The sequence below is a fragment of the Molothrus aeneus genome, chromosome 4 (assembly GCF_037042795.1).
Source record: "Molothrus aeneus isolate 106 chromosome 4, BPBGC_Maene_1.0, whole genome shotgun sequence".
NCBI classification, from domain to species: Eukaryota; Metazoa; Chordata; class Aves; order Passeriformes; family Icteridae; genus Molothrus; species Molothrus aeneus.
In genome coordinates this window covers 31,173,616-31,234,563 of record NC_089649.1, presented here as the reverse complement: position 1 = coordinate 31,234,563, position 60,948 = coordinate 31,173,616, and the positions used below count along the sequence as shown (strand labels likewise).

Genomic DNA, 60,948 nt, shown 5'->3' with positions numbered 1-60,948 from the left:
TTCACTTTAGCTATGTCAGTGCTAAGATTCAAAGGACCCACTTTCTATTTCAAGGGCCATTTACACTTCTTTGGCAAAGAAACTGCAGTGATAAAAATGTATCTTCCATCACACAGTGTAAGTGTGAACAGGAATCAGCTACACAGAATCTTCATGAACTAATAAAATAAAGTTTCACACATAACAAAGCTGTTTCTGGACATAATACTAAGGTATTTTTATATTCATATAAATAGCATTCCATAGTCTCTGAACATTTTCACGATATCATACACTATACTACAGAAGAGATCAACTTAAAAACAACTCTATTATTTTCTTCCCAAATGTCCAAGTATTGTGTCAGCTAAATTGCCTTCCTTCTGTTTATCTCAACAACTTGCTTATTAGCTTTCTGATTCCTTTTGTTCAATTTAAATGAAATGATAAGTTAAAAGGTGAAAAGAATATTTTAGATCTAAGGGAAAAGATCAATTAAAATATTTTTCCCTTGTTAAATACATATTTATTCTGCAAAAGAATTTAAACAGAGGAACAGTTTCAGTGAGACCTAAATTCTTAAATTATGTTTAAAGCTAAAGGGACTTATGAAGGATTTATTATAGAACACGTCTGAACACAAGCACATTTTAAAGCACTTTCATGAATCTTTGTCTTAAATATGTGCCTAAATCCTGTTTACTTTCCTTAGACTCAAGTAGGTTGCTTTCTGTGCACACTAAAGCACCTCAGTAGAATTCTTTCTGGAAGGCTGTCACCTAAGGAAGGTTATCAAGAACTGCCATGAACATCCTATCTGATGACAGACTTATATGGAATTTGGCTTTGAGCATGGCCCTCATCCAGTCAGCAATAGTTGTCTTCTAGGAACAAAAGGAAATTCCCTCCTAAACGTACTTCCCATTCGGTCTGCGAAATAAATATTTTTTATTTAGAAGTCTATTTATTTCTTAACCGGGATGGGTAGATTCATACTGACCTCAGTAATTTCTGGTTTAATACCATAAGCCTACTGAACTGTCAGGAGGCAAATACTCCCCCATATTCTATATCCAGGGGTACCCACACAGCACTGCTAGTAACCTCTGGGTATTTCTCTCAATAGAACAGAACTATCTGACCAATATAATATTGGAAAGATCAGTCTCCAAGATTTGCATAGTTCTTGTTTCCTTAAAACACTGGGGTCCAAAGTGTTACAAATACATGTGCCTGTATATATGTATATATATGTGTGTATGTATATATATATATATATATATATATATATATATATATATATATATATATATATATATATATGTATAAAATAAGTTTTCTGGTTCCATTTTTGTGCCACAGAACTATTTCTAAGCATCTTGGATGGATATAGTAGACCTGAGGAAGGATTCAATGGTTCAAGTTTTGTTCAAATGCTCCTTACAGGAAAACTGAATTGAAATATGTCTTTAAAACATTCTTAATCCTAGTATCTTTTAACGTCTTTTCTCAAGATTCTGATGCCACATGTATGAGTTTCTACCAAAAACTAGTAGGATTAAATTGTTTATTGAGCTTCAAAATGTACCAGTCAAGATCAGAAAATGAACAAAATAGCACCTTAGTCTAATAAAATTGCTCCCTGTAAATACTAATAGACCAAAATCTGATTTAGTGGTTTGAAGAGACATTTATGGCTTGATATGCCAAACCCCAGGAGCTGAAGAGGTCATAATAATAATACCTGATACAAATGGGAGTAGTAGTATGTGCATAAGTGGGGCAGTTCTCCAGCCTGTAGTTGGGATCAAACAGTACAGCACAGAGGAATTTCTGGGCAGATGGATCTGCTATTCAGAGGCAGAATCCTAAACTCAGAACTCTTAACTAACTCTATTCTGCCAGTTCCACAGGCAAAGCCTTTAGGATTGTCCACTCATATTCCATCAGCCACAACAGAAAAGTTTGTACTGTAGTAGTACTAATCTTTGTAAATGTGTTCAGATGTTTAAAAGCATCTCTTTTCACCTGAAAATTCCCCTGGCAACTTCAGAGTGAGCATGTGATGGGCATTTCCATAGCACCTCACACCCACGTTGCATCCTCAGATAAGGATCAGAGATTTAAGCTGGTGTGCTTCCATTCCATACAGTCTAACTGGAATTCCATTTCTAAGCAAACATTCCAAAGCATATTTTATTACACTTCTGTTAAAACATTTCAAATTTAATTGACAACAAAAAGAAAACATTTATTGCTGTAATACATAATAACAAGTGGATATTATTATTTTTAAGTACTTTAAAAACCCTAAGAACTAAAATAGTCTGATGATTACAGAGATGTTAGTATGTGATTATACAGTATTTTAATCTATATTCATTTTATACACAAAATAAAGTTCATGAAACAGTAAGCAGCAACTCTGCTATGCATGTGTATTAGCTACAATTATCAGCCTGATCCAGAAAATGCTGAGCACCCTCATACTTTGACCAGCCAGTGTGAGAAGATGGTCAGCAGCCTTCTAGGATGGGGCCCAAATGATGCACTGGAAGGAGTATGTGATGGCAGTGACCTACTTTAATATTTTAATGGACATTTTCTTATGGAATCTCTAAGGAAATACATTTTCATAGTCATTGATAAGCACCAGCTCACAACACTGCATGTGGCTGCATCACTTGCACATTGCATTTCCTGACAAACTGCATATACAATACATCTAGAATTCTCAGTATAAAGAGAACTGTAGCACTTACAAATTACCACAGGGAAAATACAGTTTATAGTAGCATTTCCAACAGTGACATTGCAACGTTACTTTAGCGATTATGTTCCTTATGCAAAGGAGAAATAAAAAGTAGTCAGTAACATACTTCCTGAAATTTTAATACTGGCTTTCAGGTGTTAACAATCTAAAGTGCTTTCATGTGTCATACAGTTTTAAAAATTTTCAATTTGTACCAAAAAAAAATCCAAATATTTATAAATTTATTCTATACATTTGTGAAAACAATTTAGTCTATTCCTGTTTCCTCACCGAAAAAATTGGCATTGCCATCTCCCAAATCTCTCTTTTGAAACCAAGTCTGTGAGTTTGTTCCTTGAATATAAGCATCCAGAAAATAGCAAATTCCAGGGATATCACTTGGAAAATTTGGTGGAAGCTCCTCTCTTGAGCGTGGTGTGAACACAAAACCTGGGTATTCCTTTAACAACCTAAAACAAAAATTAAACATATTGATTAAAATCAACCAGTCACTAAGAACTGCAGATATTCAATAACTCTTCATATATGACAGGGAGAATCCAATTTAATTTTTTTAGTTATTTACAGGAAATATAAAAAATAGTGTTTACTTGGTAACCTTGAAAACCTATTAAAGTGTGCATCAGTGCAAATAACAGTTTCTCCTCTTTTTTTGTCCTGTTAATGTTTTGCTAATAGGTGCTATGTTTGTTGTAATTTTTTTCAAAAATTATTTAGTGCTGAAAGCTTGCTCACATCCACACATCAAATGCACCATAATTAGTATTTCAAAGAAGGGAATACTGTGAACCTTATTAAACTATTCAGACCCTCTTATTAATTCTAATATTATTTACTTTTTCACATGTTGAAACAGAGACTGCTCTCTGTAAGGATAAATGTTGGTTAACTCATACCAAAGCTTTCAAACAATTACTGCAATATACAGCAGTTGTGCAAGGTGCCAAAATGTTATCCATGTGTGTTTAGAATTGGTGAATGAATCAGAATTTTAAAAATACACCAAACAAAAAGGAGGTTAACACCTCATTCACTCAGAAAAAAAAAAAGAAACTCCACAACCACAATAGTTTACCAATTAATCAACTTGCCTACTTTTTAGGGGTATGATTCAAAATGATTTTCCATATGAGTGGAATGGAAAAACAATCACTGTTGGCCAGCACTGCTTATGTTGACCTACACAAGCACTGGTGATGCTAATGCTCTCTCTGCATTTTCAGAGTGCATAATCAAAAGGGTTACTTTCTCTGTGCTCTAATACCGGTGCTACTTTTTCTAACTCACCTACCCAAAATCATCTAAAGCTTGGCACCATCTATGTCACATAACACATGCTGCAGGGGATGTCAGGAAAGATCCTGTGCCAAATTCTCTGTCTGATGCTGGATGCAGAACCTTGCCACAAGGCATTATCAGATATGTGGCAGTGGGTACAAGCTGAGTAGGAGCAACAGACCACAGTCCAGGCTACAGTGAGGGTAGCAGAGCTTCCTTAAAAAGTAATAAAAATTTATAATTTTGCTTATTTTACCCAGCCAAAAAAACAACAGGAAAATAACAGACTACTACAGTAACTACTGCAGGTGGACATTTTACATACTGCACTGTACCTGTAAGTCGTTGGGCTGACATTTATTTTTCTAGGTATACTGCAAGATTCAAACTTATTGGCAAGGGTCACATTATTTCCAAAAAGGCAATAACGAGGCATTTTAACCCCAACAACTCCAGCAAAGACAGATCCAGAATGAAGGCCAATACGCATCTTTAAACAAAAGAAAGAAAACAGCACTATTAGGTAAAATAGAACTGGTAAAGTCAATTTTATAAATTATTCTTCATTAAAAAAAATAAAGAAAGAATGAGCTACTAAAATAAACAGGGTTAGCAGAGTCTCCTTAAAATAGCTGTACTCTGGTCATTACCGCTCATGGAGAGGGAACTAGCTGAAGTTTATCGTGTTCTGCATTTTTAGTCAATAATCCTACCATATCAAAATATGACTGTGAACTGCTGTGAACTTAGCTCATACTCAGATGTTTGACTCTTACTTAGCTGCTGCTGTTTTTTATGGTTCTTTTTGGTAGGTTTTTTTTGAGCTGTGTTCTTTTTCTCATGTACATTATACATGTGTAGAGGTGTTTTCTTCAGAACAGCATTCTGACTAAATAATGGCATGATGCCAGGAACCTTGTATGTCTACTCTGCATACTACTCTTTACATATCAAGAGAGTATCATACCAGTATGAAGAAGTTGCAGTTTCTAACTTTGAGTGTAAAAGTAGCAAAACCTGCAACAATACCAAAATCCACCCACATTGAAAAGATGGCTGAAATATATTCATCAAAATGCAAGTCTGATTCAAATTTTGTCATTTGCAGTCACACCTTTTTTTTCTTGGCAATTGATATGTAAAATGACAGTAGATTGTGTGACAAATGCATTGCTTTGCACAATATACAATGTTTTCATGAAGCATTTAATTAAAATAGATGCATGCTTTCATTAAAAATATAGTTTGCTTCTAAGAAGCTTCTGGTTAGGTACTTACACAATATTACATTTTATCCTTATTTTAAAATAGTTTAAAAAATGTAGTACTAGCATTTGCATGTAAATTATACACCTGTTATAATATTGCCAGAATGTTTCCAGATTTCTTAAGTGTAACTTAATTTGATACTGCAAAATACAAAAAGAACAATATTTATTTATAATACAATACTGCTGTTCTGTTTGATAAATGTGGAGCATATAATCCTCTTAATAACCATTTTCTTTTTCTTGGAATACAAGTATTCCTTAATTTAAAATTAAAAAAACCCGAAAACCACTAAGCTTTCTGGAGGAACAATGAACAGATAAATGTTAAAAATTAGGAAATGAAAGACATAATGAACTGAGACACCTCTATTAAAAATAATAGGATGGCATTCCAGGCCATTTGAACAACACTGAAGGTCCACATAATTTTTCATGCACACAGACCTTTCTTTTTCTTTCTCAGTAAGAGATAATCTTATGTGAAAATTTCAGTACATGTGTAAGTTCTCACTGAAAGGACGCCATAAATATAATTACCACTGAATTTAACAGTTGCTTTGACAGCATTAACACCATTATCTTATGGCGGTTCAGTATCTGACCGTGAAACAAGAGCAGCAATGGAATCCTCCAAAGCTGCGCGGATTACTACAATCAGAACGTCTTTGGGCATTCATATTCATAGCTTCTGCGTCAAAAGACCTGCAGTCTAATTTGGAAAGAGGATTAGTCATTTCCTTAGAAAAGAGACTATTCCATGCCACTGACAGTTTTATTGCCACTGAGACAAGAACATCAGCATGTCAGATTGCACCTATTCACTTCACTGCATTTGTCTTTTAGGTTGATTTTCAGATCTCTATTTCACCTTTACCACTCTACAAAACTCTCATCCACAAATCTAAAAAGGTCAGCTTCTCCAACCACAGTCATTTGATTCCCCAAATTCTCTAAGTTAATGCAATGATGTGAAATTTCCTTGAGACAAAATCCCAGAAAGCAATTAAACAAACAAAAGATATCAGTTTAACCAAATAAAATACAATAAAATATATGACCTTGATAGGCTCTCCATGGGGAGACACCACCTCGTCTGACAGTTCCATCATCTTCAGGGCCATCAGTGCTATTTGAACAGCATGTGTTTCACTTTCTTTGTGCAAGCCTCCAGCAACACAGTAGGCATCTCCAATAGTCTCAACCTAAAACAGGCATATTTGTTCCTTACACTTAGACTGTTTGATAAATATGAAAGAACTGCCTAAGTTCTTTAAGTAAGAATTGTAGCTAAACATAATTCTTGACTAAGTCTTAGTTTTCCTGCAAAATTATTAAAGTACTGGACAAATCTTGCAGTATCATGCAAAAGGAAAAATTACACAACTTTTATTTATAGCTGGGCATAATTCTAAAATAGTTTTCCTTTTTCATTTACAGTCAGGCACCCCCAGCTACATTAAACACCTGTTTACTCCAGAATCACAGCACTGTCATTGAAATTAATTTTTAAAATTAACTGTTAAGTTTTGAGGTTTTTTTTCTTGGCTGAATGAACCAGTGAACTTGTGTTCACTGGTTTTGTTTGTTTGTTTTATGATTTATTTTGTCTCATTTGAAAAAGGTTTATAGCAAAATAATTTTTGGACCTCTGCTATCTTCTGTCCCACTTATTCTTAATTTCCTTTCCTGCCCCAGAATCCCAAAGAAAAGCAATGAATTGTGTACCTTGTAGACATCTAGCTCTCCACATTGGTAATCAAAGCGAGTATAAAGCTCATTAAGCATGGTGATAACCTGCATAGGTGAGCATTGGGAACAGATGGCAGTGAATCCAACAATGTCAGAAAACAGCATTGTGACATTATTAAATTTCTTGGCTTGTACAACTTGTCCCTGCCACAGCTGCTGAGCAACCTCTCCAGGAAAAATTGAAAACAGAAGATCTACAGTCTTCTTCTTCTCCTCTTCAAGTGCTTGATGGGCCTGCTCAAGGGTTGCTTTTAGCTTTCCTAACCTCTTCTTCAATCCATCCTGGGCTCTGGCCTGCTCTCCTATCAGAACAACATCTCTTAAAGCATTGTGAATGGGAATATCAGAGAGGTACAATCCACGTCCTGTAAAATCTTCTAGTCTGTCCACACAGGGAGATCCCAAGAATAGAATGGCACTGGATTCAAAAATATAGATCATTTGGCCTTTAAGATCCATTACCTGAAACAGTTAAAGAAACAAGAATTCATGCAAAACATGCAAGGCAATGGTCTAGAAGTGAGAAATTTTAGAGAAAATACACTTCACTAAAATGTAAGAAAATCAAGACTGGCCCATAGTCCTTACATTTTTATTTAGTTGCTTAGAGAAAACATGGGGTGCTGAATCACAGAGCCATCAAGTAAGTTCATTTTTATTTAGTCCTCTGGTACAAGAGGACCCCAACTTAAGGATAAACCCCTAATTATGTCTGAGTATCAGTTTATCTTAGGGAGAAAAGAAAACCAAAAAGAATAATTTTGTGTATTATCAGCAATTGATAAAATGTGCTACTATAGTGGCCTCTGAATTTCTACTAATAACTGGTTCATGCACCACTTTCTCCATAAGATAAAGTGAGAAAATCTGCTTCAGTTTTATCACAGGATGTTCAGTACTCACTGAAATTTAAAATTAAAGGCAGAAATGGCAGGAATATCCAATTTTAATAGTCTAAAAGAGAAAAATATTTTATGTGAAGTGTTTTTATGTCCCTTCTGTATTCAGTTGTGTAATGTGAAAGGTGCTGCAGAGCTTAGCTTAACATGGCTCTGAAAGACCACTTGTTTAATAAAATCTGTTCCTTACTAATAGACATTTGCATATGCAAGTACATGCAGAATCAAAGCCAACTCTACTACCCCTTGTAACCATTCTAGTGCAGAAATGGATCTGAGATGAAGTAGCTACAGCTTTTAATAGTAGCTACATTAGTAACTGGGTAAAACTTCTTAACTGTTCCTCATTGAAGTTTTTGGAGTGTTGAGTCTGAGTTGGTAATTCATCCCAGAGTGCTTCAGGTGTAGAGAAGCTGGAATTCAGCTGGGACCAGGAACAAATAAAAATACAAGATGATTTTTACTGTCCCAGGTCATTTGTCACAGACCCAGCTTCAGCAGAGATAGTTGTAATCCCATCAGCTGAAACTAAGTGGAACCTTTGGTGATTCTATCTGATGAAAACATGAGAGTTTTCATCAGATAGAATCAAAGATTCCAAAACATGAAAGGCTGAATGTGCACAGAAAACATCTGTTTATTTTCCCCAAACCTAGAGCTGCTCCCAAATAACTCAGGGGCACTTTGTTAAAGCTTTTCCTGCCACTGTCTTTGTGCTGAAGATGCCCTTACTCTCAGCAGCGTGGCTTTATCTCAGTATTTCAATTTATTGAAATAAATCAAATTTGCAGTCGGATTTTACTTCTGTATAAGTCCTAAAGCAGAGTTTTGACTGAACACTGGCTTCAGAAGCTGAATTACATTGGACTACCCTAATTAAATCATTATTACGCAGTTGTATCAGATGTAGATAATGCAAAATGCACCATGTTTTGTGGCTAGTTTAACTATCTGAAGAAAAAAAAAATCCTGGTAGAAGTAATGGTGATAAAAAGTCTCTTACCATGGATGGTTTCATATCAGTATTATCCCATCTTCTAACTCGTACAGTAAACTGCATATTTAGCATGGTCATTATTGCACTAAAAGTGCAGCTTACTTTGGGGGTAAGAATTTCAAAATACTCTTCAAAATTTGGCTTAGCTTGAAATTCTCTCCTGGTCAAAAGTCTTCTTATCCCATTTCCAATTTGAAGAACTGACATATCCTTGTCAAACATAAAATGAAATGGGAAAGTCTTACAGAACACAGAGGCAGGAATCACAAGTGAAGACTGTGGTTTACATGGAGATAAGGAAGGTTTTGCACTTTTGACTTGTATAGAATACAGCAAATAAGGCTGATTAGCAAACTCAGTGCAGTCATTATGGAAACAAGGAGGCATGAGCATCACTTCTACCTCAGTTTCATACAAAATATGAGCTGCTGCTTTAATGATACCAGGTAGAATAAGACTTGTGATTTTCTTAGGAAAGAAATAATAAACATTTAAGAAGTCCTGATCTTTCTCCAGGCATAATATGGAGGCATCTTCAAGTCTGTCCTTTTTTCCTGCTTCTTGGCTGTGGCTACTCTGCTTCAGCAGAGTAGTGAAACTATTCAAGAAGTCCTTAAGGGTGCCTCCAATAACCCCTAATATGTGTTCATCCTCTTCATAGCATATTTTGAATAGCTCTTCACCAAGAGATTCCCGTAGAGACTCCACGGGAACACCTGCACAGAACCACATTTTAGTCAGAACTGCACTCATCATCCTGAATCACAGGCTAACCTCCCCATTTTTTTCCAAAACAAACAATCAATATCCTTCCCTGATACAGCATTGACACCTGAAGGCCCTCTCATTTAGGAGTCCTGGAAACGGGAAAAGACTGGAAATGGGTTGCGGTTTAGAAAGATCCAAGATTCAGTGTTCTTAGTAGAGATGTAAGACAAAATGGATGCAAGTTTTGGCACAAGATTTAACTCAACTCCCCTAGTTTGATCTAAAGGAGTAAAATAAGAAGTTTAAAAACTAACACACAAATAAAATAGGATCTGCAGATCTAAGTACTATGTGTAATCCAGTACATTAAATAACCCTGGGAATATTCTGGAGCACTGAGGCCAATTGGCACTGAATGGCTCACATCATTGCTAGTAAATTTGTTTTACCCAGATAGTTGCATGCAAACTGACTGTTGGAAATATTCCATTTCTCCAATTGTTGCTGGGAATCCTTTGAAAAAGTACTACCTCTCACAGACCAGCTGTGTGCCTGGACCAGTTTAACAGTTTAAGTGTACAGAAGACCATATTTCAGTTCCAGGAAATGTTAATTTACTATTACAGATGTAGCCAGAGTTACATATTAAAAATTATAGAGCTCTCTTCTGACATACAACAGTCCTCAGAATATGAAGTAACATATTAGTAACAAGACTAATTTATATAAAATATATTTATATAAAATATATTTATATATATATAATAGATACTCTATTTATTTATATATATATTACTAAACAAGCTTAAATTACCTGCTGTAGTAGCATGATCACTGATTATTTTTTCAAAATCTTCTCTATCACCAGTTTTTCTGCAAAGATCATAAAAATATAATAAAACCACTAAATTATCAAGATAAATGTGGTAAAGACAATAAGTATAGAAGTTACCTTGTCTTTAAAGTGTATAGACTCAGTTCTGCTGATCAAATAATAAGTTTTTAATTAATTCAAAAGGGGGGTCTTGGTAGGATCTTAGATTATCCTATTGGATAATGTGGTAAATTATCCAATAATCTGGTAATTCTGGTAAATTAAAAGTTTTGTGGTCTGAGCTCAAATTATGGATTTCAGGCAAATGCTATTGCCTGTCATTGTAACAGTCCTGTTTTTTGCTTGGTTTGTGTTTTTATCTTGAAGCCAAAACTAAATTTCCTAACACATTGTAAAATATAATTGGCATTTATATTCAAGTATTTTTTGGAATTACAGTGTATTTAATTCAAAAGAGGTCAGAACATATTTCTGCTTTGAGAAGAAAAACAAATAACAACTATTAACTCCAAAATTACTTGTTCATTTTTAGTAATGCAGGTATTTGACACAAAACTGCAGCCCTCTGAGTCCTCTGAGGACAATAAATGTCAAACTGAATGTCTGACTCCAAGCTATGAGAAAGACTTATAGCTTAGATTAATCTTCATATAAGCAATAAACGCCTGATACATGCCTTCTGAATTTCTTGACTTGGAATATCATAGGTATATTTATAGGCAAAAGCAACACAGACATTTAGATTTGTTTTACATTGGCATTATTGCCTCCTTCAGAATATCACAGTAATTTTTTCTTTTCAACTGATACTCCAGGGAAGCAACACATAATTAAAGAATGGGAAAACATTCATAGCAATAAGCCAGTCAGCAATTGCAAAGCACATCTGACCCGCTATCTTTGGTTCAGTCAATGTATGTAAAGTGCTTTAAAAATATCAAGTATAATTTAAAAGATACACTGCAATTATCTATTCTTATCATGGTGAGCAACAGTGTAGTTTCCAACTTGATTATTTTTCTTCACTTCAGAAAGCAGATTTAAATTGATGGGCTTATTTTTTCAGATGCATTCAATAAACAGAATCGTCAGAATATCATGAGATGCAAAGGAATTCTAACTCCCTACAAGGCTCAAATGATTAATATTGGATACTAAGAAGTGCTGAAAATTGAGCTGAGTTCCTCAGAAACAGAAACCAGAAGCCAAGTGAGCTCAGGAAAACATCCAAGTTAGTATCTGTAGTGTATGAGTGTTCACTGTATCAGAAACCAAATTCTTTTGTATAATACTAATTGTATTTCAGAATCTTTCCCCGGGATCTTACTGGGTTAGATCCATTTACAACCAATCTATTGCTCCATCTATGCCAAGCTGTCTCTGAGCTCCTCCAAAGTCCTTGCCTGCTTTGCTTCCCTGTACTAATTTGTCCATTAAATCAACTTTGTGAATGATGTCAATATTTGTGAATATTTTAAAATAAACTAAATCATTACTAGCTTACATTACATGAAATGTTACACACCAATTTGACAAGATAATTGAATATAAATTCCAGAAGTCTTGATTCCCAGTCACCACCCCATTCCTGTCTGAAAAACATTATTGCACTGATACAACATTATTGCAGTGTAGTTACAAACCCATTACACTTACATACCTGGTTTCTTTTATTCTGTGTTTTGCAAGTGTTCTCTGCAGTGCAAGATTTAGCCTTTCAAACTGGGGAAAAAAATAAGTATGTCATATGCATATATGTCATTGTTGAAAATTTAATCATGAGGTAACATTTTTATACACAGAATTTCTTTGCCATCCTTGGGACTAACAACTTTTATTCAAGACAGTATTGTTGTTAGAAACAGCATGTCACTTCTGTGGTTATGGGGTTTACTTTATGTTCATCTCTTCAGCTCCAGTACCACTGTAATTAAAATTAAAAAATTAAGTCCCTCAGTAATTAAGCCCCTCAGTTCATGTGCACCAGTGGTAGTGTATTTTAAAAACAGTGATGTTCTTTAGCTCCAAGTTTTCAGATGGCAATAAAGACAGTGCTGCTAAGAAATAACTAACACAGCTCTCTATTATTACAAATCCCACCTCCAAAAAAATCCACAGAGTACCATGAATACAAAATTATTTTAAAGAAAAGAATAATTTTCACTGTGTATGCCACAACATCCTCCAAATGAAAATCTAGTCATTGTAGACAGCCTTTATTAAAGGATTCCTGAATAAAAGAAACTTTAGAGCATAACGAATGTTTGCCTTAAAATACTTCAATCCCATGATTCCATATCCCTTTTGCAGTTCCTAATTGGAACAGATGGAACATTTTCCAAATATGTGTATTTCAAATTGTTAGGGCCAGTAAAGCTGTCATATGTATGTAGCCTCTGATATTCAAACCCCAAACTTCCCACACAGACAGGGTCATAGAATAGTACTATACTGGCATGACACAATTCAGCTGTGAGGCTTCCTAAGGCCTGGCTTTTCTTTGGTTCACTTTCCCTAAAGAAACCAGCAGCTTTTACTGCATCTTTTACTTTTTGTATTTCCAGGAGGAAAGTTTGCACAACCAAAGAAAATATCACATGAAAGAAAGACATATTCTGTAAATGTTCTCCAAGGAAAAATCTAAAGTGAATTAGATACATATATACATATCTATATATGAATATATAGAACATGTATATGAACACAACATAAATTACATCTGTGTAGAAACCAATACAGTAAGTGGAACGCCATCCAATCCATTACTTATAAATGAGCAATGTTCTCCATATTTCTGTAAAGAAAGAAGCAAATTAAACAACAACATGCACTACATTATATCCCAAATTTAATCAGAAAATTGTTTGGATGCACTTTGTCCTGGACTTCCAAGCATAGCTTGCTGACTCTATGAGAAGTTCACGGTTCAACAGGGGTCATGATGCAGCCCTGCTTTGGAGCTTCCAGTTGGAAGGAAGATGACATTACTCAATGACATTAAAGTAAGGTAAATTTTCTAAGCAATGAAAAATACGTTTCTAAACAAGAAAAGCCCTTTTATGGAAAAAAAGGATTAGGAAGATGCTTAGGGCTTGAACCTAAATCATGAGCATGAGAACAGACTTGGAAAATCTTCTGATGCATATAACTTGAATAATTGTAAATAATAACAATGATAACCTTGAATTTCAGTGGTTCCTAGGCTACATGGTCATAATACCTTTGCTGTGCCAAGCTTTGTTGCAGATGATGAACTAGCCTATCATAATTATGTAATAGGCAACTGCATACATTTATACCACTCTTTAAAGAGGAAAAAAATACTAGTTATTAAAAATCCCATGAACAACTATATACTAGAAAAGCAATGCAGCAATCATGACATCCTGGAAAGGGTGCTTTGCCAGTTCATTTTTGGGTTGCAAGTATTTTTCTTTATAAATTTAGGGATCAGTTTAAAGGTTTAAAGGGATGCATTCCATCTGTATAAATGCAGCAGAGGTAAAAAGATCTGCATAACCAGATCTGCAAATAGATTTAAAAAACTCCAGCACTTTAAGTTATATACACCAAATGTCCAAGTAATGGAATTGTAATTAAATGAGTGTACAGAATTGTCCATTTGCTATTTCCAGTCCCGATATGTCAGTCAGTTCCTTCAAACCTCCCACTGAATTTGAGACAAGGCCAAGAGCTGGATGTCAGAGAGCTGCATTTTTCATGTTCTTTTTACAGAGATAAACCATGGTATTCATCTCCACTCAAGCAAGCCTAGGCCTGTTTTCAGTTAAGTTGAGCAGAGACATAAGAATATCTTTGTGGTAAATACGAACAGTAATGGTTTTAAAAATAGTATGACAGGAGGTTAGTATCACAGCAGATGGAAACATCTATTTTAATTTTTTTGTGATAATGACTAATGCACTTAGCAGTTTGGATTCAGTTAGGTGAACTGATGAGATGACCACATAATTTACATAATTAGGTAACAAGGCAGAATTTCTATTACTATATCTCTATGTTAAAAAATGGTACAAAAATAGATGGATTTAAAAATAACAATTAAAAAGATGAGTGTAAGGGTGCAAATGCAAGGCAAAAATAAAGGAAATACAGTGGAAGGAATGGTGTTTATGACACAGATTGTGGCAAAATTATGTCCAGAAGGAATGGAAGTGGATTTAAACTAGGGAGAACTACATAAGAATACAAACTTTTAAGTCAAAGCAACTTTCTAAGGGCTTATATCTAAAGGCAGGCATAGAATGCTTTCTTAACATTTATAGTTAAATGCTATTAAAGTTTTATTTAGTATCTATTTACCTCAGGAAAGATTAGTTTGCAGATGCTTTCAGTTAGTGTGTGCAGGTACACTCTACTTCTGCTCGTTTTCCTTTGTGGAAGGTTTCCTTGACCATCTTTTTCATGGACTTCTTTGCAGATGGGCAAAGCTGCTCTAGAGCTGTTTTCTGTGCAGTCCTTGTCATGTTCCTCAGTAATGTGACCTTGAGTCAGTAAGGAGAAAGGACATTCTCCTGTGATCTTCAAGTCTTTCAGTTTTGTACAGAACATACTGTACGAAGTCTCTCTCTTGAGATTAGGAGTACTTAGCTCTATGTTTACTAACAAGAGCAGAAGATGCCAGAATAATAAGTTGATAAGGCAACCGCTGTGGAAGGTTATTGGTAGCTATAAATCACCACAGGAAAAATTTTCTGCCCCTACAAAACAAGAAAGAAAAAAAGAATTACAAACATTTATTTTCTCTTTTAAATTCTGAAGATGTGCTGGTTTTGTCTTAAGTACATTAAAATAATGGCTTTTTGAGGATTTAGCTCAGGAAAGCACTTACTCTTGTCCCATTTTAAGCATGTAGTATCTACTGGCTTCAGTGCTTTGGGTAACTCAAGCTGAGAGCATGGTTAAGTTTTGTACGAGTTGGGACTCAAGTGATCAAGGCAGAGGACTTGTCTTACCCGACACATATTTGGTCACATTGATGGATGAGGTTTCTGAAAGTTGAATTCCAATGAGGAAACCTTTTTGATTCTTTATAAGTAGCTATTAAAAACTATCTCATATGGCACATGAAACAGATCAGTTATGAATACTTAAATCTAAATTTACTTGATGTCCAAGATATCCTTTATGTAACAGAGAAACATATGACTTAAGTTAGTGTGTGTACTTAAACAGTAAACCATCCAAGACCAAAGGTTAGAGTCTCTTGTAAAAACAACTGACTAGTGACAACTCACATCTTGGGAATTTGACCACACAACTGCAGTTGCTTGGGAACACTAAGGGATTTTTATACTTTTGAAGGTGGTATTTTCCAAACAACACATTAAACTTTTAATTTTACTAATGGTTCCATTTGTTACAGGGCCAAAGCCCAGCTAGAACTTAATCTGACTACTGCTGTAAAACACGAAAATGTTTTTACAAATACATCAGCAACAAAAGGAGGGCTAAGGAGAATCTCCATCCTTTACTGCATGCAGGAGGAAACATAGTGGCAAAGGACAAGGAAAAGGCTGAGGTACTCAATGCCTTCTTCGCCTCAGTCTTTAATAGTGAGAACAGTTGCTCTCAGGACACCAAGACCCTGGGCTGGAAGACAGAGAGCAGAATGATGCTCCTATAAACCAGGAGAAAATGGTCCGTGACCAGCTACACAATTTAAGATACACAAGTCCATGGGGCCAAACGGGATTCACCCAAGGGTCTAAAGGCAACTGGCAGAAGAGCTCACCAAATCATCTTTCATTTACCAGCAGTCTTGGCAAATTGGGCAGGTCCCAGTTGACAGGAGGTCCGTTAAGATAATGTCCATCCACAAGAATTCAGAGGGAGGATATCACCTTACAGCCTGACTTCAGTCAGGCTCAGTCAGTCAGGGAAGGTCATGGAGCAGATCATCTTGAGTACCATCATACAACACATGCAGGGCAACCAGGGGATCAGGCACAGCCAGCATGGGTTTAGGAAAGGCAGGACATGCTGATAAGTCTGGTCTCCTTCTATGACAAGGTGACCTGCTTATTGAATGAAGGAAAAAGATAAAATCTACCCAGACTCAATTAAAGACTTTGACACCATTTCCCACAACATTATGGAGAAACTGGCAGCTTATGGCTTTCACAAGAACATCCTTTGCCAAGCAAAGAACTGGCTGGATGACTAAGCCCAGAGAGTACTGGTGAATGGCGTTACATCCAGTTGGCAGCCAGTCACTAGTGGGGCTCCCCACAGCTCAGTACTGGGGCCAGACCTGGTTAATATCTTTATCAATGAACTGGACAAGGGGATTGAGTGAACCCTCAGTCAGTCTGCAGGCAGCACAAAGATGGGTGGGAATGCTGAGGGATCTGTACAGGATGGATCTATGCACTGAGGCCAATCATATGAGGTTCCACAAGCAAAGTGATTGTCCCTGCCCTTAGGTCACAAGAGCCCCATGCAGTGCTACAGTCCGAGGGAGAGTGACTGGAAAATTGTCTGGCAGAAAAGGACGAGGTGCTGGGCATGCTGGTCAACAGGAGCTGAACATGAGCCAGTGTGTGCCCAGGTGGCCAAGAAGGCAAATGGATCCTGGCCTGGATCAGCAATAGTGTGGCCAGCAGGACCAGGGCAGGGATCACCCCTCTGTACTCAGCACTGGTGAGATCACCCCTTGAACCCTGCATCCAGTTCTGGGCCCCTCACTACGGGAAGGACACTGAGGTGCTGGAGCATGTCCAGAGAAGGGCAACGGATCTGGGGAAGGATCTGGGGTACAAGTTTTATTAGGAGCAGCTGGGGAAGCTGGGTGTGTTTATCCTGAAGAAAAGGAGGCTCAGCCAAGACCTTACTGCTTCTAAAAGGAGGCTGTAGCAAGCTGAGGATCAGTCTCTTCTCTCCGGTAACAAATGTCAAAGAAGAATCAGCCTCCAGTTTTAACAAGGGAGGTTTAGACTAGATATTAAGAAACATTTCTTCAAAGAAAGGGTGCATAAAAATTGGAACAGGCTGTGCAGGGAAGCAGTAGAATCATCATCCTTGGAGGTATTTAAAAGATGTGTAGAAGTGGCACTTAGGGACACGGTTTAGTGAAGATGATTTATTTCAGTTAGGCAGTCTGAAAAAGGCTCTTTCTTTAATTTTCTATTGACTGTATCTCATTGAATCAGATCCTCTCATCGTCATATAATACTCTTTAAAAATAATCCTCGAGAGCTTTTGGTGACTCTGGAGGCAGCTAAGTATTACATTTTTCTCTCTGGAGATACAACAACTACTTCTCTCAAAGGCACTACGGCTTTATTTAATAAGCCTGTGCACGACACCATTTGTTTCTGCCCCTGAGACACCCTAAGGGCATTTGGGGTCACATGGCAACTGTATCAGGGTTAAAAATAACTAATTCCCTGATACAGGTTATCAGCTGCTGCTTTTGAAACAGCTGGAATGAATGGCACAGCAAAGGAATGCTGCAGACACAGCACAAATGGCACGGATAAAAGGAGAAATAGACAGGGGCTACTTTGATTGGACCTGCTGCTGAGAAAAATATTTGGCAGAAAAGCCCCTTTAAAGTATGCTGTAATACTGGTGGTGTCAGACCAGGCTCTAGGGGGCATCTATCAAAATTAACATCTTATTTTAAGAATCAATAAACACAATGCTAAGAACAAGAGGCTGAAGAATGTTTACATAATATTTTATATTTCTGATTTCAGTTTTTACACAAAAATTCATTTGTCTCTGCTGCCTGGACATCAGCAATACTTCATTTTTTTATTGCTGAATAACACTGGGTAGCAAATAAGGCAGTGAAAAATTTAAAGCAAGAACCATACTCCAAATACATAAATATATATTATACTTTAAGCATTGTTATAGATACATAGATGGATATTTTTATTCAGAAGCCATTACATACCCAATATTACTACACTAAGAAATAAAAGCAGAAAAGAACCATATTTTATGTAGTTGGACTGATGTGTGACTGATGCGTGGACTGATGTGTGAAGTTAAACACACATATATACATGCACAATTGTCAAACCTAAAAAAAATTATGGCTCTGATGGGTCTTACATTTATACTCAGATGCTTTGCTGGATTCGGGCCTTAAATTTCAAGATAAATTTTGAATTTATAAAATAACCACTAAAATTTCTTAAGTCAAGTATATCAGCAGTTTGAAAGGAAAAAAAGACTCTGAAATACATTTTTGTAAAAGAATGTAGAATTAAACATTTTAAACATTTCCCAGGGAATGCAACACTGCAAATGCATATGCTGCTATTGAAACAGACTTAAGAAAAAAATTCTCAGTGAAGAATGTAAGAGTGAATTAATGGCTAAATTAGACAGCAACAAATACGTACTGCATTGGCACTAACCGAAGAACAAAGAAAGTGAATGACCTTCATCAATTACCAATGAGTTTTCAGTTTCTTTGGATGATTTTTCCTGCTGATTAAGTTATTTCTCTATTTTTAGAAAACAATTCTCTGGAAGTATTTGGGGTTCACTTCCATGCAATCATATAGTATTTTAACTAAATCACATTTATTGTGATAGGAAAAATATCCAGGCAGGTAGAATCAGTTCAGAAAAGGAAGTGATGCCATTGTTTTACACCTGAAAAGTCTCCAGAAGCTGTCAATTGAAAAGAGGTCCCAGAAGATGGTCATGGGACAAGACATTGTCAGGGGCAAAATGGACACTAATGTGAAGATCTCTGAGTTGACAAAGCTGCTGGACATGCAGCTACTGCATCTGCAGCTTCTTTTTGTGAAGCCACCCTGTGTGCTGCAGGACACCTACATTCAGCCTTGTCCTGCCCTGGTGGGGACTGGAATCTTTGCCCTTGATCTGAACACTACTTTGGGCTCCTGCCAGTTGCTATTTATGAAAATATCATAACTGATTTGGAAGAATGTGGATATCCATGATGTTTCTAGCAATAATACTGTTGTACAAAACCAATACCAGATCTTTTAAAGTCCAAATAATGAAGACACAGAGAGAGTTTTCTGAAGAACCATTTTCAAAGGATCCTGAAGTTCTTGTTTTCCCAGAAACACATTGTATGGCTTTTTGATAACAGAGATCCCAGTTCAAAACCATTATCAATTTAACAGGTATAACAATTTTCAAGCAGTGGTCAGTTCAAAACTCTTCCTGACCTCGGCAACAACAAAACCCCCTAAATCACATCTTTAAATAAACAAAGAGGAAAACCTAAATCCATGACACTTTAGAGGATTCAAATGCTGAAAAAACCCTCTGTCTTCTTTAATTAAAACATCAAGTTTGCATCTGCTGCATCTTGCACTTAATTTAAGTAATGTTCAGGAAAAAAGTCTATTGTATTACAGGAGAATCTGTCTCACTCATATAGTAATTAGACAGTGATGTTAAAGGTCTGACAGGAGAAAGATAATGAATTCCCAGTGCGGAGATTACAGAAGGAATTTCAGCAGTATGATGGACCTTAAAAAGGTATGAGAAACATGATACCACACATCACAGTCAAGCATCTGCAGATGTGTTTCAGGAATGAGGAACACCAGCCCTCCCACTGTTCACCATGTCTTTTGACATTTTCTGACCATAACAAAAAAACCAAAAAGAAACATGAAAGTAGTTTCTGGTTTTGATTCCTCTCCAAACATGGTTTGAGAGAGCCCATCCCAGGGGAGTAGCAGTGTCTAATGTGAATTCTCCATCTCTGGCATATTAATTGATGTTGTAGTTACCTTGGGAAACAAATTGAAAATTAAAACTAAATAATCTGCTGTGAGATCAAACTACAAGGAACCAATTTATTTAGTGTCTGACTGAGCACAACATGGCACTGTGCCACTCAGAAAAATGAAGATGACTTTACATAATATAGTCATAGCTGCAGAATAACTTAACAGTGCTCAAAATGCTCTGTACAAACATTTCTAAGTTTACATCTATATATATGTCTCAAAGTCAAAAACACATTCCTCTATGTTTATGTTTACTATCTGCTACTGAATATTTCCTTTATTACAACATTTATTGACGTTGTCATGCAATACAGATCAATGAATCAATCATGCAGTAAAATCCCTAATATTAACAGCCATTTATAAAAATTAAGCAATACAACTTGTCAACAGTAGCTAAAGGTAGTTTGTAATCTTAATTTATGAATATGGCACAAAAATTAAAAGCAACATTAAATACTTTTATGACAAGCAGAGTCCTTCACTCAGAGTAAGACAGAATATGGTATGATGGTATGTCATTTTTAAATTTTAAATCATACATATCACTTTGTTAGGTGAACTGCTGCATGTTGAGCAATAATTAAAAAAAAAAAAATAGTCCGTTTTGCCAGTGTCAAAAGATATCACTGACTGAATCTAACTTTCTCTAGTACGACAGAGATTGCAGCACTTGCAGGAGTGGTGTGGAAGCCTTTGCCTCCACAGAAGCAGCTGTTAACTTCTGCCTTTATGTAAGAAAGAAATGCAACCAGCTTCTAGTGAGACAGGTAAGGATCCAGCACCCTCCCTATCATGAGTAGCAGCTCATTTCTGTTTCAGCTGCTGTGTCTATCAGCTGACAAACACAGCTAAAATAACTAAATATTATAATTGTTCTTAGTAATATTAAGTACAATATCTGGATATTATTTTTTCTACTTCAAGTGCTGTAGCTAGCAACAAAATCAAAGCCCTGGTGATTGGTCCATTTCCAAGGATCTTGAGGTTGTTTCTAAAATACTAAGAAGAAAACACCTCAAGTCCACATCAATATATAAGCTCATATTTTAATAAGTCAAAGCAAGTATTTATTATCTTATTAAATCCTGTACAACCTCTGTTTAGGGCTATTTCTAATACAAATAGAGACAAAATTTTTCTGTAAGTCACAGCATACCTTTGATAATAAGAAAATACTACAGCACACCACAAAATTTACTGAATTAATGAAATTACAGTGATTACCAAACAAAGTAAAATATAGTAAAGCAGCTATTAAAAATAATACAAATCACGCCCATCAATCATTTTTTAACAGTCCAAACATTTTAGTAAATCCAAGTTCAGTGTTGTAACTCATCCCAGTGACTGTCCTATATTACTATAAGACTGCTTAGGGCAAGTTAAAAATCTAGACCTTGCTTACAAGAAATCTTTCTCCCCACATAATGTGGAATTTCCTCACCTTTCTACCTTTTTTTTTTTCCTGTATAAATTGTTTTAAGAGGCAGAGAAACACAATCAAATGTTTCCTCTGTGCTCCAAGTTGAATAGATTGCGATTTGCAACATTAGACAGCTACCAAGCCAGGAGATGAAGAAAATAATTACTTTCGTTTTCTGAGAAAAAACAAAATTATCTACTTTTCTATCTTGTCATCTATGTTGAAAACAAGTTTCACAGAATACATGTCAACTTCAAAACTGCTAATATCTTATTTTAAGGTCACGAGACAGACATTTCTGCTGCTTTACAATATTAGCATTTGTGTAATAACACCAAACACTATACCTTAATATTGAAACTAATGTTCTTGAATATAGGGCAGAATCCTCATTTTAAAGTTACTGAAATTTCTTATACTGGTTTTGTGACTGACTCATTTCCCTGTAATGGTCTGAAGCAAGTCCCTGGATCCAAATATACCCCTGGGAGAACCCCAGACTCCAGATGTGAAAGTTATATTGCAGCCACATCTCTGGTTTCAATTAAAAGCACAGGGGGAACCTTAATTACTACACCCATGTTTTGGCATGTAGCTAAAGGAAGAACTGATTCCCAAATGCTGCTGATAAAATACATATTTGCCATTTTAAGCATCACATTAAGTACTTTCATAGGGTAAATATTTTCCTATGCTAGGACCAAATAACAGGGAGGCATGCTGAGAAGGCAGCGTGGGAAAAATATTATTTTCCTGTGAGTCAAAACCTCTGTGAAAACAGTCCCCAGCAAGCCCAGCAGGCAGGCTCACAGCACCTGATTCTCTGCTCAGGATGAGAAGGCAGCCCTGGACTGTGACACATCCGCACCCCTGGCCCGCAGCAGGGCTGGAACCCCAGCTGAGCAATCCCTGACGGAGATACCCCGAGAGCCACAGTCCCTTGCACTGCAGGAGCCCTGGAGCTGCTCTGCCCACGGCCACTTTCACTGAGGCAGAGATAAAGATACCGCAACAAAAACTAGAGACATGCTGTATGTAACCGTGATGCATTACTCAGGGTTTGGGCTTGCATTTTGGTTTTGCTTTTTTGAGAAATCCGATACTGAACTGACATAACTGACGAGACCTCGAGTGATCCAGGTGCCCAGATGAGGAAGAATTGGAAGGAGAGGAGCTGCTGCAGTGAGGGCAAGCAATGCAAAGCATCTGGAAATTATTCTCATACTTTAAAGGAATATATTTTTAAATATAGCATAATTTACATTTGCAGTCCCTGAAAGTACAATACTTCCATAAAACTTGTAAGAGAAAAGCTATGAAAAAATAAATTTATGTCTTCTTTTTAAGAATTAAAACTCATCCTGAGGACATACAGTGGTCACGACAGTCTGCAGGAGTTAAACGTAAAGATCAAAGTGTTGCCCACAGCCAATGGAATTTAATTAGAATCCACAAAAGGAGAAGCACTGATGGTCTAGAACATGAACTCATTGTTAATTGTTGTGCTTACTGATTCCTTCCAAATGCCTACTTACAGCTCAATCTCTCAAATTTAGCAATGCATAGCACTTTACTATTTAACTTGACATGTCTGCAAAATCTGATTTTTGTTTATTTCATAGACCAAAAATGCTTTTAAGGAGCAAATAAACTAAAAAATAATAGTAATTATTTTGGTATTAAAGTGAAATCTAGTAATCTTTTATCCCATACCATTAGTGAATCTTCAGCTAGCATTCATGACTTAGCCAGCATTGCTGCATCTCTTTTTCAATAAATGAAACAACAAACTGTTTAACAACTCCAAATTTCTAAAGCATGAAGTAACTTCTCATTTGAGTACCATGCTCTGGATTAACTGTGAAGCATCTTTCAGAGATGATAAAAAATTTCCTCTACTTCTTGAAAGACACTTATCTTGCTGAGATTTGTACCTTCACGTATTCTTGCTGAAGTTGATGTTTATGCAACTGACATACAGCCTTGCATAAATATTATTTCCCCAAATGCACTGGAGCATGGTAGAGCAATATAAAACATTGATTGTAGTGTCTAAAGACAGTGCATATAGTTAAATATTCCCTTTGTGTTCCCAGCTTTAAATTATAATGAACAGCAAGTTTTATAAATAAAAGTACTAAAAGTATTATAAGTAAAATGTTCTAAAAGTTTCCATGGACTCCACAGATCTTAGAGAAGTGTCTGAAAACTAGGTCTGTAGAAAGAAAAGTGTTTCATTAGCAGAGTTCAGTTGCAGAGTTTTCTGACTGGGTATTTGCCACCTGTCACTTCTGTTTACAATGTCTTCAAAATCATTTTCATGCTGAAAATCACTGACAACTATCTTTCATATTTATTCAGGGCTAAGCACTCATGCCAACTCCTCTTAAGTCAACAGCAGGTTTCTGGATACAGCAGGAATAGGATTAAACCTAAAAGGTCTGTCACTGCTGTCATTGAAATACTGATTTGCATGTTTTCTTATTTTTGAACCAAAATATGACCTTGGCTTTTTAATGTTGGGTTTTTGCAGCTAAGTGTGCAGATGCAATAATCACAGAACTGAGGTCATCTGAGATTACAGAAAGGTTAAAAAACTGTGCATGGGAAGGTAATAACAGGAACTTGTAATTAGCAAAAATGGTTTGTCCTGCAGCATTGCGGTTATGTCCTTGTACTTTTTCTAAAAAAAAATATTGATTTAAGATGTGTACTCAACCCAAATAGATGGCTGAAGGGGTGTTTTCATGGCCATCATACAGATACTGATTCTGTTTTAGGTAGGTCCCTGCAAAAAAAAAGCAGCTCTGAAGGAGCAGAGAAATCAGCTACTTTCCCAATTGTTCTCTTCCATGGTATTTGCAGAGCAGGACCAAGAGGCACCTTCCTTTTTGATTAAATGCCTACAGATGGTTTCTGCTACAAAACATGTTTAAAAATAATTGGAATTGCTGATTTAGCCCATGTGCACTGTAAATTAGCACCTTCCTTTTTTATGTCACTTATTGGCCTGTCATTTTGCACACAATGGTACAGGCTCATACAGTTATTCATAGCCCACCTCTTTCAAAATCTGCTCTTCTAAAAAAGATTTGAATACACAAAAGCATCTTACCTTTGAAAAGATTATCAGCACATCCAGAGAGACTGAATGCTCATTACAAAACCACTCTGAGTATCTCGTTTAGGTGCTTTCTAATACTCCTCTGCAAAATACAGCAGATATGCATTTAAAGCAGAGAAAGCTAGGTAAATATAAGAATTTATATTGTCCTTAAAAACACAGGCTTCCTTTTTCACTAAAATGATGAAGCTAAGTAAAGATCGGAGCTTCTGTAAAATATTGAGCTTGCACGTGTGGTATTAAGAGAAATTAATCTTGTTAATCACAACAAATAAGCACTTAATGACTTACATTAGCCTGTTGTTAGTGTACACCATGTGTGTAACAAAACTAAAGATTAAATAAATCCAGAAGCAGATTTTGGCTTCCTGTTGAATGTTCAATCTGAGATGCTTGTTATTGTCTCCAGTGCAATTGCTGAAGTTACCACAGCTATTGCTCTTTCAAATCCTTCCGTTCCATTTATTCAACACTTCTTTTAAGCATGTGAATGAAATCAAATTGCACAGAGTGTTTTTCAGATTACTTTTTCACAGGAAAAGTCAGCACATATAAATGAGAGCAGCAGGGAGAAGGAATGCAAGATTAAGTCAGTGAGAACTGCCATGCTCACCATGTATTCTGTAATATCTTCCCCTTGGCCCTGGTGGCAGTTTGAGGGGAAAATGTGGCCCTAAGAAAAAGTAAGCTGAAAACATTTATGGGAGATTCAGCTTTGATATATCTAAATCATAGCAAGGCTAGTGAGATATAGAAATGTGAGCTCCTTTATAAAGAAACTTCTCAAGTCATTAAAATGTAGCTTCTTGTTTTAATAATGGACACAGTGAAAATCAGAGGATCATTGAGGAATTGATCATGACACCAAGGAGAAGAAAACATTCATAATGCTACATTTCCAAATCCTCACTAGTGATAAACAACAAAAAAAAAGACACATCCTTATAGGTAAAACATTTAAAATAGTAGAAACCTTGGTCAGTGCTGCTCCTCCAGTTAGAACAGATACATTTAGAAAGATTTAGCATGTTTCAAGCTATGCATTATACAGATTCAAGTACATTAGCTGTTGAATTGCAGCCTTTTGTAACAATACCAAAGTTGAATATTCAAACAGAACAAAAATAATACCATCCAGTTTTTTGAAACTCTGTTTCAGTTTTGGATATTTTTGTGCCCAAGAGCTGGTTACAGACTGGCACTTCCAGAAATAGATGAAATAGGTGCTTAGCTTGCAATGCTTGCAAATTCCACTGAAATTCACCAGTTTCTGTGGCAGGTGTTTCAGACAAACAGAGATTAAACAGATTAAGAGATACTGAAGAATGGAAATCCAAGAAAAGGTTGATAAAGAACAATTCAGAAACTTTGATCAGATGTATCAATTGCCAGCCTCCAATTCCATGTACAAATGCAGGGCTTAATTACTGAGGCAAATTAAATGTATTTTAACCGTAATTCTTCTGCTGCTTTTTTTGTGACTTTTTGTGCAAGGTCCTCAGGTTTTTCTCTCATTGGGTAAATACAGATATTGTGCATTGCATGAACCACAGGGTAATCTTCCTGGACTTATTCCAGGCAGGGTACCTAGAATCACCCACATTTCTTCACTTCACAACCTGTATAACTGCACTGGCTTCAATGATGTTAACATCACAGTATTCTTACCAAAGTCTAGAAGATCAAAGCTTGTCTCCACTCCTCAGACTGCAGTTTTCCTATTTTTTCTAATTTATTTTGCTGTTCTTTATTATGTGAAAGACAAAGGGAGATGCAGACAGAATAAAGGATCATGGAGGAAAGAACAGAGGAAAACCTATAGAAAAACATGAGGATCAAAAAATCCATAAGAAATAAGAAAAACACAGCCAATAGAGCAAAACTATTTGTAATGGAATGGACAGCTCTCTTACTGATAAAGTGCTTTCTCTCCACTACAAGTCCATTGAAGTTTGGTAGGTTCTTATGCAAATAATTTTTCTGTAATCTGTCAGTATAGCCTTTAGAACATGTTGACATGCCAATTTCATGGAGCTTTCCAGCAGTATTTTAGATTTTAGGAGAAATTTTTTGTTTGTTGTTTCTGTGTTTCAACCAACTCTCCTGGCTATGTATTACTCTCTGATGCACAATTAAGGAAAGATACGTGTTTATTACCTTGATTTGGCCATCAAGATTCAATTTCTAGTTTCACTGGTTTGCTGCACTAGCACCTATTGGAGGGCTGGGAATGACATACCTTGTTTTGCAGCATTGTTTAATGAGGGTGTCCTGTGTTAATAAAGAAGTAAAACTTCCTGTGTTATTTTCTAGTATTTTGTTTTAAATGGCATCGATTTAGAACATAAAGGTTAGATGTCCATTGTTACCGACCTAAGGTTTAATTTCATAATTTTACATTTTCTTTTTTTAAGGATATTTCACTTTTGTTCTACAATATGTCCATATTGTACAATATAGACATTTTGTTCTACAATATGTCTATAAGAAACTTCTTTTCTCTCTCCATCAGGCCTTCTGAAATACCAGTTGGTGCTGCACTTGTACCTGAGATCCCAGGATGGAAGCATTACTTACCTGGCTTCCTTCAAGGCCCTGACCTGCATTGCAGCGAGGCAGCATGGAAGTGCACTGGTGTCAGCAATCACCCAATAACACAAGCAGACCTTCCTCCCACTGCCACCACAGAAGGTAAGGAACTGTACGAGCATCCAGTTCTTAGCTCAAGGTGTGGCAATTTATGATTCAGTGCTGGGAGACTTTGGGCTTCAGTCCTCAGGCAAAATGAGCACAGAACACATCTTGGTCTAGAGGAGCTCCCAAACAGGAGCCAAAGAAAAGTAGCAACAGAGTCATCTCAGATTTACTTTGTTGAGAACCCAAACTAAAACCAAATGTTATTGATAAACATCTTTGTCTCAATACTTCAGCTGCCCAGAGACTTAAGGCTTACTTGAAGTGCAGGGACCGTACCACAACAAAGGTCCTTCAAGTACAATTTCCCACCAAAATGTTAACAAATAATATATGAATTCCATATGTGCTGTTTTTTTAAATCTGTAAAATGGAAATCCACCACTGAGCACCTGTTTTCTTCTGTTATATTAAGAAATTACATTCATTTCAAAAATGGAGCTATCTAACAGGACGTCTCCAACTTGCTGTGTTGCATACTAGTTCTGTGAATAACAGCTCCAAGCAGAAAAGAACACAGTTCAGCTGTTTCTGAGGTGAAAGAGTAGAGCAACTGGCTAGTGAACTGAGGCAGAAAAGCTAAAAATGAACCAAAATCAAATTCCAGCCATATCAAGTGGATATGTATTCAAGAGTAGTACTTCAAATAGGTTTTGAATGTTATTTGAATATTATCTTGAAGACATATGCTCCTTTGCCTGGACAGTTAAAATTATTGTTCACTGGACCCTTGAAAAAAGAAATCATGTAACAAATAATGTGTTCCACCTCTGTACTTGTTTATGTGCTCAGAAAGAGAATGCTACATAGCAAGTTTCCCCTTTTCCAAGGGAGTAAAGGCTGAGAAGACATGAGAATAGCTGGGGCAGAGGGAGGGAATGTGATGCACAAGTTCCTGGAGGATGTAAACCACAGACTTAAGTTTGAGGATAAAGAAAAGTAGTATCTCCTTCACAAGGAATTTCCTGCCAAGATGAAGACAACATTTTTTAAGCATTTTGGCATTCTAGAGCATTTTGAAGCAGCACAAATCTTGCAGAGCGCACTCTCAACAGGTAAAAATAACACAAGGAGGAAAGAAAGGCTGCTGCACTGTGTATAGTCTTCCTTTATATGGGGTCAGAAATATTTGACATTTCTGCTTACACTTTAGTTGATGTGGAAAATACAAAACATTTATTTTAAATACTTGTACCTGACAAGCTTTAACAAGACACAAGCACTAACTTTACAAGTATCTTGTGGAGAAATTAAATTCTCACACTATCACAAGTATCATTACAGTATATTCACATTGTAAACCTTTGTTCTGGGTTTTCAACTCTGTTTATAACAGGCATCTAAATCCCACAATGCCCATACTATGTTAAACTGACATTAGGATTGCATTCCTAAGTAATGCAGCTTCTTTGCTAAAAGACAGAGTGCCAAACCTAAGTTTAAAGATCGGAATGCATTTATTAATATTTTACTAAAGATCATGAGCATTTTCCATTACTGTAGTGTAACAGCTGGGAAAGAAAACACTGAGTATTTGTCATATAAACCCATATAACTGCCCTTTTTGGCATATTTATTCCAGCATTAAACTGATCAGCCATTTACAATATAATAGCTTACAACAGTGGCAATAAAATCTAACTATTTTTTTTAGATGCTTTTCTGCCACTCCCACTCTCTTATTTATCATCTTATTTTTCCATCTACCAATTTCAAACTAATGAAATTCTGCCCACAACACAGGCAGGGATAGATATTTCGTTTTCGTTTTTGCTACAGGTAAAGCATAACCCTGTATCCTATCAATAGTCCTTGTTTTTCACTGTTTCAAAGCCTATTTGAAAAGATACTTTTTCCTTTTAATTCCCCTCTATCGTTTGAACCCATTTTTGCTTAGAACTTATGATTGCTTAGAACTGCAAATAATTTTCAAAGAGAAACTCAAAGGAAGATATCATGAAACCACATTTCATATATTAAGCAACCATCAAAGCCAGTTTTTACTGGCATTTCTGAGTGCCTGTCTCTAATCTGCTACGAGAATAGTCAGTGACATGATGCCCACCCACCTCTATCCCATGCATGATATAGCTGCACACTTCAAACTGTGACTAGCCATGCCTCTGTTGGTTCTAAAATTTACTGTTGTTATGGTCAGTGACTTTTTCCACATATAGCTGACAATCATGCTGCCTCTCCCACCGATCAGGAGCATGTGACATACAGGGCTAAGTCCAAACCTGATCGAAGCTGATACTAATTTTCTGATCAGCAACAGATTTTCAGTGTCACACTACAAATGTGGTCTCTGTCTCATGAGAACATCAAAAGGTTTTGCAAACTGTGCCTAGCTTGAGATGAAGACTGGTCTCCTCTCTGTTATTTCACTGCCACCACACAACCAAATGTTTTGTCTGCAAAAGGAAATATTTCATTACCTTCCAACATTCATGAAGGTCTCACCATTTAGTCAGCAAGATCACAACTTGCGGAAATTCTTACAGAACTTTTGTTTACGCTTAAATACTGGTATTTAACCTTCTGTGAGGTCATCTTTGGGCAGGTTGCTTAGCAGAGACGTAGTGCCACTGATACCCTGCATACTGCTCCTTCTCTCTGTTGCTGTTGGTAGGCCTATTGCTTGCTTATTTTAACCCAGAAGGCTCCAATTAAGAGCAGGGCCATACAGAAATATACAGCAAAAGATTATGTCTGACCTGAAGGGTTTGCCCTCTGAATGGCTAAAACAGAAAAATGGGATATGAAAGGAGCATAACAATGCCTCCTTTACAAATGGGGAAATAAAGCATGCTGGAGATCACAAAAGGAAGACAGCAGCCAAGCTAAGAAGTGTATCCAGATGTCTTAGCACAAGTTAAGAGATTGCACAAGTTTGCTGGGCAGTTTACTAGATCTGAGTGATTTAGAAAAGTTATGTTTGACCTTATAAAAATTGGCAGCCAGATTTTAAAAGCAACAGTGGGATGAAAACACTTTACACAGTAAAATTCTAATAGATTTTGAAGATAGGATTCATGAAAGGATGCAGGGGCTAAATATACGTGCAGAACAAGGAAGATATCCTCATACTAAAACTACATGGCTAACACACAGCAGGTTTAATGTCATTCTGTTACTTCTGGAGGCTTCATAAAAAATTCCTTAAAGGAAATGTATTTCCCCTTGGCTGTTTTTTAATATCACGCAACTTTTTTGGGAACTTTAACTGTATCAAAATAAGCATTTCATTCAAGCTATAATTAATTGTAATTATTTCTGTCACAATTTTTGAGAAAAAAAATCAGTTCCCCATTGACCAAAAGCCTTGCTAAGTTACTTAAGCCACCAGACTCTCCCCCTTCATAACATTCTAACAGGGAATTTCTAAAATCCTACTTCTAAATATGCCTTGTGAGATCTATGGACTAATGGCTCCATTTTCACTAAAATTTCAGAAATTTATCTGTCTGCCAAAGATTTTTCTCATCATGAAGGCAAATAGTTTTGCACTTTCAGCTTGCCAGTGCAAAGACACAAGGACAGCTATGAAGACAATTTCAGCAAAAACAACAAAAAAAGGAGATTTAAAGTTAGATTGATACGTGCTTTCTCTGAAGACATGGAAATTTTGCCATTTTTAGTAGTTCTATTTAAAACAGGAACTGCAACGAGTATTTTAGGGTCCTGGATGCCAGCAGTCAGGGCTAGGGAGAAACACAGCTATTCGTGTAAGCAGATGCCCCTCCCTATTAACCAGAAGGCAGCACCTGAGCATATTGTCTTGTGTTTTCAAATCATAGAAATCATTATGAGCGAACATAAAATCCCAATTTTTCCCAATAACAAGCTAGAAATATTGCTGAGGTGTTCCTCTGTATTCAGGCTTTTACTAATGCTCTTTTGTGTGTGAAGAGTTTCTGCATTTGCCGAGGAGGGCAATCAGCTTTCCCTGAACAATTTTTGCCAGTCTGCATCTGTATCAAGTGCCAAGTGAAATGCAAGGTTAAAATGAAATTAAATGCACATTTACTTTGGTCAGCATTAGAAAGGCAGTCATTGCTGCACAACACACTTCTGTCTAATATACTATTGAGAAACTTGGTTTTGCACTATTATTTATTAAAAATGGAGAGTTTAGCAGCAACTAATGTACATGGCATCACAGAAACCACAAGTTTTACTGCACTCTCTGGAATCAGTGACATTCAAGAATTACACCAGGAGGATTCCCACAAAATACATTTTCCCCAAAAGTATGATGTATTTTTGTTCTGAATAACTCAGAACTGGGCTGAGGAACAGATTCACTTCATAAATGTATATTTCTTTCAATTTCCATTTGTGGAGGGGAAAATAATCAAAGAATTTTAGCATGCAACCTTCTAACAAAATATTTTAACTTTATTCACAGGGAGGCAATTGGATGACTTGCATGGGATATTCCCTGTAGCTCTCTAACACAAATAGCTGTCCAAGGGCTAGATTCCACAATGCTTGATAACATCTTTGGAAGTGGTTCCAGTCTCTTCCAAGCTGATACACACATCCTTTTTCCAGATTACAACTACAGAATTGAAGCTCTCTTCCTGAGCCACTGCATGGCTGACCTATTTTCTATATGGACTTAGCTGAAACAATCAATGGGCATAGCCAAGCGTGAAGTGCAAGGCACAGCCAAACCATCCCAAGGGAGGGTTCCAGAGAGTGTGACCCACAGCCCCAAACCATCCCAAGGGAGGGTTCCAGACAGCTCCATGCCCCACAGCCCCCCGCAGGAGTGCAAGTCTCCAGGCATTTCTCCCCTTGCCTTAGGGCACAGAAAAAGTGGCCCTGTCACTCAAGCAGGGACAGCACAGCATTCTGTTCACAGGCAGATACACATGCATAGAAAATAGAGACAGGGGCTCTCATGAAGGAAATACCCTCTAACAAATAACACAAGGCCACAGCTTGGTTATCATCTGGGCTTAGTGCCCTCCCTGGAAGGAATTACCCTCCTGGGCTCGACTTGCACAAGAGGCTTCATTTGAATGCCTCTGCTAGCAGGGCACCATTCTCTTGGAACAGCTACTTCGAGTGTGAATAGTGAATATGCAAGAAGAAAATCAATTCACAAATTGACTTTAAGTAATACAAAGGAACTAATTTAAAGAGTCAGAGCAGTAAAATCAAGAATAATGTGTACCACAATACTGCCACTGGGAGAGTGCTTAAAAGTAGCAGTAAAGGCCTGAACCATGGAAGGGGGTATTTGAATCAAATGAGAATGTCAGTTAAAATACAATTAATCTCAATTAAAACTGAAAGCAGTAATATTCTTAGCAAGGGCATCTATTCCACTTAACAAAACTATCATATAACAGGAAACATTAATGAAAAAAAAACAACTGGAAGGGAGTATCACAAAATACTATGCTCTGATAGGGTGAAATTCTCCTAGAGACTGAAGGCCTGTGCAGGCCCTGAAGCTCAGAGAGGTGCCTGGGGTCAGAATCAATGAACAGGACGTGGTGAGGCCTCTCTGTGGTGAAGTAAAATTAATCTGTAGGGAGCATATTTGCTCTGGCTTAGGTCATGAAGCAGCAGAACAGTGAAACGTGCACTCCTACAAAAAGGGAGTTGATATCAGCTTGCTCTCAACACCACATCTACAAAAATAAATATCCTGTGTGGTGTGCCACTTCCTGGCACTGACCTACAACTGCCATCACCCGATTAGGACAACCAAAAAATTGAAGAACAGCATATCACAAAATGAGCTGCAGTCAGTACCTATGGCACAAATAAAAGGCTTAACTATAGATATTAACATAGTTTTTTCAGCTGTCTCAAAGCATGTGAATCTATAAACAAAAACGTTATACAAAATCTGCTTTTTCTGGCAAATTTTGCTGCCTTTATTTGTAAAAATTAGTTTGTTGTTTACACCATAGCTAGAAGCCCTAGTCAATTTAAGCACATGCTTAAATCCTATTGTAATTTTAAAATTAAATAGATACTAACATTCTGCCATGAACAGTGTTGCTTTGTTGAACAAAAACCAGTGCCTTGAACTGACTTAAAAATATAATATGTTCAATGATAAACTTGAATCTCTACTTGTCATATATCTATTCATGGAAGACACACTGAATATACATCATACATACAGCCATACTACATACAGCCATACAATATACAGACATCATACAGACATATCTCAAATGGTGAAGACATGCTAGAAAGAATATTCAAAGTAATGTCAAATATGAGATTTGGCCTAATTTAATTTCAAATGCTAAAAATCTTAATTGCAATGGCAAACATCTCCATAAATGCAGTAAATTTTAAGACACGTAGACAATAAAGGTCTTTCAAAAGTAAATAGTACAAAAAGTGCCAGGACTCCCAGCAAACAAACTCTAATGGCAGGTCTCCAATGGCCCAAATTTCATTTGTTAATAAAATGTGCCATCTGCAATGCAATGATTTCTAAATAACATTACAATAAAATACTTTAAATCACGTCCTGTAGTTTCCAAGAATTTTTTAAAATAAGATTTCTTTTTCCCTATACAGAACTTTTCTTAAATGATCAAGCTTTTATAAAGAAAAAAATATATTTTTTCTTTATAAAAACCTGTCTACAGTTCTTTGTAGACAGCGAGTCTACAAAGTAGATACAAAATACAGCCATATCCACATATTTCCTTGTGGATAATCTACAACATGACATATGCTTGCTTAGATTACTGAGGCGCTTGATTTTTAGTTCTTGGGGATTTTTTAAAGTACAATACGATTTACAGGATTTTTTGTTAAAAACTCATTTCAGTTAAGAGGAAAATAGCTGTGTTTGCTACAAATTCTATCTTGGCCTCTTGGATTACTTATTTTGAGTCTTGGTAATTTTTTTTTAGAATTTTAAACAGATGGCATTCATACTCATAATAGCACTGATATTTTATCTTTTATAGCATGACATAACCAGGTTTCGACTGCTACTGATATTTGGCATATTAAATTTTATTATCAACTCTTACTTATGTTTTGATTTCACTATGGGATCTGTTTTGAAACAGACTGTCATAGAAGGCTAAGAACAGATTTTTTTAAAGAAAGAATTAATCCCAGTAAGACAAATATACTCGAGTACTTACTTTTATGGACCCTGACTTCACATTTTTAGTGTTTTATTAAAACTTTGATTAATTTGAGTACTCAGCAAGTGAACCAGTGGAAGAGAGTGCAGCGAGACCTTGGTGAGACATTTTATTGATGCCAAAAAGGAAAAAAAACACTGTAGAACTAAATTCCTTACCTTCTCCTCCAATATTTGCCTCATGATCTTGCATTGTCATGACTCATAATAGCTGCATGCTACATATTTCCACAGAAAAAGGAAGTACAACCAGGAAATCTGAAAATGTGCTTTCCTTCTCCCTCCTTCCATACTTTTCCTGCCTGCTTTGGATCAGCATGATTCCAGTAAAAGCTTTTTTTTTTTTTTTTGCAAATGAGAGCACAACGTTTTTATATCACTGCTACAGTACTCCTCCTGCTTCCTTACAATCACCTGGTTCATTTAAGGCTCTTGCTGCTGGCAAAGCAAAGAGAACAGTCATCAGAACGTATGGCCGGATGTAGCACCCCAGAGCAACACAATCCAAGCAAGAAACTTCTCTACAATTCTCTTGCCTACAAAGAGAACATTTGTAACACATTTGCACACATTCCCGGGATGCCTGAATTGCTTATCTTCTCTGATTAATTATGTAAAATGGTCTGTTACAGGAATCTCTTCCCGGTACAGCCTGTCACCACCTTTTGTTCCTGACCCTAGAAAAGTAGTAGACCCATTTATATGATTTAAAGTGTATGTTTCCTTACGACTCCTTTTTGAAGTTTGGAAACAAATCATCTTAATTCTAACTACAAGAAAAGGGAGTGGCTCCATTGGGAGTTTTGTCTTAGGAAAAATTCTAAGATTAGACCACTTCCAAATAAGTAAAACACTTTGTTCTATTCATACAAATATAATTAAACTCTTACACTTGTTATGAAAAAAATTCCTCTGTTACATTATTCTGTAGCTCTGTATTCTCAGACTTAATAATGGAAAATCCAAGTGAATAAAAATGTTGGTTTTCCTACTAGTATTCCAAATAGCAAATGTCTGACCATCTCTCTTCAGAGCAACCACATGCAGCACAGTGTAAGCTGTAGTCCAATGGATGTGAAAAGCCCAAATACAGCATTACAGACACACTGCAACCTTGCTTATGAGTTGTTCCCTGTTAAATCATCCTTCAAACTTAGAGAGCCATCTTACTACATCCCCAGAATAAGTGACCAGCTCTGAAAATAGAGCCATTTTAGAAGCAGCATTAGATCAAGCTTGAGACATGACGTAAGATGTTTAAAAGATGTATAAAAGATGTACAAAAGCACTCCTTTGTATATGAGAGAAAAAGTTTTCAAGTGTCTCATGATTAGAGATAGTGATGATTTTATAAAGGGAATACTAAACGTAGGCTAGTAATGCCCACTGGGCTTTAGCCACAGAAACGAACCTATTCACTCAGAAAAGGGATTATGAGCATAAAGTCTTGAAGAAATGGAAAGAAGAGGGAGGAAATTGACTGAAAAACTGCTAATCATCATGAATGCAACACAGTTTGGGGGTTCATTTATTCTTCCTAGGAAAAAGAAGTAATTGGAATAGCAGATGCAGAGATGAAGTTATTGTTAGAGCATCAAGTATGTGATGCAATATCAGGTTGGTGTCTAATTCATGAGGTGGAATGATAGAAATTGCTCTGAAAACCGAGTAAGAAACCTTACCTAAGCATAACGCAGTAACACCAGCCTGAATGGGTTTAATTAGCTCGACGAGCATCGGCAGGTCGCGTATTCTTAGAAAGCCTCACAATGCACAAAGGCCGCCGGAGTACCGCCCGTGGCTGGAGCCCTCAGCGGGTTCCCCGAGCGCCTCCAGCCCCGAATCGATCCCTGTTCCGCTCACGCCCATGTCTGGCTCGGTGCACGGCGCACACAGGGCTCGGGGCGCTGAGGGGAGAGGGCTTCCCGCGCCCCCCGCCCGCTGCCGGGCTCAGCACCGACCACCGCCCGGCCGGAGAGAGCCCCGGCCCCGGCCGCGCCCCGCGGTCAAGCCGGGCGCCCCGTCCCAGCGCTGTCCAGGGTCCCCGCCGCCCCTCTCCGCGCCCCGGGCGCCGCTCGCTCCCTCCCTCGTTCGCTCCCTCCCTGCCTCCGTCACTCACTCACCATGGCGCGGGGTGCCCGCGGCCGCAGCCCCGCCGAGGGGCTCTGGGCAGGCGCCGCTGCCGCTCCCCGGCGCCGCCAAGGTGTATTTGGGGAGCGGGCGCGGCGCGGCGGCGGCGGGGCCCGGCGGGAGGGGCCTCCCCGCGGGCCCAATCAGGGCGGCGGCGGGGCGGGGGCGGTGGCCGGGGGCGGTGCGATGTCCCCGCGGGTCGGGCCGGGCCGGGCCGGGCCGGTCGGGCAGAGCCGTCCCAGAGCCGTGCCGGTCCCGCCGAGCGCCGCCGGAGCGGAGCGGAGCGGAGCGGCCCCTGCGCGGGGACCGGCGGGGGCTGCGAGCGGGCTTCGGGCTCCCCGGTGCCCCCCGCGCCGCCGGTGCCCCCTCGCCTTGCGGCCCCCACGGGTTTGGGCTCGGAGAAATGTCAGCCTGCGCAGCCGGGAGCTCCTGTCTGCGCCTTCCGCGCCAGTGGGAACCTGTGTCACTGGGGGCACGGCGCTGTGGTTACTGACGTCTTTTCCACACTAGTATCCTTCCACATACCCTTCTGTTCGGAAACGTGTGCTGCCATATTTGTTTTATTCGCATTTTCTCTACCAGGGCTTATATTTACTTGTTGCTAGTGATATTCCGTGCAATATGTGATATATATTTTTTTACTGTGGCCTTGGAGTGCTGCTATTTAAGCTCATACCTAAGCAATGAAAGAAGGGAAATGCCTTTCCAGATAAGCTCAGAATAAAAGCATCGTTTACACAACATCAGCATATCAGATGGCCAACCTCAATTTAGAGCACAAATTCATAAAACACTCCTTGTAGAGTTGCCCAGGTCTGAAATTGTGCTCTTAATTCGTGCATGCCACCAGAATGATAAGTCAACAAATTTTAAATCTTTACCAAAGCATTTTTATGGTATATTCACTGGATAGAACCAATGGATAGTTTTTTGGAAGCCCAGGAGGATAAATAATTTTTTTCGGGCTTGGACAATTAATAGTGACTGAGTTCACAGTAGGAACAGTTGCCTTAGCAAGTCACATGGAAACAAACAGAAACTTTCACCAGGGAAAACAGCTGTTATTAGCTGAAGGATAAGTTTGGAGCAGGACCATACCTACACAGCAAGAGAAGAGGGGTATTATTTCTTGTGGCTGACTGACTGTTGTACTTTAATAAGCTTGTGTGGAAGCAAGTGTCAAAATCAACCAAAACAAAAGTAGCACATCTCCAAGTGGTTTTGAACAGACCAACTTTACGCAATAGAAGGTATCAAACTTAAGGTGTGAACGTTTTGTTGCTTCCCTGTCAGAACTGGAAGATGGTTTAATAAATATATCTGCTTCACACCATGCTTCCCTGCCTGCCATGAAAAATAAGAGAAATCTGTCAGCTAAAGAAGTGATTAATTCCTTCAGCCACCAGTTAGTCAACTGAAAATAATCTGCCAGAGCCCAGTCTGTTGCCATTTCTGAAGTCATTGACAAGCAATATGAAACCTGAGTGATAAATAGCATAAGACTTTGTGTACCTCATAAAACTATTGCATTAATAGATAATGCATTGATGCAGTGTCTTGCCTTCAAAAACAAAAAGTAGTTTCAAGGCAAGGTGTGGCCCTGCTAATGTTTGCCCTCATTTGCAAAATACCCTAACTCCCACTTTTCAGACTCACTTTTCTTGCCTCGGGGAACCAGACATTTCTGGAAAAAAAAGCTTCTGAGCAACTGATATAAGTGAATTCCATTATCAGGTTTCTGAACCAAAAGGAGTAAGAGCTTCTGTTGCACAAAGAATTCCTATTCCAGGATGTGCCATGCAGATTTAGATATGATGATCACTGCAGTGTAATCCTGCTGTGTGTGACCAGGGTGACAAATGCTGGACAAGAACGGTGAATTTGGACCTTTGGTGAGGAGCTGAATCATCAGCACACCAAGGTCTCCCAAAGTTCTTGGAAAGCCACTGTTCATCCCTGTCATTTGTTATGTGTGTACTAGCAATGACTTGCAAACTTGCACCAAATAAAACAAAGAACATGCTTAGGAATAGGATCTTGCAGTGAGTATTTGAAAGAAGAGAATAGTATTTCAAGTTATATCAATTGAAGTATTAATTAATACAAGGCAGTATTCATTTTACTTTAGTCATTGGAAAGTTAGTGCTGTAAACAAAATTGGATTAGATAAATTCCTTCCATAAGATCCATAAGATCCTACAAATACCAAAAAAGATATCACGTTTTATTTAAGGAACACTTATGTCACACTTAAAAATGGCAACATTTCCTTAATTTTCTTCCATAAAATCAAGTTCTTTTTTTTGACCAATAAGATGGAAAGATTGTATTATATGTAATGGTGCTAAGATATATGTATAATCAAATATAAGAGCATCATAATTCAGAGCATAATTAGCACTCCTAAACTGCCATTTACTAGCATCTGCTGTATTTAATTCAAGTTCTCAAATCAGATGTCTTCAAAGAAGCACCTCTCAAATGTATCATCTCCCCCATGGCAACTGAAATTTCTGAAAATACAGAAAGCTGCAGCCCAGAGCTGTGGTGCTGAGCAGCTGATGGCTCAGCCTGGATGGCTTCAGGCACCAGCACCGTGGGGCTGGAGATGCTGGCAGACAATGGCAGAAAGAATGAGGTTGGAAGTTACCTCTGGACTTGAGCTAATCCAACCCTGCTGCTCACAGCAGGGTGAACTAGAACACATTGTTCAGCATGGTGTCCAGCCAAATTTCTAGTGTCTTCAAGGATGAAGACTCCAAAACATTTATAAACATCACATTGCAGTGTTTGAAAACCTTCACAGAAAAAAAAAGTTATTTTCCCATATTTAAAAGGAATTTCCTGTATTTCAGTTTGTGAAATATACATCCTCCTGTCCTCCTGTCTTTGCACAGGATGCCACGGGGAAGAGTCCAAGAGTCCAGCTCCCTATTCTTTTCTCTACCATTAGATATTTATACCTGTGGATAAGATCTCCAGGAGCCTCCCTTTCCTTAGTCTGAGCTACCATAGCTGTGTCCTCTCCTTGTACATCAGATGCTGCTGTCCCTTAACCATTTTAGCAGCCTTTGCTGCACTTGCTGCAGTCAGTCCGTGTCTCTCCCTTGTGCTGGGGAGCCCAGGCTTAGACCCAGAAATTCAGATTCTTCACCGGTACTGAGTAGAGGGGAAGCATTACCTCCTGCCACCTGCTGGCTGTGCTCTCCCTAATGCAGGCTGTGTAATGTTTATGGCAGCCTAAAATGATCCTTTTTGCATTTACCACTGACAGTAGACATTGCACTGCTGCAAATGTGCAGTGCTCCAGGTAGAAGTCTGCTTGGCTGTAGTGCTCATTTGTGTTTTTGCTTGTGAAGTCAATCTGGTCAATCAGAGTCCTCATGGATTCCCTGGCTCGGTTCACCTCTAGTTGGTGGATTATTTAATTGGTGGATTACTGAACCAATAATAAAGGGGTGATGTGGCTGTGCTGTGCATCTTTTTTCAAGGCATGGACAAACTTAATTCTTGCCTTAACTATAATGCTTGGCTTTGTAGCTTTGATTCTTTTTATTTTTCTTTTCTTTTTTTTTTTTTTTTTAATCATGCTTCTTTTTTGTAATTAATTTCTATCCCACTGTGTAATGATGCATTTTCAGGACTGCCATGTAATGGTGTTTGTTGGAGTCTCCCATGAGAAACTCATTACCTTTCCACTCCAGTGCAGAGGAGATGCACACAACACAGAAAGGGGACAGTCACCTAATCCATGGCACTACTAATCAAATCAGGGGTTACACAACAGGAGGTGAGAATTAAGCTTGAAGATGGATGAAAATTTGAAAAACTGAAAAAAACTCTGTATCATTTACTGTGCCTTTTTAACGGCCTTCTAAGATCAATCTAGGTGCCAAAAGGTGTGATGCCAGCTGAAGAGTGAATTTAGTGTTGTACTATCTAAAAAACATATGGACTGAGATTAATTGTGGGGTTTTTATATCTCTGCCACCTGGTTAATATTCTTTTATTGGTTCTTGATATAGGAAGTTGAAAACACAGTGGAGGACATACTACCACTGATATATCTAAAGGCATCTTACCAAATTCAGAAGCATCAAATTCAGAAGAGGTTTCAGTGATTTATCCACACCTAACTCAATATGTCCCTTTCTGGACAATATTAAATCCTCTCAGTTAGAAATCACTCTTATTTAAGGTTCATAAATTCCTTCTTCAGGAATGTGTGTCATGCTGTTTGAAAATATATGAAAAGGGTACCAATGTTAGATGTTTTACCTTCAGTCTTTTTCACCGAAAGACTCCCTTTTCAAATGGTACTTGTCATTTTCTCACAGTTATTCAGCCATGATCAGTCATATCTGTGTACTTATCAGGATTAATGTCTGTATTTTCAACAAAGAAAGGTTTGTACAATTTCAAGTCTGCCTTGAAGAGGAGTTTTTTCAATGAATTAATAAAAGCACAGGTTCCCTCTTCTTTCATGGACTTCGTACACCTGCAAGTAAGCTGTCCTGGAACAAAAACTTTCTGAAGATAAAAAGAATTTTGTGTTTCTACTGAAAGTTGTCTTGGTAAACTGCTGTTTCCTGGAGGGTAGATTAGATTTACTATGTGTGTTCTAACAGTATGTCTGTATCTTGTGTACAGAAATACAATTTTGTGAAGTTCTCACGGTAAATTACCATGGAAAGTCACAAGGATGTTACAAAGTTGTAACAGCAGTGACAGATAAATAGGATTCTTGGTTTTCATTTTCATTGGAAGATAGAGGCAGTCAGACTTCCTGTGGAAACATCTTCCAGCTGGATTTGCTTTCTTGCCCAACATTCTTATTTTTAGTTGAAAGATGGGTGTAATGCTTGTTTGTACTGATCGAGTATTAATACCTCTTTTTAGGCAAGGAAGCAGTGATATTTGGCCAGATGATAAAATTATTTCATTTATGAAGTCATATTTAGGAAACTATCAATTTTAAATACAAGTTCCATCTTGGGTAATTGAAAAAATCTTTGCATCCTCCTCTAACTTAAATTGTTATGGCATCCTTCCTGTCCTGAGCGAGTTGTTATGAAATCTTTGTCCTGTGTTGTACTAAACATTGGCTATGCTTATGATGTGTGATCCTGAATAACTTTTAAGTTCCCTGGAATGACCTGGCAACACCCTGACTTCGTCATGGACGAGCTCTGCAAATGGATTCTTTCCCACTGTGGCTTGATTTACATGAAAGGAAGCCTAGGCAGGCAGGCAGGCTGGCAGCAGGAAAGCAGCTGCAGAGTGCTTTGAAAGGGAGCACGAAGCTCAGGGAGCAGGAGTGCTGGGAGCAAACATCATCAAGTGCATGTGTGCTGCAACATGTTTTAGCCTTTTTCACATTTTATAATCACATTAGGGAATTGATTCCTGCAGGCATAAGAATTCAAATCTAGAAAAAGTTTCATAACTAAATAAGCTCAGTTTTGTGAAATGTTTGATTTATATACTATAGTCCACTGCTGTGGACTTTCTCTGCTACCCATTCTTCACAGTCTCTGAATATGAGCTTCATTTAGCTGTGAAAATGATATGAGAAGAAAAAACCCTGTGCAAAAGTTGGCAGTCACATTTGAGGCATTCAAATTATATGCTGTTTTAGCAATATTGAAAATAAGTTCAAGTGTAGTTCTTGTGCATAAAAGTAGTTCTCATTCAATATTTCAGTCTCTGATCTTCTAAATTCGATAAAGTTTTGTAACTGTGTAATTATAAAAAGTGCTTGTTTGTTTTTATTAAGAAGGTTCTGTTTGCATTATGTTAAGTATGATGGATTCCAGCCATTTTTCACTTGTTTGGATGCTGTGAGAGGACAAATATATGCTAACATCCTAGTTCCTATACATATTCTCTCTCCATTTTCTATAGAAATTATTGCTCATGAAAATATTCTTGAAGAAGCTCTGGAAGTTCCTCTTTTAGATACTGTTATGCAAACATCTGGATCTACCCTTGATTTTGTGAGGAACTATTGTGAGTAGTTAAAGGACACTATTCTGGAAATCCTATAGTGTCAAAAGGAAATGGAATACAGTACTGTATTTTCATCACTGGAAAAGCAAGAACATTTGCAAATAAAACTAGTTTGACCTCTGTTTTGCAAATGTTAGTTTGTATAGATAAATATTTCTCTTTTATTCTAATTACTTACCATGACAAATGCTTACTGACTGGCAAACCAGTACTGTAGGTATGGCTTTCTTCTTTTTAGTTTTTATTCCTGGATCATTTTGGTTTGCAACTTCTTAGCATGGTCTGCACAGAGTTAAAATATAATGGGCTACTTACAGGGCAAAGGTGTTATCATAATCAGAATCTAGCTCTCAGCAGTTGCTACTGCATTCTGGAAATTTTGAATAGACTCATCATGCTACTAAAAACTGCTTGGAGTTGTCTCTCTAATTCGTCATAAAAAAGCCTGCAACACCTCCCCTCCACTGCCGTGTTAAACCGTGTTGTTTGATATTAATAAATGCAAATAAATATTAAGCTACAGTGACCTCATTAATCTCAAGTTATCTAGTCAGACAAATCATGACTAGAAAATGAAAACTTAGCTTAAAATTCATAGGGAGAAAAGAAACAGTTCTGTCTTTTTCATGTTGGGATTTTGTTTTGTTTTTTTGTTTTGCCTTGTTTTTTGTTTTTGTTTGTGTTTTTTTTATGAAAAGTAGAAAAAAAGTAAAAAAAGAACCTCTTTCTTACAGGACTACACACATGCAGGCAATTATCACCTGAATTTGACATATTAAGCATATTTAGAATTGATTTCCTACAAAGTAAAATGTTGATTTCTCACTGCCTCCCCCCCAAATATATGGGCGTCTTTTCATCACTCTTAAACTTCCTACACTAATTCTTTTCTACATCTTGGCAGAAACCTTCTATCTTATGTTAAATGAGAACATTTGTCATTATCCCTTCACCTCTCACTTGTATTCATAACAAAGAATTAGTTCCTTGCAGAGCATATTGTCCTATAATGAGCCTGACACTCCTTTTGTTCTGTAGACCTTTCCATGGAATAAGTCTATGAGTAGATTCTTTGTATTAAATCAGTACAAAGTAGCATGCTCTCAGTTTTGAATAGATAAATATGATAATAAGACAACAAAAGAATGAAATCTGAAATTGACTCAATACAATGACTAGAAACAGAATAAGAAAAAAAGAAGCCATGTTCTGAAAAGCCAGCAAAAAAGCTACCTGGCAAAAGAAAAAAAATATATGTAAGAATAAAAAAATTTGTGAATTTCATAAAAGAGAAGCTCCACTGAGTTATTTTATTCTTTTGCCCCCGAATTTCCAAGTCCGTACTTATTAGCTGTTCTATGAAAATTTCCACTGCTAGATTACACCAAGTGCCACTGCTCTTACTGCCAGAAGGCATTAATAACTATGTGCCTGCACTGCCTAGGCTTGTTCTGTTCAAAGTAACACTCATAAAGTTGATGAGGAGAAATTTAAAAGCTTCTAAAGCGGTTTTTGATTTTGCTATTCTTATAATAACTAGTTTATGAGAAAGATCTTGAAAGTTAGAGCTCTGTGATAGAGGAGTTTTGCACAGCTGGATCATGCATCCTTAAATCTGAAGTAAAAATGTCCTTCAGCCAGCAGAGTAAAAGGCATTCTTCCTCAAAGAGCATACATATACATCATTTACACCTGTTAGCTTCATCACTTCCCCTAGGACTTGTTCAGTATCACTAGGTTTAACATGATCTTCTTGAGGTAGTTCCTTAGGTGGAAAGATATTAAGAAAGCAGAGTCAAAAGTACATTTGAATATGTTTGTAATAATTTCAAATTACTTACTTAACATTAAGGACCAAAACCCCACAAAGCACACGCCTGGTTTTGCAGACACATGCACCAATTCTCACTGTCCTTCTACACACCCACGTGCTGCCATCAGCATCACCCATGACATTTCCTGTAACAGAACCACAGCTCCTTTACCACGAGTCTGAATTAAAAACAAACAAACAAACAAAAATTATTTACTTTAAAACCTGTTTTAAAAGAGAAAATGTGGATGGTGGAAAAACCCTTTGATTTCCAGTTGTTAATATTCCCTCTAAGGAAATGAGCATGCTTCAAAGACATCAGGGGCAGCATCACTGTGTACTAAGTTATCTACAAAGCTATGGATTTTTCAGTTAGACAGGAATTATATAAATATCACTGTAGCTTAACTAGTATTATTTGTGGTGGCAGGTTAAAGATTGTCTCTTTATAAAAGCTTTTCTAACCTCAGAAGTGTATTTCATTGTTTTTCCTGATGAAGGAAAGCACAAATAGACCCCACAAAACAAACTATCAAAAGCTAAGGCAACTACGAAAACAAAACCAGAAAAAGATAAAAATCATTTTATGGTGCTGATCTGTCTGTCCGGTCTCCTTCGGTTTCATTTTTCAGTCAAAAGACTAAAATAAACCTTGTTAATAAGCCTGTCCAAAATGCATCCAAAAAAGGAAGAATTTTCAGGACCAGGGAGAAAAGATTCAAAAGACTGCTTACCTGCCATTCTCTCTAAAAAAATTGCTTAATTTAGTAAGCTTTGGAATGAAACATAACTTCACATGTTCTGGAGGTGATGGTACATCTGTTTGAACAGCTGCAGCAACATGACCTTGCCACTGATTTAATTTTTAATTTTTCTGCTTTTAATATGTAATTGAATTGCAAATTGAATTAAGCCATAAATGTTTCATTGTATTGAAATCTAAAAATGCATATGTCTTGAAAGATAAATAAAAAAAATTCTGGACTTACTAAAAGGGATTGTTCTGATTAAAAAAAAATGCTTGTTTTGGTATACAGAATGGCCACAACTTATGCTGTTGGTCTGAAATGTTTGGACCTGGTTCTCCTGCAAAAGAGATTTTTGTATTCTTGGGTTTAGATTGTATACTGAAATAGCTGAAACAAAAGATGTTCTAAAGTAGTTTGAGAATTTCTATTCACTTCATTTTACCCAGGTACTCTATGCTTTATTTATACTCTTTGGTTGCATTTTTGTTTGTAACTACTCTGTGAATTTTCCTAGTTAACATCTGATTGAACTAGGCAACCTTACAAGCCAACCTGCTTGTGTGTGATGGAAACATGCCTACAGTCAGATTATCATTTAAATAGTTTCTTACCTACACTCAGGAAAAAGCCTGACAAAATCTGCTCTCCCTGTTTGTATAGCATACACTTAGCCAAGCTCTTGTTTCTTTACTCACATGTACAGACAGACAATCCATTTTCTGGACAAGTCAATAATGGATGGATTATTTATAACAGCTTCTAAATGCTCATGGGTAAAAATATTCTACTTACTGCATTCATGAATGACCTGAAAATCTGAACATTTACCATAATCATCCCTTTTTCCTAGCAGCCATAGCTTTAGAACTGCCAAAACTGAGGTGTTGTTTCTTTTTTCTTCTTTTCTGCCTTTCTTCTTTTTTTCAATCTTAATATTGTCAAAGAGCTGACAATAACAAAAAGATCTCAAGGTTAGACAACTCATATGCATAGGAATTTAAGCAGGAGTCAACTTCCCTCCATCTGCTTTAATTCTATTTCAGTTTTATGAATCACCTCAATGCATAAACTGCTGATGTCCCACAGGTGGTTTTGTCATTTGTGACACGAAAGAGCCTCTTCTTAATATCAGAAAATCAGGTGTTGGTGTCCTGTTGTAGAAATACATGGGAGACTTCTGAAGTAGGTTACTAGAGTAGGCTGTGGTGTGCAGTTGGGAGCCAGCCTCTCTTTGAGGGTCTGTAAAGCAACCGCTGGAATGACTCGCTGGCTTCAGGAGGAATCTCAAAGCATCCACATGGACTTTCCTGCCCTGGGTCCAAGCATGGCACCAACTTATTCGTTCTCAGTAACACCAAGGATTCCTATCAGGTCTATTCACACACATGGAGTTTAATGTAGCATTTCAAGAGTTTGTTAGTGAAGGAGGCCAATACAAGTCTCTTTACCAAGCCAGGCTACTGCAAAGCTCTTCATTGAAGCTTCTGGAGGATTAGAAGAGCTAATCGTTGTGGCCATCAAATATATTATCTCTTAGTATGCCATGCAATAATAGAAGAACTTTTAATTTAATTTCAAATAGTTGTTATATTAAATCAACAAGAAATTTATTTTAAAGAGCATGATAAATTTTCTGAAAGTTATTCATATTGCCTTTTTGGAGGCAATTCATCTTGCCCATATTGCTGAAAGAAAAACAATAAAATCACAAACCACTGTAAGTTTAGCAATAAGTGTTGTTTTTAGGACTTGTGCCTGCTGATCTCTGAAATTTACAAACTTTGTGTCTTACCTATAGAGAATACTAGGTTTTATGGAAAATACTGATTACCTAATATGTGAGTCATAGCTTAGGTTTCTGTTAAGTAACAGAAATTTTTATCCAGCAGAATCTTTATTATCACTGGTATACCAGAACAAAAAAAGTATAATTGTCAGAGCTTTGGCTGAATTTAAAAGGACACAGATTTACTAGAAGCAGAAAAAGTAGAAATTAAACAGAACTGACAGAAAATGGGAAGTGTGAAAAGGAGGGAGGAGAAGAAATAATTCTGATTATTTTTAGTTCTACTCTTTCATCTCCTCTATTGACTCTGTCAAATATCACCAGCAGAAAAATTATGTATAAAATCTCTCAGAAAGAAGAAAGCAAACATAGGTTAAATATAGATACAATGTATAAAGGGGATTTATTGTAATTTTTGCTCCCTGCAGTAGTTTAACACATAGAGAGACATATTTTGAAATGTTTTTGAGAAAGGGCTGGTTAATACAGTTTTATGGTCACTGAACTTCTTATATATTAGAAAAGCTCCATCTCTAACCTCCTGAGGGAATGGCACATAGGCAACTACTTTTTAAACATGATTAGGGAAATGTACTCAATTGTGTCATGGAAGTTTAGGAAATGCAGTTGGGCATTTGGGACAAATCCTGTTTTTTTACAATACAGCAGATTGATCATCTGATTGTGACTGCCTCACCCCTGGCTGCTCTGTTCCCCTCTTGCCCTCCCTCGCCTTGGACCTCTCAAGGCTTCTACCCACCAGAGAACATTCTCCTCCTCCAATCCACAGTCACAGACATCTCTTTTCTCATCTTATCTGGGTGAAAGACTAATGTTCTTCTCCCTTGTTTCCTCTAAAGAAATACGATACAACGGGATGACAGTATCATGTATTGTAATATCATGCAGCAGTTGTGTCTCAGGTTCCAAGTAAAACAATTTTTTCATATGAATTCTGTTTTTCCAAAAGGTGATTCACTGTGTCTTGCTCTCATATGCACAGACTTGGAGCAATGTTTACATTTCTTTTATGCATGAGAATAAATATGCACATTGTAATGTGCTTTTTTCTATGTAAAGGAATGTTTCACAGGATTGAATGTAGCTTATCTTATGCAATAGGTTGACAGGCATTGTCTAAAGCAATTTAACTTTCCTGTCCCTAGATGATACCAGAAAAAATAATTTATTTGTTTCTTCAAAGGAAATATTTCTACTTCTGCAGTCCTTAATGTAGATAAACCCTTGCTTTTATCATATGAAGTGGAATAACTTGAAACATATTTGAAGTACATATGCTAGTATTGCTCAGTATTTTGTAAATTAATTATATACACAAATATACAATGTAATATTGCTGATGTGATGTGTAGGAGTGGGTATTGGGAGCTATAGCACAAGATGAGTTGTGTCACAACCAAACGCTCACCCTGGCTGCTGTTTAATTTCTGCAGCTTTAGATCCTTACTTAGGAACTTTGCATCCATTTTTCTGGCCTCAGCTCAGGTAATGACACTACATACTGAAAGTAATAAAGACTGACCATTCATTTGTGTTGCTCTCTCTCAGGCAGCTCTTCTGGGCATTGCAGGCACATGAAATACAGAGTATATAACATATCACTTGTTATATGTTATATACTCTGTATTTCAGAGTATATATATTTCCATCTGGCTCTTTTGGAAAAAAAAATGAAATTTCTGGTTCATGAAAAAGCCTCCTGCTTATGGACTGAGCTCATGTTAGTAGCCTAGCTTCACACTCAGCTACCATTATCACTATATCCAAAAGCAAGAAGTGCAGAAAGCTGAGGTGCAAAACTCTCTTCACACTGCTGGCATGCCAGCTTCAAGGGCAGTCATGACATACACAGATAAGGCAGATGTAAGGCAACATGTAAATTCAATATCTACTCTCACTATTTGATTTCTACTGGATGCCATTCTTCATTCCCTTCAGAAGTGCTACTCCTGGGATAGATGGATGGTACACAAGAAAGATTATCTCTTAGATAATAATTTATTCAACAGCTTTTTTTTAGCTTTTTACTTTAAGTATTAAGGAAAAAAGTTTACAAATGCTAGAGAAATTAGCTTTGTTACAAAGCAAAATTGAAAATTGATTATTTTGGCTATTCGATATATTCTCTCTATGCATACTTGTGGAAACAAATTTGTGCCATCCAAATTTAAGTTTTTTTTATTTGCTGATTTATTTATATGTAAATTAACATGCATTTTTATGCCTGTAAAAATGTTGATGAGTATAGAAAGAAATATTAGTCTCCAATTTCCACAGATCCTATTAGGAGTTGAAGTTAAGGATTTCTGAGATTAATGCTTTCTTCTTCAAGTAGTCTTATCTTTTATTCCCTATGTCAGTGCTGGAACTCTTAAAATCCCCTTTTCATGCTGTCCACATGTCCACAAAACATGGCCTGACATTGAAGGAGTATCCCTGTCATATTGCCTGATGCAAAGCTCTAAAGCTTCATATAAAACCTTTCCATCTAAACATCTTTCCATGTAAATAAAGATTAAGTACCTTTTCAAGCCTTGTATTGAAAAAAGACAACAAAAAAACTTGACTTCTTGACCTGTTTGGTAACAGGAGGGGATATCCTTCTTGCACCAAGTGTTAATGCAGCTCTGTAGGCACTCAATGACCCCGAGACTGCTGGTTTCAGTTCTGTACAAAGCTGCAGTCAGCTGGAGCTTCTTCATTTGCCGTGCTTGAACAAGTTCAAGGTTGCAACTCCTGCCCTGCTGAAACTGATGTCAGTGAGATCAGGATCAGACCTCTGTATTAGTATAGACTGGGAGAACACTGGTGAGAGATGGAGAAAAAGAAAACAAGAAACTTATTTTCCCTTTTTTTTTGATAGCTCAGTCAAATCTGATAATTTTATTAATTATTTAGCATAATTTCACCAATTTTGAGCTGCTTTGGCATTTGTACAGGTGCCATATGTGTTTCCAAGACCTATAAATTCTAATTGCCCTTGCATAGGGGATCTGACATAAACTGTTTCCAGCTTCAAATCAGGCTTGGCAGCTGGGACACACGCTCCAAATTTCTATCCCTTCTGGGGAGTAAAGGGAGCTATAAGCCCCTAATCAGTGCTCTGAGAGATATCCCTGCCCTGCCAACAGCGAAAGCCAAAAACTTCCTTTGGCCAAAATGTTGTCACTGTCAGCTGGCTGTCACTGAATCTTCCTATATTGCTGTGCTGGCTAAAATAAGTAACAGTAAGTTATGTAAGCTTCCACTTTACTAAAACTATGAAATCTGAAAATAAAGGATTTGTTCATAAGTTTTTAAGATCCTTGCCTAGAAGGCGATAAATTTCCTTTTTCTCCCAAGAAAGTTGTTTTGGCTGCCCCAAAATGGCAATGAATCCAGTGTACAAGGAACAGAAGGAGACTGTCAGTCTGAATTCTTGGGTCCTAAGAACTATGCCAGCTTGACAGTCTGTATTATCCTCTGCTTCCTCACCACACTTGTGTTTCTCTCCCTTTCCCAGGTAGAGGAAATGAATTAGGGGAAGGAGTGAATGTTTTATGTGGGAACATAGTGAAAAATAAGAACAGAGTATCACACAAAAATTCAAAAAAGTAAGTTGCCACCAGTATTATATTCTCCTCCTCTTTTGAGCATTGCAAAGTATTAACTAGACAGTATTTATAAAGGTATTTATTTCTAAGGAAGAAAGAAAAGGACAAAAGATAGGAAATACTGTGTTAGTGTCTGTGACTGTTATGCATTCTGTAAGGCTTCAAGGAGGTTGAGTTAAAAACGGAGGCTTTTATTTCCTTCTCTCAGAACAATGGAAAAATCTTTTGGTATTCTGGTAAACCTGTATGAGATAAAAGCAATAAGGAAATAAAAGAATTTCACTTTCTTGAGTCCTTGGGTCCATATGAGGACTCTAATTTTTATTATATAATAGAGGGAGAAAAAATATATTGTAATATAAGTATTTTAGTTCACACCTTTCTTTCTTTCTTTCTTTCTTTCTTTCTTTCTTTCTTTCTTTCTTTCTTTCTTTCTTTCTTTCTTTCTTTCTTTCTTTCTTTCTTTCTTTCTTTCTTTCTTTCTTTCTTTCTTTCTTTCTTTCTTTCTTTCTTTCTTTCTTTCTTTCTTTCTTTCTTTCTTTCTTTCTTTCTTTCTTTCTTTCTTTCTTTCTTTCTTTCTTTCTTTCTTTCTTTCTTTCTTTCTTTCTTTCTTTCTTTCTTTCTTTCTTTCTTTCTTTCTTTCTTTCTTTCTTTCTTTCTTTCTTTCCTTCCTTCCTTCCTTCCTTCCTTCCTTCCTTCCTTCCTTCCTTCCTTCCTTCCTTCCTTCCTTCCTTCCTTCCTTCCTTCCTTCCTTCCTTCCTTCCTTCCTTCCTTCCTTCCTTCCAATAAATTTCATGATACAAGGCAAAGTAAAAAGTGGAAGGCAATAGGTCAGATTTCCTACTATGTTCCAGTGACATACTGAAATAAGCCTTACTGTTTATCCTTCTTACATCCTCCTGAAACAAATCTTTATTAATTCTCTGTTTGAAATAAAACACAATGTGTGTCCTCATAATGGGCCATATCCTGCTATCAATATTTTAACAGATCCCCCACGGACTGTAATGTGGAGTCTGCTAAAAAATTGATGGCACCATTATGCTCAACTGTAAGTATATTTATAATTAAATTATTTTTCTTTGAACTCATTCAAATTTCTGTCTATGAGAAATTAAAGTGCCCTGGTTAAACTAATTAATTGCGAACACATTGTGTTGTGTTTATTTTGGTAATGTTTGTTTCAGTCTGAAAACCTGTCAGAAATATTCATGCTTTCCTGCTGTGGATTAACACACAAAAGTTCAGCAGCTTAGTACAGATTCCAAAGACAAATTACAGCAGAAGTAATTTGCTCTGATTATAGGAAGCAATTTTTATAACTAAGTATAATATATGTACAAGTCAAGCCTTGTTGAATAAAGCTGCATAAAAGAGAGGAAGGAAGGCTAAAAATTGCAGAACAGTAAAGTTATGATAAAAACTGAAATAAAAGAATTTATGAAAAATTCCTATTTTTGACCTTCTGACTTACATCAAGGTTCGGAGTTGGGAAATAAAGTATATGAAGTTTCAGCAAATACCATAGAATCTCCACTCAAGAAGTATGTGCTTTAGAAAATAACTCTCCATGTTATTTAAAATTAAACAAACAAATTTTTTGCAAAACATATACTCCAATTTATTTAAGGGGGAGACTTTCCAAAATAAGAGAGAGATTATGGTTCTGGGTTGTATTACACTGGACTAAGCCTTTTAGCTGCTGTTTTGCTTTATTAACCAGCTGAATTTCTTATTTCTGAGTATTTCCCACCACTGAGACAAGGAATTAATGAATTGCTAGCTGAATTTGAGCCCATTCTTTGTGTTCTTGAATTTGAGTCTTTCTTTGTGTTCTCTTTGTTTCTCTTGGTAGCTTTTTGAGGTTTTCTTTCCTTCCCTTCCTTTAGTACTTTGCAGCTCTTGGAAATATTTTAATTTACTCATTTCAGAAACCACCTGGAAGATAAGTCTTGGTAACTATCAATGCACAAGATGATCAAAAGCTTTATGAATATGATACTTTAAAATTTTTTTTCATCATGTGTGCTAGATAAAATTTAGTTTTTTAGACTTTCACACTGCATAAATACATGTATAAATCTGTTTCCATTTTTTAAGTGTTCAGAAACAGTATATCATTAGAGTGGATGCATATATCTATAAATAGGGTTTATACATACATTTTTAAGGACCTAATTTTGAAAGGCTAGATTTTTATGTGTCTGTCTGAAAGTTTTTTCAGCCCATAACAAAAAGCAGGATAAGCCAACTGAGCAAAATAGAATAGAAAGAATATCACCCTTCTGCAGTCTTTTACAAAACATGGGAAGCTTTGGGCTAGGCCCCTTAAAATACTGACTATTTCTCACACAAACAATAGAGTGGAGCATTCTAGACCACTTGATTTTAAGCAGAAAATCTCTTCTTTCCACAAAATTTCTGACAGGAATGGAAAATGGCAGTTTATGAATGATGGTTTCTTGTAATCGGAATGGAAAACTGCTTCATCACAGCCTCCTGTCTTTACCATATTGAAGCTGGGTCTGTATATCCCTTCTTGTGTGCAGCAGGTGAACATGTACAGCATTCCTTTTTATGCTGCATTCACATCATTATTCAGTAAATATTCCTAGAAGGATCTGTTGCAGTGGCAACATTCAGTGTTCATCCATGGTGTGACAATCTATGATACAAATCCATTGGGCATGTGTTTTGTCAAGGTCCTTACTCCCAAAATCAGATTTAACTTTTCTATGGAAACTGGCCTAGTAATTTATGAGAACAGGACACAAGCAAAATTCTTCTCATCTGTATTTCTCAGCAGTAAATCAAAATAAACATATAAGTTTAGGAACTGTTTCTCTTGCTTTTTGCAGTTCTGCAGGACCATTTTTTTCTAAGTTAGTTGCTTCATTAATTCTTTGGTGTTGCAAACCAGGGAAGACACACAGAAGCTTAAAATGTTTTTGTATTTATGTATAGAGTTTATAAATATATGTATATGTGTTTATGTAGAGAAAAGTATCCAACCCATTTAGGCAAGTTAAATGAACCCTGTTTTCAACAAATTAAAGGATCCAATATCCCATAGTAGATGAAAAAGCTCTCTCCTTTTACAACTGCACAAATGTAAGCTGCTCAAAATGGACAGAATGACGAAAGGATAATTCTCTGTTCCCCACCCTGGTGCATGAGAAGTGCTGCAGTGTGGGTGGTGTACTCTTGCCATGTATTTTTGGGCCACCAGTATGAGACATACCACTCAGAAGATTACAAAAATATTTTCATCAATGTCTTTTTATGGAGTCTTTATCTTTATATAGCTCTTTCAGTCTGCTGCTTGGTGTAAACCTGCAATATGAGAAAATTTCTTGAAAAAGCTGAAAAAAAAGAAAAAACAACCCCAAACTACTAAAATTAAATTTACACAACACAGTGAGGGTGAACATGCCCAGTCTGGTTTGTTTATAATTACTTTCAGCAGATCTGCTTACAAGTGCTATATGTTCATTTGTCTCATTGATAAGAGAAACGACAATAAGAAACAGAACATGCAGGATTTTTCATAACAAAGGAATTTTTTTCATAAAATAGAGGACAATTTTTCATACAAGGGGATTGAACTTAGCATTGTCCCATTTGCATCTTTGCAGCTTAAATATGAACTTGGTGTTTATGCTGTAACACAATGTTAAGTCAATAGGTAAAAAAAAAATTAATTGTAGTTTCAAGGCTGATGCACCAGAGTTTGTTATTGTTGAGATGCAGATTTTTACATGTGTAAATTTTGCACTAACATCAAAAAATTTATTGAGAATGATCTTTAATGCTATTTAGGAACATTTAGGGATATTATACATTTCATATAAACTATTAGACTTCCTATCTTTAGTAAAGGCAGTAAGTTTCTGGAATAAAGCTGATCCTACTAGCTGCATGATGCTAAACCATGCTTCAGTTTCATTTAAATGAACCATAATTACAGTTGCAGTTGAATCCCAACACCTGCCTTAGCTGATTTCAGTAAAAAAATCAACAAATAAGCATAGCTTCAAAGGAATAGAATGAAACCTACCAAATCCGTATGACTGCTTCAGCAAAGCTGTGGAAAACAGATTAGAAAAGAGCTCAGTGAGATATGTTGTGAGGCAGACAATATAATATTCCTTTTGTATTACATGGTAGAGCAGAGAAGATTTAAAGCATGAACTTTAAACTGGCAGTTCAGGTGGTGTTGAATTGTCCTTGGCTGGAGCAACACCAAGAAAACAGATTTTGCATCTCTCCTGGTCCTCTATCCCAAATATGTACAGGTTGATATAGCCTACAATCTTCTGATGCCATCATGTAGACACCATGTAGAGTTAGAAGAGGGCACAAAGAAAGCATCCAAGTTTCCTGTATTTACTGCCTCAGACTGATTTTTGTTGTTTGAAGCAAAATTACATGCTTCAGGTGTGGATAAAGTAGAAAGAATTGTATTAACCATTCTTGTAATTGTTATAAGAGAGTTAACACTAGTGTTATCTAGCATGCAATGTTAATTTATTGACAGTAAATGTTAATTTATTATGTATGTTAATGTTAAATTATTGATGTAAATAGTACATTTATCTTTTAATGCACAGTCTAGAAAACATTATGGATTTTATCAGGGAAGTATTCTTTTTTAAAGAATCTGATGCAGATTCTGCATATCAATCATGTCTTAAATTGTCAGCTCTTATTCTAAACTTAACATTCAAGCAACACAGCAAAACCACCTTTGTTCTGAACTCAGTGGGATGTGAAATGCCAGCATGGCAGAAAAATACGATTTCTTCATGTAGAAAAAGACCATCAGACCATCAAAGATGTCAGGATTAATATGAAGTGGGCTGTCAGAAGTACTATCTGCACTGAAAAAGCAGATAAACAGATTTCAAAATGGGAGTTAAATGCTTTTTCTTTTAAAGTATTAAAGACCAGCTATATAAGTTCATTTCTGTGTCAGGAGTAAAAACTATGCCATCTGGTAGGACAAGAAAGTTTTCAGGCTCTAGCCACAGTGAATGCAGCTGGCTCTGCTGAAGACTGTCTATACTGCACATTGCAGTACAATGTAGAATTTCCAGTTATGTATAAAAGGAGGGCCTTGAGTACTGGGAGGAATAAAGCCACATTAGTTAAGATTTCTGCTCGGATTAATGCATACTGCTTTTCATCATAGGGTTTGTGTATTAAAATTCCAATTGGATTATCTTCAATGGAAATGTTGCTATAGTGCTTCTAGTTTCCAGTCTAGTGCCAGCATGACTCTGTGCTGGGATATCCTGAACCTGATTTCATAGGCAAAATTAATACAGATCATCATCTTGAGTATGTGCTACTCCAGTTATGTAAGAGTCAATTTACCTACACACAAGTAATCTGAAGAAGTCTGTCACTTGTCACAAACCCAGACTGAGGATGTTGCAGAGGAACTGCCAGAGCACCATCTCATGGGAACTATTAGCCTTTCCTGCTCTCAGGAAAAAATAAAGTGTGAAAATGGCACTTTTGTGCTTCCAAAGATATTGAAAAACTGGAGTGTAAAGCCACCAGAACATTTGGCAGGCTGGAGCACATAGTGTGAAAAGCTGATAGACTTTAATTTGTTCAGTCTGGAGAAAAGGATGCTCATGAGGGTCTCACTGGTTTCTTTATTGCTTCATGGGCATCTATACAGGAGATGGAGCCATAATCTTCCCAGTACAGACTGCAAAAAGTGTCAAGATAGCATAAACAAACTTAATTAAGGTCATCAAACACAGGACAGTGAAAACCTCTTCACAATGAGTGTGGTCAAAAGTTTTAAATCATGTGATCATCTAGGGGAGTATATCCCATCTGCATCTTTTACATGTAAACTATGTGAACAGTTTCTATAGTGTCTCAATTCTGTTAACAAACTTTCTCCTATCAGAACGTAAAGACAAATTAGTAACGTGCCCCATAAGTATCACCAGTGGATGAAAAATAGCTATGTATGTCATGAATATTTAGAATTCTTATTCCAAAAAGAACTTGCAAATATGGGGGGGGGGGGGTATTTTCCTGAGGATGACTTGATTTGAAAAAATACTGTCTAAACAGAAAGTGTTGCAAGTAATTTATTTTGAAATACAAAGGCTTTTGGTACAAAGAATTTATCCACAAACTGGTTTGAAAGCCTTTTTTGCTCTTTAAGTTGTCATAGAGCCAAATTCTGCTTAAAGAGTGAAGCATGTGGCTACACTGGAGTCAGCATATATGAAGTCATTGAAAGTTTATAAACTTATAATGTTATAGTTTGGTTCAAACTTTTTAGCACTTCTGCCTAGAATTTTTCAACAAATTATTAAATAATCTCAATGCAAAGATTTATTCTAACTGCTTTTTGATGCGTTTCGTAGAGCAGCTGTCTGGTGCTCAGCATGTAGCAGTAATGAGTGGCTGACTTTGCAATATGATCAGCAACCATTGTTTTTGAGATAAAAGGCCCCTTGGGCTCAGCCTTGCAAAGTGCACAGCATTCTGGCTGCAGTTCTGCCAACTTGGTCAACACATACATGATATTAAACATCTGAGTCAGCTCCCAAAGATAATGAGGTTGCACTTGCATTCAAAGACAAACGCACACTAAAACATCTCTCTGAGCACAGCACACACCATCCTGCAGGACTGGCTTTCTACCTGATGTGCTTATGCATGAGCATCAACTTGTCAGCTGCTCTACTAAATCACAGTTTTACTCCTAGCAGAATGGCTGACAGCAGCTTGGGAAATGTGAGTTATAATACGTGTCAAGAATTTGTGACATTGCTTGCTAAGAAAATGAAAGAGGCCATACCCACAGTTGATACTGATGTGCAGCATAATCAATTGTCTGTATTGTAGATTCATACAGCACTGATCAAGTCAGAGGCTTCCTGCAGGTTAACAGCTAGCTGATAGTCCGAGGTCATTTACAGTTATAGTGAGAAAGATAAGTTTGATACTGTTGCAGCTACAGTGCTAGAAATACATGCTCTCCAGAGCAAAGCTTGAAAACAGACACTCTGTGGTTGAATACTCTCTCACAGCTAAAGGGTGAAGACTGCCGTCCAGTGAAGATGCAGTCAGATCCTTCTTCCCTGGAATATATATATATATATATATATATATATATATATATATATATGCGCCATTATTTTTGGTGCTTTTACAGAGATGCAGCTTGTTTTACTTCCATTTTGTCTTCTATTTAGGAGATGCATGACTGCATCAGACCAAAACAGACTACTTGGGCTAAAGTACCTAAGGTTTTTTACTCTGTCGTATTACTTGCTGCTCTTATTGCAAGTGTTAAAAGTGAACCACATCATTACTTTTCATCAGTTTATTTTGTAAACCAACCTCAATTTCACATACAATCACATTGAAAGAACCATGCAAAGCCTTCTTTTTTGTCAGGTGTTTCCAACAGGAAGTGCAAAGATTTAGATTAGATTAGATTTAGATTTAGATTTAGATTTAATATTTTACTGGCATTAGTGAAATCTGTGTAGCTGATGAGAAATAGATGATGTGAGTTGCTGCAGTACAGGGTGCCTTTCTGTCTTACCCTGCAAGGGCTGGCTGGATGTCCTGTAGTAAGGGTGAGGGTTGCTGTGCACGCTCCTCCTTTAGCCCATTGGCCGGGGCATGCTTCCTGAGGGTACATTATAAATGTGTTTGCAAATTTGAAGAGCATGGTGATGAATTAGGATATACACTACAGAAGAGGGTGCTGACTCTAAGTTAGCAAGTCGCAGACCTTTGCTGCTGACTCCACCATCCATTAAGAAAATGCTTGATCTCTCTCTCTCTCCCATCTGACATTTCAGAGTACACTGTGGGAAAGAGAAGTTCCAATTGAAATTCAAGCCAAGTAAAACAGAAGAGAAAAATGCATTCTGTGAACTGAAAAACTGGGTTAGAGGTTTGCGTAGATGGAAGGGGCTCCAAAGGGTCAAACTTTTGAAATCCTTCATACAGTTTGACAAATAACTAAAAATAACAATGAACTTAAAACTTCCATTTTGTTTTTTTAACTTTTGCAGTTCTGCAACATATTAGGATATTTGCCACTGTTTAAAATAAATAATTTTTCCATAATATGATTTAAAAGAAAATAAAGCAAACTCCCAACGACCCACCTTAAGTCACTTGGTTAAGAAAACAGTGTACTTACTTATTTCAATGTAATATACATATATTTTTGAACATTTTAATATCCCTAAGTACATTTCTATGCCTATAGCTATATAAATAGCTAATAGTATAATAGCTATATAATAATATACATTAGCTAATAAATACAATAAATATTTAGCTAATAATAGTTAAATAGCTATATAATATCTATTCTAGGCTATTGCTGTGTCTGTAGTGGATACTGATGACAGATTTTGAGACCAGTTATAGAATATCACCAAATTAGCTGGAATACACACACTGAGTTGTCTGAGACAAGCTACTTAATAAATCTGTAGGAAATTTCATGGTAATTGCTAAAAATCTGCAAGGGAAACACTATAGCACATTTGTGGCAATGAGACATGTTGAATAACGTACATTCTGAATATTTTCTCTTGTGATTTGAAGCTTTTATTTACATTGACTAATTGTGAAGCAGACCTCAGAGATAGCAAAATTTAAAAAAAAAATGGATGGCATGCACAATCATTAATAGGACTTCTTTGATTATTTTAATTTGCTTATATACTAAATTTAAAACAGAAAAATATGGTTGGGTAAGGAATTCTGAATCTGCTAGTGTTCATTTCGGGTTGCAAGTTCAAGGGCAGTTATTGGGTCTTATTCTTTATTTACCAAGAAGTGTTGGATCAAATGATCCTTGATATCTTCCAACCTGGTATTCTGCTTCTATCATATGATTTTTCTATCAGTATATGGCTCATGTGAGAGTACCCCTGGCCTTGAAATGAATTGCTCTTTGTTTACACTGACAGCTATGACTGACCTGAATCTTCCTCAAATCAATATTCAAAGATCATTAATCTAAGAACTTCTCCACAGTGCCCCTGGGAAACCACCTGGTATCAGGTAAACAACATTCCTATCTATCAAAATTTTAGAATTTATGTGTTAGACTTTACTGGAGTGCAGGATGTTTTTAAGTATTAACATAACAGTTCAATCTTGCAGCACTTCCCTTCCCTGCCCCTTCTCAAAGCTGTTTTATGTGGACACAACCCAGAAAGGGAAAGGAGTCGCCCACCTTCAGAGTCCTCTGAAAGCATCTGAAAGAGTCTCACCATGAGAGTTTAACCATATCACAAAGAGGATGAGGGGACTGAAGACATCTCTTAAGAGGAAACCTGAGGGAGCTGGGCCTGTGCAGCCTTGAGAAGAGATGCTTGAAGAAGAGAGGATCTTATCAAGGCATACAAATACTTTGAGGGCAGATGTTCAGAGACTGGGGCCAGACTCTTTCCAGGGGAGCCTAGTCAGAGGATAAGGGGTGACAAGCACAAACTGAAACACAGAAAGTTCCATCTGGAAATGAATAAAAAAATTATTTTCTTTGAGGGCAACAGCACTGGAACAGGCTGCTCAGAGGGGCTGTGGAATCTTCTTCCATGGAGATACTCAAACACCATTTGGATGCAATCCTGTACAACCTGCTGAACCTGCTTTAGCAGGATGGTTGGACTAGAGATCTCCAGAGGTCTTTCCCAATCCCACCCATTCTGTGATTCACTGAGAAGGGACAAATGCAAAATAAAGTCTTTGCATGAGGGAAAAATGCAAGAAAACCTTTGTCTAAGCAAAGACAAATTTAGGTTCACATAAATTTCCATTCAGTCAGGTACACAAACAATGCAACTGAAAAGAATTAAAAATAGTATTACCCAGTTAAAAATAATACTTCTTAACAAAACCCAGAGAACACAGCATTGAAATTGTGCTCAGAAAGATGACTTTCTCTGTCTTTTTTCATTTTTCATCAGGAATATCAAAACACTGCATTTCTTTTCCTATTGTTTGACTTGAATTGGAATACTGTATTTCATTTGACTGTCTCCAAATGTTTAAGATTTGTCACTTCAGTACTTCCAGGGGTGAGGGAGAGGTCTGCAATGGTGCCACAGATATCTTGTTATGGAAGCAAATGTCTAATTTAGTTCCTCTGTATTGGCATTCCTGGTTGAACTACTGCCTTCAATAAAGCTAGGGCAGATTACTCTCTGC

The 60,948-nt window shown here is 37.0% G+C and overlaps 1 protein-coding gene across 2 annotated transcripts; it reads right to left on the bottom strand.

Moving 5' to 3' along the window:
* Positions 1 to 2,147: 2,147 nt before the first annotated feature.
* Positions 2,148 to 36,860, bottom strand: GUCY1A1 (guanylate cyclase 1 soluble subunit alpha 1). Of its 2 annotated transcripts, XM_066548205.1 has the most exons (10): positions 26,463 to 26,609; positions 24,786 to 24,876; positions 14,813 to 15,210; positions 12,150 to 12,211; positions 10,469 to 10,527; positions 8,953 to 9,662; positions 7,027 to 7,512; positions 6,360 to 6,503; positions 4,366 to 4,520; positions 2,148 to 3,201 (listed from the first exon to the last, which is right to left on the bottom strand). In XM_066548205.1, exons 3-10 carry the CDS (start codon positions 15,059 to 15,061, stop codon positions 3,000 to 3,002), a joined length of 2,067 nt encoding a protein of 688 aa, XP_066404302.1. In that variant the 5' UTR covers positions 15,062 to 15,210; positions 24,786 to 24,876; positions 26,463 to 26,609; the 3' UTR covers positions 2,148 to 2,999. The 2 variants fall into 2 exon arrangements, with proteins under 2 accessions (XP_066404302.1, XP_066404303.1); XM_066548206.1 differs by lacking the exons at positions 24,786 to 24,876; positions 26,463 to 26,609 and adding an exon at positions 36,753 to 36,860.
* Positions 36,861 to 60,948: the final 24,088 nt, after the last annotated feature.

Excerpts from the sequence above, each read along its gene's own strand:
- GUCY1A1 (XM_066548206.1), bottom strand. The coding sequence starts at position 15,061 with ATGTTCTGTACAAAACTGAAAGACTTGAAGATCACAGGAGAATGTCCT. Across the intron at positions 12,212-14,812 it reads GCAAACTAATCTTTCCTGAG|TTTGAAAGGCTAAATCTTGC; the intron begins GTAAATAGATAC and ends TTTTTTCCCCAG. Across the intron at positions 10,528-12,149 it reads CACAGAATAAAAGAAACCAG|AAAAACTGGTGATAGAGAAG; the intron begins GTATGTAAGTGT and ends TGATCTTTGCAG.